This window comes from Cibotium barometz, chromosome 52, assembly GCF_041138505.1.
Source record: "Cibotium barometz isolate CiBa-2024 chromosome 52, ASM4113850v1, whole genome shotgun sequence".
Taxonomy (NCBI): Eukaryota; Viridiplantae; Streptophyta; class Polypodiopsida; order Cyatheales; family Cibotiaceae; genus Cibotium; species Cibotium barometz.
Genome location: NC_141097.1, coordinates 17,142,136 through 17,214,224, shown reverse-complemented (window position 1 = coordinate 17,214,224; position 72,089 = coordinate 17,142,136). Strand labels below are relative to the sequence as shown.

At 43.4% G+C, this 72,089-nt stretch overlaps 1 protein-coding gene across 1 annotated transcript; it reads right to left on the bottom strand.

Annotated features, from left to right (window-relative positions):
* Window positions 1-14,831: 14,831 nt before the first annotated feature.
* Window positions 14,832-64,607, bottom strand: LOC147608877 (ribosomal RNA small subunit methyltransferase J). Its single transcript, XM_086788419.1, has 6 exons — window positions 63,955-64,607; window positions 63,115-63,213; window positions 18,956-19,133; window positions 15,825-15,922; window positions 15,652-15,719; window positions 14,832-15,415 (listed from the first exon to the last, which is right to left on the bottom strand). The coding sequence occupies exons 1-6, from the start codon at window positions 64,453-64,455 to the stop codon at window positions 15,316-15,318; spliced, it is 1,044 nt and encodes a 347-aa protein (XP_086644545.1). The 5' UTR covers window positions 64,456-64,607; the 3' UTR covers window positions 14,832-15,315.
* Between the last annotated feature and the right edge of the window lie 7,482 nt (window positions 64,608-72,089).

Sequence of the window (72,089 nt, the reverse complement as noted above, 5' to 3'; positions counted from 1 at the left end):
ACATTTATATACGAATTTTTATATTTTTCTAGAATAAAAAATCATGTTTTCTACTTTGACTAGATCCATAGACATAGCCTAGTCCGTATCCAATCCCGTGGGTCTAGCCAACCACCATACCCCTGAACCTATAGAGCTAGCATGAACTCATACACCCATAAGTGATATTCTTGATTCATTACTCACACACCCCTAACAACCGAAACTAGTTCACTCCACAACACCATAAATCTTTGAAAATTACAATATACCTAAAAACTTTTAAGGGTACATAAAAACATTAAAATTGAGAATCATACTAAAAATATCATTTAACAAATAATAATAATGTTATATGTATCAAATTATCTCCTCGCACCACACCTCTGCTCCTCAAACCAGGAAGATATATGTTCCTATTTGACCCAAGAACTCCAACTTATGTTACCATCCAATGAGGAGCCCACAAGTCTTGTATCCTAGATCAACAAGAGCTGCTTCTGATGGCCATATCCTTCCCAAAGCATGAACCCACGGGTTAACTTATAAATAGGCTTTGAAAAATTACTCTAGATTTCTTTTTAGGCTTTAAACTGACATTTGTCATCCCTCTTCTTCCCTCAAGGTCTTAAAGCTTTTTTATTTCCTTTAGTTTTTAAACGTGTACTTGACCTTAATTATTTGCTAATTTTTAATTTCTACACTTCCTATTTCTAGAGTTTCACTATCTCTCTCTAGAATCTTATAGAATTTTGGGTCTCTTTTTTATTCTAGACTTTTTTAAATTTAATCTCTTTCCCATATAATTCTACCTTTATCATTAATCTCACCTTTAATTTTGGTTTCTATGGGGATAATTTCTATTAGAGAAGGTATTCTCTCTCTCTAAAGTTGATTAAGCCTTTATTGGGATTGTGGTCGCGTTCACAATGTTTCTCCTCCCATTATTTAAGTCATTAATAATATTGTACCACCTCCTCTAAGGTTCTTTCAGATGAAAGCTATGATATGAGGCCCTAAACATTTAAAATTGTATCTAGGTTATACCAGTTTGACGTGCACATCTTGAATAACTTGCATGTTTCTCATAAACGAATAAGAGGACATATCTCAATCCTCCCATCCTAAATTACTCTAAATAAGAGGACATATCCATGTATATCTCAATCCTCCCATTCTAAATTACTTTTATATTATTATTAGTTTGGTATTTTCTTCTATGTTATAGTGTGAATCATTGGTTAAGTGCTTTCACCCGTAAACTATGTCTAAAAATAAGGTTTATATACACAAATGGACTCAAATTATCTTGGGCACATCTTGAATTATTAATTATCCTAGGATAAAAAATAGGGTTTACATGCATAAATGGACTCAAATCATCTTGGGCACATCTTGAATTATTAATTGTCCTAGGATTAAAGGTTCAAAAATAGGGTTTATATGCACAAATTGTGTCAAATTTATTGAAAACAATATACCAAAATATACATGAGACATTGGGGATAAGGGCATATGGTCCAAAGGTCACTTTAGCCTTAGATAAACTTTACAGACTATGGTTAGTAGTATCCAGTAGGATCTTTTGAGCATATTCTAGGCACCTAGAGCAAGTGGGAGAGGATCTCTTTTTGCACTCCAATCTAGGATTTTAGGTGCTCCCTTCAAGATATTATTAGGGTTTTTCTTAGGGGTTAATAACACCCTAATCACTTGTACTCCAGCCTATATGTGATTATTAATCTCACTCTCTCCATTGAAGCATGCAACCGTCGAAAATCTGCTACAAAACCATTGCCCTTAATTTTGGGGGAAAGAAGAAATTTGTCATCAACAAGCTGCGATTGCGTAAATCCTCATACCCTCGAGGGTTTTTGGTTGCTACGAAGCACGTGGTGGTCTCAAACTTTTCAAAGATCCACTATAGATGGCGGGCCGGTTTTGTGCACCTCCCAAAGAGCCACTTCACTTAATCAGAGATTAATCTCTATTTTTATGACTAATTTAAAGTTTTTATAGCTAATCCGATTCGTAGTACATTGCTAATGATTGTGGTTTAACCTCTTGGCCTTATGGTTTGTGAAAGCTCATCAATTTTATCCTCCAATACTCTACATTTTGGCTGTCCCAAAATAGTGAGCTTTCTTACTAAACCTCTATCATTGAAGGATTAATCTCTGATTAACTTTGTTAATCATGCCCTCATTATATGAATCCTCTAATGTAAAACATCTGAAGCCAAAGAAGAAAGGGAAGAAATAAAAAACAACAAACCCCACAGATAAAAAGCCATGGTAGTATTATCTTGTAAAAAGTTAGGGTTTTTCAAAGTTTTTGTCTTCTAACATGCATCTCTACGGTGATGGGGACTTTTAGTTTCTAGCTTTGCATCTCAAATCAGTGTAAGGGTTTAGACACTGCCCTTGGGCTTCCAGTGCCAAGAGGTAAGACCTACCCAACATGATGGCTAGTATAACTAAAGTAGATAAGTTTGAAGGGTATATCTTTCATACATGGTAGATGAAGATTAAGTTTACTCTCATGAGAAAAGGTCTATGGGGTGTAGTAAATGGGAAAGAAAAAATGCCAAACACCAGGGCTTTATGGAATAGCAAGGATGATAAGGCTTTGGCCATCATAGCCTTGGGACTAAGTGATAAATATATCCATCACATAGATGGAAAGGACTCATCCAATGAGGCTTGTAACACCTTAGACACTATCTTTGGAGCTCAATCAAAGAACTCTAAAATCAGCCTTCTAATTAAATTCTTTGAGCTAAAATTGAATTTAGGAGAGTCACTCTTGACTCATCTGAACTACATGAAAAGTATTCTCACTCAACTGGCTGGGATTAAGAAAAGTATTCTCACTCAACTGGCTGGGATTAAGAAATTGAAGAAGATGTAATCATAGCCGTACTTTTAAAAAGTTTACCTCAAGAGGAGTATGGTAACATAGTTACTACTCTCACTAACTTGCCAGCACCAAAGCTGATGGATGTGGAAGCATCCCTCTTAGAAGAAGACGCAAAAGTTAAGTAGAGGTAGGGTATTATAGATGGTACCCTTTTTTAACAAAGGGAGCTATTAAGAAGTCTAGCAAAGGGTTCTCCAAAGGATCAAATTCAAAAAAAACTTTTCCAAGAAATCATGTAAGTTTTGTGGAAAACCAAGACGGCATGAAGAAAAATATTATTTCTTTAGAAACAAAGCTCAGAAAGCTCTACTTGCAGGAACAACAGACAGCTCAAGTGAAGACGAAAAGGATGACAAAGAAGAAGGAGCCTTAGTAGAGGCTAGCTACATCGAGCATGACTGGGTTTTTTTAGACCTTCTAGGGCATGCCTACCTGTAGTTACGCCTCTATCCTAAGCGAAATGTAAACATAACTAGAATCCTAACATCTGTCAATCAACTTCTGGCATTATAAACGACCATGAGTAAGACGTACGGGCACTTGGAATGGTCATCATAACCAAAGTTGTAAGTAGTAACTAGAGCTAGCATTGTCATCTTAGTAGCTATGGATATTTTGGCTAAAAAAACTAGAAATTTCTAAAGAAGAATTATGCACATGGGGAAAATATTCAAAAATAAGAAAGAATCTTTGAAAATTAATTTTTAGGTGATAACCTTTTCTAGGGTTCCTATGCTCAAAAAATCATAAAAGTGCAATTGTGCATACATGTGTGTACCCCTATGTGAAAGCACTTAGATCCCATATGAATTGAAAAATCTGTAAATCCGAAATGTGGGGTTTTGCCTAGGACCAAGAGCTTGGGCAAAAGTGTTGGTAGCATCTTGAGAAATAAATTAAATAGGCATAGCCTTAAGTATGTGCATTCCTTGGTAAAAACTAAATTAAATGGTTGAAGGTTCTAAAATTGGGTGAAAACCCTTGGTTTTCATCAAATTAAGGTAGGGAAGTGGAAAGTAATTTGAGTACTCATGGTTTTACCAAGGTGGTTTGTGGAAAGTGGAAAAGTTGATGGTTTTGAGTTTTGCTAGTGGTTTGGTGGTATCGAGCTCCCTTAATTTTAGTTAACTTGAGAAACTTGAGTTCCATTTTAGGGAGCCCACAAAAGTGTAAGGTATGCATGTATGTATGATGCTTGAGCCACGTAAATATGGGCATTAACTTTTAGAGCATTTATGGTGCATGCATAGGGTAATACTCCTATAAAAACCTCTTCCCCCCATCTAGATATTCATGAATTTTTTCAAGTACTTTTAGATTGTCATAGTCATCATATACTTTTTCTTACTGCGTGTACTACCTATTGTCCTTAGCCTGGGTACTTTTACCTTGAATTCTGGGCTTTTATTACACTTGTGAAAGCTTGTGTGGAGAGAAACTTGAGGGAGAAAAATTTGTCGCTTTTTGAGAGAGTTGGAGACTTCCTACAACACCTACAACACCTTAAAATCAAGCCGAAGCATCCTTGCTAGTAGGTGATTTATCCTTTAGTCAATTTTTTGAATTTCTTAAGTACATGCGTACCCATGATGTAACTAAACCTTTATATTTGTAAATTCTTTGTTATTTAAATTCTCTAGATTTTTTGTATTATAGCAAATAAGAAAATGAAAACTAGTCAAGCCTTTATGACCTTTTCCTAAAGGTAACCACTAAATAACTAAAAAACATTACGTTGACTATATTGTAGATTATTTACAATCTTATTTAGATGGGTAACTTATTGATCTAGTCTCCCTTTCAATTTATATTTTATCCTAGTCCAAAGACTTGTATCAACTCAAGGTAGATTATTAAAGTATCTTCATTTAGATAAACCCTTGTTGTATCTATGGGATAGGAAACTATGTCTTATATTTGAGACTTTTAATCCTAGGATAATTAATAATTCAGGTTGTGCCCAAGATAATTTTGTTGGTTTTAGGATGGATGGAGAGACAATATGATGATACTCATTGTAATAGCATAAAACAAATAAGATGAGAGTGAGATTGTCACGGGATCCTTTAATCTTCTTGAAGCGAATAATCAAAAACTCATAAATTATATCAAATATTAAAACAACTACTTGAATTAAATTAAAAATTAAAGCACACAACAAAACATAAGGCAAGAGAAAGAAAAACATCACCATCAACACAAGGCAACACAAGACTGGGTGCAATCTCCCCCCCCCCCCCAACGTGAGTGGCTTCTTCTCACGTGGGTATTTGTGATATATTCCAAAAGTAGGCCTTGAGCCAAAAATAGAGTACACATCCATATTTGGACTTTGCCATTAAATTAACCTTTGTCCTCAAGCCTTCTATGGTTTGCACAATTTTCTAATACAATAATCTAATTATAATCTTCGAATAGGTTTATAATTCTTGAATTTGTGAATCTTACTTGTAAACAATGGAATTTAAAGGGGATCTTGATCTTAAGCTTAATCTTAAACTTGAAATCAGAACTTGAAGAAAGATGGACATCTTGCGTCCTAGTTGATAGCAAGAACTTGATATACTAGTAATGAATCTTGGCTTGGATTAGAATACTTGAATGGATGAAAATTGAGAGATTAGTCTTTAATCTTGTTCTTAAGGGGTTTAAATCTTGTGGTTGAATATATCTTTGACTTAGAGCAATTCTTGGTCTAGAAAGAATCTTGTACTCGAATAGATCTTGAACTAGAACTTAAAAATTTAGATAAAACTTTACTTGAATTGGTATAAACTTCCTAATTGTGATTGGCATACAACTTAAACTTGGTTTCTAGTCACTTGAAAGCTATTTCTTTACTTTTCTCATCACTAGTAGATGGTTAAGCAATTGATAACTTGAATCAAAGACTGGAGAAACTTGCTTGGATCTTGAATCTTTAAATTGGTCTTAATCTTCTATGAAATGTCTAGCAGTCATTTTTTCTTGAATTTGGGCAACTAGATCTTGAAGATAACTTTTGCTAATCTTGTCTCAATCTTTCTAGTTAGGTCAGGGTGTCTAAAATTCTTTTCAGGAGCTAAAGTTTTCTAAAATTTTAAAACTAGGTCTAGAAAGAAAGAATATTCAGAAGACAGATACAAAAGCAAACAAGAAATTGTATACAATAAATAATTTTCAACACATACCTCCACCTTTGGTTAATGTGTCGAGTGCGTTAACCTCTTTGGTGTCGAGTGCATCAACCTCTTTGGTGTCAATCGTGTCCTTTGGTGCAATTTGGTTCTTCTTTTTAGTCGGGCAAGATTTAGCATAATGTCCCATCATCTTACACCTGAAACACTTGACAATAGACAGCTTGGATACGATGTCATTGGTCGGGCTATGCATGTCAGATACTTCCATAGTTTTAACTTTCTTCTTAATATATTTGTTCATTCTAGACAAACGTCATTTAATCTTTCTTTGAAAGTTGTCCCAATGCTCTCGTTCTTGATTCAAAATAATATGGAGAGAATCAAGCTGTTCCTGAATAGTAGGATGGTGCGGATATTCGCCAATTTCTTGACAATTAAAAAGAATAAGAAAAATTAAAACAAGAGAAAAGATAGGGTTTCTTATCTCATATGGAATGTCGAGCTAGATGTGAGTCCTACCAAATTAGCTTAATACACAAATGCATAATTTTTCAAGAAGTAATCCATGGACTCTTTTAAAATTAGAAAACTAGCCCTGTAGGTTAAAGCGACATTTTAATGATATCTTCACTAACAAGCTGTTTATATTATTCGGACTTCATGAGGATTTAGAAAACAACATTATTCACAAGAATTTGACTAAAGTCTCAAAATGTCTCTTGAGGTAAGTTCTAAAAATTTGTAGAAGAAATCCAAACTAACTATATGTACATGAGATCCTTTTCCATAAAATATGATGGAAATAGTCAAAAAAATATTTTCTTTTGTAAAACATTTTATTGATCTCATTTGTAAAGCTTTAAGCTTATTTGAAAGCTTTTAAAGCTTAGTCTATATATATATATATATATATATATATATATATATATATATGAAGCTTATTAAAGCTTTTATAAGATTTACAATTTCTTTTTCTCCCACGAGTATTCCGACAACGCAGCGCGTAAGAGTAAAAAGGGAGATTTTTTTTAAAATAAAAAAATTAGCGCCTCCTGGATTTCGCGTAGCTGGCCAAGATTTGAGGGAGAATCCCCTTTTTTTTAATGTGGGTTGAAAGCAAAAGCTCACAAAGCTTTTATATATAGCGCAAATTGCTGCCCTTCACGATGCGCAGGCCGTCGGCCGTCGTTGGGAGAGAAAAGAAAAAGGAAAAATAAAATAAAATCCCAAGCTTCTAAAATTTTCTTGGCCGTGATTTTGGTGAAAGAAGATATAAAAATTTTGTTCTCAAAAGATCAATTTCAGAATTTTTCTCTCATAGATTTCTCTATAAATTAGCTCTTGGTGAATTATACACCGTCCATTATAGATTGCTTCCTCCCTTAATGGTTTAGCAATTGGAAAGCTAAGCAGTATTGGCTATCAATTTTGAAACCCACCCATACAGACAGATCACAAAGAGGTCAAGAATTTAGCAAAACAGTCAATTTTGAGAGAGGTTTCATTGTTTTCTGAGAATGGTTTATCACCTTTATTTTACCCTTTGGGCAATAGCTTGATGGAGATTGGTTACCCAATGGTTAAAGACAAGCTTACTCTCATCCATACATAAACAAAAATACGTGTTCTTCTTTAATTTAAATTTTAAAAAAAAATCAAAATCACCTCTATTTTTGTCTATTTCACCTCTTTTGACCGCCTTCAAGAAAATTAAATTATACCAAAGCTCTGATACCACTGTCACGGGACCCTTTAATCTTCTTGAAGCGAATAATCAAAAACTCATAAATTATATCAAATATTAAAACAACTACTTGAATTAAAATAAAAATTAAAGCACACAACAAAACATAAGGCAAGAGAAAGAAAAACATCACCATCAGCACAAGGCAACACAAGACTGGGTGCAATCTCCCCCCCCCCCAATGCGAGTGGCTTCTTCTCACGTGGGTATTTGTGATATATTCCAAAAGTAGGCCTTGAGCCAAAAATAGAGTACACATCCATATTTGGACTTTGCCATTAAATTAGCCTTTGTCCTCAAGCCTTCTATGGTTTGCACAATTTTCTAATACAATAATCTAACTTGTGCATATATGCACATTACAAAATAAATCAACTAGTGCTCGCACGCACACTGTACAATAAATTGACGCGTGCGCACACACATCACAATGATGTCAAAATAATATCAAACGCCATCATACAGCCACAAAATATTGTGAATATAATAATGAGATTTGTCCACATGCCACGACTCAATCCACCATCTGTGCGACACCTAAATCGGTACCCTCGCATTGTGCAACACCTAAGTCGGTACCCTTACACACAAACCACGTTAGTAATAATCAATTGACATCGCATCAATCAATCCTAACGTGTTCATGAGAAATAGGCATCAAAAAAATATAAATCAAATACCAAAATGTCACCAAATACATGTGGGAGTCCACCCACGCATGGAAATCCATCCATTACTGACTAGTAAAAATACTCGGGTGTCCCCGTCAAATAATAAATGACCATGACTATCATCTGTCAAATAACATGGATCATAATAGAGATTAATGCTAATCACATTATTAAATAAATGGAAAGTATTATGACATAAGAGATGGATAATGGAGGTTATGTACCCTTGCATTAGATGAGAGCCTCTTATATAGGTTGGAGTACAAGTGATTAGGGTGTTATTAATCCCTAAGCAAAACCCTAATAATATCTTGAAGGGAGTACCCAAAATCCTAGATTGGAGTGTCCCACTTGCTCTAAGCACCTAGAATATGCTTAAAAGATCCTACTGGATACTACTAACCACAGTCTATAAATTTTATCTAAGGCTAAAGTGACCTTTGGACCATATGCCCTTATTCCCAATGTCACATGTATATTTTGGTGTATTTTTTTCAACACCCTCCCTCAATTTCTTTTATTTAAGATTTTCTTTAAACACAGGTAGGGGGGATCTTACATTCTCCCCCACTTAAGTATTGAGATGTCCTTATTTCGTGAAATGAGGATAATCTTTGGCTTGATCCCGCTCTTTTTCCTAAGGTGCATCTTTAATAGGGAAAAACTTCCATTTAACCAAGCATTCTCTCAAAATCCTATTTCGTAGAGATTTTTCATGAATATCTAGGATCTCTTCAGGTCCAACTCCCTATATCCTTACATTGGCATGATAATGTGATCAGCTTCTAAGATGTGCTTAGGTTTTGGATGATATAAAGACGTTGTGAACCTTAAGATATGGAGGAAGAAGCAACTCGTAAGCGTGATCTCTAATCTTCCTCGTAATAACATAAAGTCTACATTATCTTGCTGATAACTTCTTGTACTTCTCTAAGGATAAAGAACTCCTTTTGGGTCATACACGAAGAAAAACCACGTCGCCTTCTTCAAACTTGTGACTCGATCTTTTTGGATTTGCGTTATATTTTTGTTTATTGAGTAACTTTGATATCTTTTCTTATAGATTATCCATTTTATTAAGCATCTGCTTCAAAATATCTATCTTAATTACAGGATCAGACCAAGTCAAGGATGCAAGGTGATCTTGACAGTACAGTCCTTTGAAAAGACTTATACCAATACAGTCTTTTGAAAAGACTCATACCAATACTTCGATAATAAGAGGCATTATAGGCGAACTCTACCAAATGTACGCAGTTCAACCATCTTTTTGGCTCATGTCAACAAAAGGCTCTGAGGGTGTCTTCGATAACTTGATTAATCCTTTCAGTTTAACCATTGGACTTAGGATGATAAGCTATGCTAAGATCAAGAGAAGTCCCAATTGCTTCAAAAAATATTGTGTCTAAAATAAAGAAGGAAACTTTGAATATCTGTCGCTAATAATTCTATGGGATAATCCATGTAAATGAAAGATCTCTCACCAAGAATATTCTAGCAATGTCTGAGTAAGTGAAGGTCTTCTTTACTATTATAAGATGTGTAACCTTTGTAAGTCTATCAACCACCCTGAATATGGAATCACATCTCGAACTAGAAGGAAATCCCGTGATGAAATTGATACTAATACATTCCCATTTTCTGTTAGAATATCCAAAGGATACAATTTTCCAAGTAAATTGACTCTTTCAATTTTAATCTTTTGACAAATAAGGCATTGAGACGGACATGATTTAGTACATTCTTTTTTATTCCTCACCAAAAGAAGCTTTTTTTAATTGATGTAATGGTCTTCACGATGTAACCAGGATATCCTGCAATTGGGCTGCATGAGCCTCAACTACGATTCTATTCTTGAAATTCCCTTTTCTTGGGACACATAAATGATCGTTGAAATACAACAAAGGATAAATCTATCCCAATCTTCTCTTTGATTTTTGTCGGCATGGGATTTGATATAATTAGCAAAGCAAGGATACTTTTTCTAACACTTGTGGGTCCATTTTCTTGTCCAAATTTGTACTTGATTTCAAAATCAAACTGTTGTAATATCTACATTCATCTCTTTCAATGCATATTGAGATCGCTTTGAGTAAATATCCATTTTAAACTCTTGTGGTTTATTACCAAAGTAAATCTTTGTCCAAGGACGATATAGCCTCCACACTTTTAATGCATGAGTGATTGCTAAAAGTTCTAAATCATGGACCACATAATTTTGCTCATGGGGTTTGAGCTTTCTTGATTCATGGGCTAGAAGCCACTTACATTAGTAATCACTTCAAAAGGCTTATCAAATTTTGGCAATTTTAGCACCAAGGTAGTTTTGAGTTTATCGAACGCACTTTGGCATATCGGCATCCAATTGAAGGCTCAAGGTTATGTGATACCACCCTGCCAATCCAAGAAATCCTCGAACTTCCTTTATATAGTTTTTGGTTCCAGCCAATCTATAACTACTTGTACTTTGGTACGGTCGCCTGAGATACCATTCTTAGACATAATAAATCTCAAGTATTCTATGCGATCACAATGAAAAAAATGCATTTGTTGTTAGCAAAGAGTTTGTGCTCTCTTATATCCAAAGCTTTTCGGATATGCTTTTCATAATCAGCTTCTTAGAGTAAACTAAGATATCATAAGAATATTAGAACAAAATCATCCAGATGAAAGTTCTCGCATTGGTTGGTTGTGAGCACTGGTCAATTTCAAAGGCATAACTATAAGCTCATAGTGCCCAAATGTGGTGTTGAATGTTGTCTTTGGTCTATCTTATTCATTGATCCGAATCAAATAATACCCAAATTTCAAATTAATTTTGGTGAACATATGTGCAACATGTAATTCATCCAAAAGTTTATCAATCTTGGGTATTGGGTACTTACTTTTAACAATGAACTGATTCAATCCTAATACATAATCTTAGAGTTCCGTCCTTCTTCCATTGATAGAGAACTGGTGCAGCCCATGGGGATACACTAGCCTTGATGAAATTATGTTCTAGTAGTTGCTTTAATTGCTCTTTAAGTTTAATTACTTCAGGTATTCCCGCATCTTATATGTTGGAATAATCGGAGTAGTCTCAGTTGTAGTGTGAAAGGGTTATTGAGTCTTTTGGTGTAAACACATTAGGTGTGAATCATATCTATCTAAGGGTTATTGAGTCTTTTGGTGTGTAAACACATTAGGTGTGAACACACAAGGTGTGAATAATCTCTATCTAAGGGTCAAAGATAAGGCCAAGGTGCCTATAAAAGCATGTACTTGTGTCCTTCATTCACACAATGAGTGCCACATTAGGTGTGAATCATCTCTATCTAAGGGTCAAAGATAAGGCCTAGGTGCCTATAAAAGCATGTACTTGTGTCCTTCATTCACACAATGAGTGCCACTCAAGTTTTGCAATCTCTCTCTCTCTCATACTTAAACTGAGTTGCGCCTTATTCCCGAGCGCGCGGCGCTTATCTCGTTTAGGCCCCCTGATTGGAATGGGGAACGCAGGAACCAAAAGCTTTGGGAGCTCTATTGCTTCTCTCTCTCTCTCTCTCTCTCTCTCGTACACACTCCACTATGACGATGATATTTCATTCTCCATAGCTCCATGTGTGATCTTGTGGATGCAGGCATGGTATCAGAGCGTAGCTCTTCACTCTGCCACCATCATCAACATAACCATGATGCATGCTTGAATTCTTTTGCCATCAATTTTTTTTTGTTCTTTTATTTTGAACTTTAAATAACCTCTACGTTTTTCTCTCTCTGTGAGCTCCGCCACCGCAAAGCCGAAAGCTGCCGTGCTCCGTCGCCCCATCACGTCGGAACCCACCACCTCCGCCCGCTCAACTGGGTGACGCTACTGTGTAGTCCGTTGCCATGGGCCCTTCTCCACCTGCCCAATTGGGTGGCGCTATTTGTCGCCGCCACCAGCTGAGCCACAAGCCCTAGCCTTCGCCGACCAGTCTTGCGGGCGCCAATTGTGACCGCCCAGTCCAACGGTGACCGCCCAGTCTTGCCTTCAACAACACGAGGTACTCTTCATTAGCCAAAAAAAAAAAAAAAAACGCAACTTCAAATCATCATCACATGCTTTTTTAATTGGACATAAGGTAATCATCTCAAAGACTTTGAGCATTTAGAACTTGTAAGGAGATATGCAACCTTCAGTTTTGTGAAACTCTAACTGGTGTTCCCGTGGACTCCTTCCTAGCGTTTGAGCCCTTCTTCATCACATGTGAGATCTGTGACTCCACACCACCAATCTCTTCAACTTTGGGATCATGCGCTTCATCGATGATTGCTTCATCGGCTTCATCTACATCCACGCTTGAGCTCCAAACTCAAGTGTTCATTGCCTTGAGAACCACGCTTGGACCCCAAGTCTCTTTGGCTTGGAAACGATGACGTAAAAGGACTTCATCTCGCCATATGCTCAAGTGGAAGTTTCAAAGCTTCTTGATTTCTTATCTTTTATCCACGTTTTGATTTCCTATTTTGTATATTAGTTGGGAACCTGTGTGCTTTGCACGTCTTTTGAGGCTTCCAAATTCAAATTCTCCTCAAACCTCCTCCTCCCCTTCCCAAACCTCCAAGTTCTTGCCACATGGCAGCTTTGTGAAACTCTTCCTTAAGATAATATAGAGAAGTCTAGGGTTCTCCGCCCAAGTTGCCCCCCAAAATTTGAATATTTTGGATGTCTTTTGGAGTTGTTGATGCTATAAAAGGCAAATCCTAGTTAGGAGTCATCAAAGGGAGGGGGGGAGGGACTAAGTGATAATCTTAGCTTTGATCATAAGTTGATTGAGAGAATAGTTATGGCACGGGACACGTGCATGGCTAGGTCACCTCTCTGTAGTGATGTGATAGAGTTGGAGGTTGGTTGCTTTTTTTGCGTTTGGGTCTCACCGCCTTTGCTCTGAGGGGAGTGTTGGAATAATCGGAGTCTTAGTAGCGTGAAAGGGTTATTGAGTCTTTTGGTGTGACCACATTAGGTGTGAACCACGTCTATCTAAGGGTCAAAGATAAGGCTTAGGTGCCTATAAAAGCATGTACTTGGGTCCTTTATTCACACAATGAGTACCATTCAAGTTGTGAAATCTCTCTCATACTTGAACTCTATTGCTTCTCTCTCTCTCTCTCTTTTACACACTTCACTATGATAATGATATTTCATCCTCAATAGCTACATGTGTGATCCTCTGGATGCCAACAAGCGTAATTGGCTCAACTTTGTGTACAAGGCCTATCTCATAATCCACTTCTTAGGTTGGGGACATTTCACTCAATTCTTTAGGAAATACATCTGCATATGTTCACTCAACCATTCAAGTTCAAAAACGAACCTAAATCTTTCCTAGTAGAGTTAAGCTTAACAAGGTAAATTACTTCTTTCTTCCTAAGCCCCTTCATCATTCTGGATGTCTTTACCAATTGAAACTTTGGAGATCGTGACACCAGTACCTTGGACTAGGAAATGGTCCCCTTATGGTAGTGTATATCTGCTTGATTCTGATTAAGCCAATCCATTATGAGAATTCTATCAGAAAAAGTATATGATGATTATGGTAATCTAAAAATACTAAGAAAAATATGTGGAGTTCTAGCTTTGGGAAAGAGGTTTTTATAGGAGTTCTATCGTATGCATGCACCACAAATGCTCTATGAGTTAATGCCTAGTTCTAGGTGGCTCAAGCACCATGCATATAGTCATACCTTACATTTTTGTGGGCTACCTAAAATGGAACTCAAGTTTCTCAAGTTAATTAAAACTAAGAGAGCCCGACACCACCAAACCACTAGCTAAACTCAAAACCATTAACTTTTATCACTTTCCACAAACCACCTTGGCAAAACCATGAGTACCCTAAACTACTTTTTCCACTTTCCACAAACCACCTTGGCAAAACCATGAGTACTCAAACTAGTTTCCACTTTCCCACCTTGTTTTGATTAAAAACATGGTTTTTCACTATTTAATTTAAATTTTCCCAAGAAATGCACACTTAAGCTGAACCTATTTAATTCATTTTTCTCGAGATGCTACCAACACTTTTGCCCAAGCTCTTGATCTTCGGCAAAATCCCACATTCCAAATTTCGTTACGGGTTCAAATTTATCAAATTCAATAAGTTTTAGAACAAACAATTTTTAAATGGTTCTTTTTTTCTTGTTAGTCACGAATGTTTCCATTAGCACTCCTTTGGAGAGTTGAGTGAATTATTTAAAAAAAAAAAGCAAACCACGCAATTGGGCCTGAGATGAAAAAGGTGGGGTTAACTTCTTGTGCTTGACTATACTCGGAGTTGACATATGCTTCAGCTGTAGCTATAAATTGGAGCTCTAGGTGTCATTGTTGCCTCCTCCTCAGGATGTAAGGTTAGATTACCAGATTGATCATGACAATTCAATTGGAATGCAGAATGAAAATTCAAATAATACCGAATGATCACAAGTAATCACATCCCCACTCGTCTTATGAAGTAGTGCTGCACGGTTCACTCGCATTGATTGGTAGCCTTGCCACTTAGGATCTACAATACATTTTACACTCCAAGTGTTCATCAGCTTCACATGCCACAAAGGAGCACATGGTAAGGTGGGAACCTCCCGCAAAGTTGGGATGGCTGTAGCCCTGCTAGTTGGGTATTACAGGAAGAGTGGTTCTAGGAACAAGCTCTATAAATTTTTTTAATCGATTCATCGATGGTTGCTGCAGTCACAAAACTGATTCACCTTTCCTGAAGAAGACACACGACCCGATCACTCGTGAACACTAAACCCGAATTCTACAAAAATGGAAGGCTCAAATGTTCCTTTCCCAAACCTAGGCATTGCAACACAAATCTCCCCATTTTACACCAGCTAAAACAATCATTCAATCTGTTCCTTAATCAGTGTCCCCTTCATCAGGAGAAACCATCTTCTCAAGAGACTCCACGTCTGCAACCTCTGATAGCGTCTCAATGCGGATGATGTTTGCATCTTCACTGCAACAAAAATTTCTAGGCTTAGCAAAAGACCAATCAAGGAGCTTTACAGGCTATAAAAGCAAAAGACTTGACAGGCTTTTATTATAAGACATTCTCTCATCTGCTTTAATGGTGGCAGTAATCACATATTTGTGCATGCGGCATTAATGAGTGGCACAACCACATCAAAAACCAGAAAGATATGGCTGTCAGAAGCACAAAGAGAGGGGATGAGAAAGAATTGAGAGGCTTACTCTGTGACTCCAAAAATCTCCTTCAGTTTCAATGAGCTCCGAGATGCTGCTGAACAGAATTCATCCAGCTGGTGCAAAAAGAGAAAGAGGAAGGGAATCAGAGGGATCAAACAAACTAGAATTGAAACACAAATAACTTTCTGACAGGATGTTTAAGAGCGCAGATAGTATACCTCAGACAAATAAAGCAGCTTGCTGAAAAGAGCTTGAACTGCTGCTTTCCGTTTTACCCCTTTTTCTGTTAGTCCTCGAGTATCCATCAACACTGGACCTGAAAGCAGAAGCCACAAAATTCAAATTCAGATCTCTAGTACATAAACCTATATCAACTTCATCCTGCATTCTTTGAAAACATCACAACCAGACACATTCACGGGTGATATTGTTTGTTTAGCATTTCTCTCTTCCCTTCTCCCTAGATCATCCCCCTTGAAGCTGAAGCTGTTCCTCGACACTCTCCCAACATTCTCTTCTTAGGGGATGGAGCATAAATCCCCTATCTCAAGGTCTCCAAATTCCAATGGAAAGTACAGGTTATTTCCGAAACCTGAGTGCAATCTTGACTCAATGAGAATCTATTCACAAACCTTCAAATCATCAACTCCATTGCGCATAGCATAGAACCAATCACGTCATTAGCTCCCAAGAGTTGGTGCAGGTTCATACATAAAGACAGGCAGTTCATTTATTCACAAGCACTTGTTCTACATCATCTGCTTGCTGGTATTGCCATTGTAAAGCCTCATGCTACATAATAAGATGTTCATTGTCTAATGTCTCTCTCTCTCTGCCTCTCACTTAGGTACCGGCTTCCACACGGCGATCCCCACACCTACAAGAAGGTTTGCTTTTTTTCTGAAGTAGAGAGGTACCTGCGCTTTTCATCAACCTGCTGTGTTTCTTCAAGGTGGCTGTGTGTCCTCCTTGGATGCTGCATTTTCTCCATGGTCGCTGCGTTTCTTCCTTGGTGGCTGTGTTTTCCTGGTACCTGCGTTTTTTCTTCTCCGCCACTTCCTTCTCTATCAGTGATTGGTTGCTGGTGGTGTGTGGGCTGCATTTTCAGCCCTGGACAGCAGTTGGTGGTCTCTTCGTGTGTGGAGCACTGCAGGCCTGTGGCATCTTCAGCCTGCCTCTGCTTCGATTGTTCTACCTACTTCATGGGTGTTTTCCGGCAAGTTTTGGTGGACTGTCTGCTGCTGTCCAGCCCCTTACTCTCTCAGTTTTAAGAGGGGCCTGCTTGATCTTCGTACCTCGTTCCCTTGGAGAAGGGTTGGAGATTGGTGGAGTGTTGAGATCATTAGTGGCACAAAGGCTTGCTTGCAAAGGTATGCTATTGCCGTGGATATGGGTTCCCTCTTGAAGGAGGCATTTGTCCTTGTTTCTCAAGAGCAGCTAGGGTTCCCTCCTAGTGGACAGGATCAAGCACTTGCTACAGTGCAACAAACAGGATGGTGTCACTGCTACTCTTTTGACAAGTAGGGTCATTTGGCCAAGGATTGCAAGACCAAAGGAACAGCCCAAGCCAGGACAAAGTTTTCAAAGAAGGGCAATGATCATATACAAGATGATCACTCTGATACTTCTAGTGTCCCCAAGGCCACAAAAGCCACGGAGGACCTAGATGGTCAGCTTCTATAGTCATACAAATAGTATTCCACCATGTGCTCAGCCAGAGGAGGCTTGTGGGTGGGAGAGGGGATTGTTAGCAACTCCATTTCTGGTGCATGGGAACCGTGAGTTGGAGTTCCAAGCATTAAAATATCTAGTGAGACAAGTTCATTTTTTTGGAGCTATGGACTGGATGTGTTCCACGTCTAAACTCTATTGCTTGGTGTTGCAGAGATTATGAACTGGATGAGTTCCACCTTCATTGTTCGAGGTCTTTTGAGACGTGATGTGTTCACAATCTACTGTTGGGGGATGATGGGTGTGGTGTTTTCCGCAGACTCATAATTCTATACCAGTAGCCAAGCAGATTCTTTGCTATTCAAGGTGCCATTTTGTTTTGAGGAGTGAGGTTGGCAGGCGCTCTTTCCGAGGAGTATCCGGTACTGCGGAATACTAGAGTGTCCATGGTTGCATCTTCATCAACTTATCTTCTTCACACTTTTACACACTATGAGCTTTAGAGGGGGTGTTAGAATTTGTACATCTCTGTGTTTTGGGATCTGGACACATGTATTTTCTCATGTTTGTCTAAGCCATGGGTATTTTTTGCAGCTGTCGGCCAGCTACTTGAGGGCAGTTGGCCAGCTTTACTGCTCACTATATAAAGGGCTCTTCCCTTCATCATTGGTAACTCAGTTCATTTATTCACAGGCACTTGTTCTACATCATCTGCTGGCTGGTATTGCCATTGTAAAGCCTCATGCTACATAATCTGCTGGCTGGTATTGCCATTGTAAGATGTTCATTGTCTGATGTCTCTCTCTCTCTGCCTCTCTCCCAAAGTGCTTCTATGATTCAAAGCTGTGTACACATGAGCTACCATATTCAATAATCCAGGCAGAACCTCAGCAGTTGAGCAGAACTGAAGTCCAGATCAGCATCCAAAGTGCTTCTATGATTCAAAGCTGTGTACACATGAGGTACCGTATTCGATAATCCATCTAAGAGGGCACAGGCCAATGACACAATCACGATAACCTCATTCCCTCCAACATACACAAGTGAGTAAAGACTCTATGGCAAGGCACCCCTTCTCATGACTCATGATATCTAGGCAACTTCCCACCTCTAAATGCCCATGGATACTGGGCATTACATGCCAGATGCACACACTCCAGCAAAGGAGACTACCTCTTGCCTCACGTCAACCCTAGCATCAATCAGGCAAACACAGATCACAAATCTATTCCGTACACAGTGGCAGGTCCTGTCTCCATGCTCTCACAGGAAACTGCTGCTTAATAGTGCTTCCTACTCTACCCAAGCGCCCCTCTGCTCCTCTCATTGCTCTCAAACACTGGCTCCTTGTTTTCATCACAAGCATGCTAAGAGTGACAGCCAATCCTCCAGTTTGGCTTCTCTAAACTTAGAATAACAATCTTCCCCATCCATGCAACAGCCATTGGGAGTTGGACAGGCAAGGTTGGCCAGCCATCCTTGACCGGCCACAGCCTGCGCTGGCAGGCAGGGGTTGGTTTTGTACCCAACCTGCTTTTCTACTGCTCAACAAAAAGAAAAGAATTCTTCCTCATTTTTATATAAAAAAGAAAACCCTCTTTTCAGTTTCCATGTCTGGACATAGTATAGACTTAGCAGAAAATAATCAATAAACACAACCCTCTTGAAAGGCAAATACCTTTTTCTTTCACAATGCGTCGCGAGACATCGTTAAGAATTTCAACAATTTCTGAGTCTTCCAACTCTGAAACTTTCCGTAAATGTATAAGATCAGCTACCATATCTGGGTTGAAGGGCCTCTCATTCAGCGCATATCGTACATACTTGCGCAAGACCTCCTGTGTCGTGAAGTTTGTCTATGGAGAGAAGAAAACAAAGCAAAATTCAACAGCCGTTTACTACTTATTACAATAAATACAAACTTCAGAATTGTCAAAAAACCAAGTCATAGATACACCATAAAATTCAAACTACACACTACAAAAGCAGACATGCAAGGGAAGTGCAAGTACCCCTTGTTTCTTTCCAGTAGAGGCTTTTAGCTCTACACATGTCAAACCACTCTTGGCCTAGCGGCTGCCTTGTGGCCCCTTCCTCATATAACCTTACACCTTTGCTTTTAACTTCACACCGTCCTACACCAAAAGTTTAGGTCATGCGTACCAGGAAACTCTGTTTCCCACCTTTAAAACATCAAAACTCCTTTTTAAAACCATAAGGAGGAAAGCTTTGTAGGAAGAGCTGCAAGCAAACCACTGCGCAGGGATGAATACAGGCAGAATCGGGGACGGAAATTGGGCGGAAAAAGGTGTAAGAAAAGCAAAGTAACTTCAAAATTTTAACCTTGAGTTGCAGGAATCAATGTTTTTTTTTGTTACATTGATTTGTACCTATTTGTATCTCGCTCCAATACAATCAACACAAATCCTCAATGCTTCACCTTCAAGCGGCTTGTAGATGTCTTCTAAAGCCGAGAGCAAAGGGCATCATGCTCACACCTACCCTTCATAGAGTATCTAAACTCTTTACGGACTTTATATTTACCTTTGCCATTCAGCTAAGAGATCAACTACCACACAATACTTCCCTTTCCATGACCATACTCCAAAATCAAACTATTACAAAAACTTAGCCAATCTAGTCCATTTAATACTTTCATGATTATCTAGGACTGCACCATATAGACAACACCTCCATTTTGCAAAGCAAGAACAAAAGCAATAAACAGCCTTTGATAGGTTCGAATAATTTTATATATACCTAGATGAATCTAGGAACATGCCCAAATTCACCTTTTAGGAACGTGCATGTTATATACTCATGGTAGTCAACCCACAAGATTATATAATTATCAACTCCATTATGCATAGTATGGACTAGATACTACAACATCCCCACTAACGTCAAGCAGCTAAATTTCTTTTCTGAGTGAAACACTTCTACATCATAATTACTTGTGTCTGATCCATAACTATATTTGTGTGTTATTACTGGGTTTCCTGTCTTAATCTCAGGAGCTAAAGCTACAATAACCTTTTAAGGTTTCCAAACTTGTCTCTTCCCACCAGAAGGTTTTCCCTTCTATCTAGCAGCAACCTGTGCAAATCTTTTTGCAAAAGTATTATAACCCTCATAATTAAAGGATTGTCCAGAGTCCCTTTTGTCACAAGCCATGCCTCTTGAACGTAAGCGTTTCTATGCAATCTCATAATGGACAGATTCTACACAGTCTACATGTTATGTGATCTGCATCGAGGAAGCAAACAACACTCAATGGAGCCAAAAAAATCCACATGGTTAAAAAACTCCACAAGACAATCGTTTCAAATCTAACCTTACACGATTTAAAACAATAGTGCATGGTTAAGAACCCAAAAAGGTCAAAAACCAGAGATTCAAAAAAGCTGAAAGAGAAAGCTTGATTTATTGTGAAAAAAATATCGAGGCATAACCAGGGGCACTTTTTAGACAATCTGGAGCTTCCAAGCTAGCAGACATAGTTTGTACAAGGTGCACATTGGTTAGAGCCATCTGACCAGATTTGGCTTCGACATGGATCGATTGGAATTAACCAATGTTGCACCTTGGCCAGCCTTTGACTTAAGCTATGGAAGAGGGTTCCATCAGTGTTTGATCCATATTTCCTATTTTTATGGTAGCACAAATATAAAAAGCAAGAACAAAAAGTTATCCATATGCTACTTGGGTTCTTTAATAAAGATGAGAAAATTGAAGTGTTTGTGTTACATGCGGAAGCTCTGGGAGTCTTCTTTCAGCCCTAAACACCATCAGGGAATATGCTAATGCAAAACGCATGCAGAAAAGAGAGAGAGATAGCTGAGTATTCAGCATATTCATATGGTACAAAAAGGTACAACTGTTCTTGCAGCCATAGGCTGCCTCCTTGAAAAGGTATAAACCCTAGTCTAAAAGCCTTAGCTATGATCCAGCCCAAGCAAGGACTGAATACTTCAAATCGTTGAGCAACATTGCCTTTTATAGGCTTGGGAATTAACCACATGGACTGGCCAACTGCTGGTCCGCCAAGTCTTGGACAATAATTCAAGAGAATGCTGCAGCCGACATGTCTTCCTCCCTTCAAGCGCTGGCCAACAGCCCTCCATGTCCACCATCAGTTAAATCCTTTGCCAAAGGAGAAACCTCTGCTCCTAAGTCGGGTTCTGATTTGTCTTTATCTATATGAGATCAACCAGTGCATATCTTGCATATGACATCCCCCTCTGCTAAACTTGATGACAAGATTCCAATTTGTATTCTTGGATGACTGTCATCATCCCATTCTCTATTCCTAGAGTCCCTCTATCATCCTTCCTACTCTTGCAACCTTTTCACTGAACACCCGGCCCGGTCTCCAAATCCACTCTAACTCTATTGAAGATCTATGCATCTGTTCCATCTAGTCCCCATTCCGTTCCTACCTACCCCTGAACACTGTCTCTGGTCTTCTTTCCTGAGAAATGAGTCTGGCACTCTCACTCCACCCCTTGGAGGATCATCCTCCCCTGGAACTGTTGCCTAAAAGCCTTTCCTGGTGTGCCCCAAGTGGCACCCGACTCACAGGACTGCCCTTGGGCTTTGTGGAACACCGCCAACCAACCTCCTGGGAATTCTTCCGTCTTGTGTTCCTTGCCTTGGGCCCCGTACTTGTGCACTTTCATGTGCCTTGGACCTGTGCACCTTCATCTGGGATTGAATCAGTGTTTAGCCTTGCTGAGCCCAATGCTCTGATACCAATGTTACATGCGGAAGCTCTAGGAGTCTTCTTTCAGCCCTAACAACCATCTGGGAACATGCTGATGCAAAACGCATGCAAAAGAGAGAGAAGAGAGAGAGAGGGAGAGAGAGATAGCTGAGTATTTAGTATATTCATATGGTACAAAAGAGTACAATGTTCTTGCAGCCCTATGGCAGCCTCCCTGAAAAGGTCTAAACCATAGTCTAAAAGCCTAAGCTATGGTCCAGCCCAAGCAAGGACTGAGAAATATTGCCTTTTAGAGGCTTGGGAATTAACCACATGGACTGGCCAACTGCTGATCGGCCAAGTCCTGGACGATAATTCAAGAGAATGCTGCAGCCGACATGTCTTCCTCCCTTCAAGTGCTGGCCAACAGCCCTCCATGTCCACCATCAGTTAAATCCTTTGTCAAAGTAGCAACCTATGCTCCAAAGTTGGGTTTTGATCTGTCTTTATCTGGTTGCCCTCTTCAGGACTGGGTCTGAGATCAGCCACTGCATGTCTTGCATATGATAGTTTCCTACGAAGATAGTGTTAGGTCCTCTTCACTAAAAACTGAAATCCTGACACTACGGATCTGATTGATGGATTCGACTGGTGATCTTGTGACTTGGCACTAATGAAGAGTGTATGATTGATAGAATTTTGAGAAATAAAAGACACCATAAGAAAGGGACCAACCTGGTTACCATTGTGTACATTGCATTTGTATAGTAAGCTTTATTGCCGAAATGAAATTTTCTCTTTCAATTGTAGAAGTAAATAATTTGATCTCCGCATGGGCATGGTTTGCTATAATAATATCAACACTCACATGAGTAAAAAGGACGACTCTCTCAAAAAATCTTGAAAGAAGACACATAGCTGCTGTGAAATGTCCTTCTTGTCGTTGCATAAAGAAAACAATGATGTGTCATATATGGAAGCTTTGGGAGTCTTCGTTCAGCCCTAAATACCTTTCCTAGAACATCATGATGTAAAACGCATACAGAAGATGGAGAGAAGAGAAAGAGATAGCTGAGTTTCAGTATAATCATAGTATACACAATTCTTGGCAAGCCATAGGCTGCCCCATCAAAAGGTTCTTGACTCAAAAGTCCTATTCTACTGATCCTACTCCCTAAAGCAGCAAATGCCCAATCGATGAGCTATGCACGCCTTATATAGGCCTTAGAAGATCCTGTCAGCCAGGTCCCTAGACATATAAAAATCCCTTGATGTAGCCGATAGAAGAATGCTTCTTTTATGTGTTGACCAACAGCCACTTGGTCCATACACAACATCTTCCCTACCAATAAAGTTACAGCAAATCTTGTCTTTATTTGTTGCCCTTCAAGGAATGGCCCTGGGAATGAGCATGCACATGTCTTGCACATGACAAACTTGATGACTGGATTCCGAACTTCTGACCCTTGTTCCCTGCTCAGTGTGGTGTATTGTCCAAGATCCCTATCCCCTTCTCTCTCTCCCCTCTCTATATATCTTTATCTCTTGGACACGTGGTTGAGTTTGTTACTTCACACTCCACTAGGCTTACACATGGCATAATAATCACCATTTTATGCCACTTTGAGTCAGTGATATGCATTGTGCCCCATTGTGGAACCTATTCCAAGGCCAATTACCAATAGGGCCAACAAAGTATTTTCTGAGTGAGCCCCAGACAAATTTTGTAACCCACTTGTAGTTGAGGTGTGTACAATGGACAGTTGTCCTAGTAGCTTATAAGGCCCAAGTACCGAGCAGCACCGAACACCAAGGCAAACAAGTCACTTACCAATTCACTTGCTCAAGAAGGGGTGGCCAACTATCACCACATGTGACATAAGCTCTGTAAAATTTGCATACAAGCTACCGGATGATCTGGCTATATGAACATCTATGCGTCGATCCAAACTGTGGATGTGCCCCTGCCCTTCACTGGAGTCCAAATCTCCACAAGCTTCAAACTTGAGATTGAGCCTAAGCTTGAGGTTGAAACTTGAGATCAAGTTCAAACCTACGATTGAGCCCAATAAAACACACAAGAAGAAGATGTGTTACTGAGATTGGCATCCGTCATCCTCTGAAATCGGCTTTTGGATCAACATCCGTTCAGAGAATCCCCCGATCAAATTGTCCGTAGTGGTTCCTCTGAATCCAGCGCAATCCCTGATGGTCAGTGCGAACCTCGAAGTCACGGCTGTTGGGTTTTATGCTGTGTATGCACCCAGAGGAGTGCTAGTGATCATCAGTAGATTACTGGGGCACTTTTTACTTCAGTTAGTGGAGGTTTTTTCCCCCAGTTTAGCTCAGTTTCACTTATATGCAGTTTATAAGTGTTTTGGTCCACCCGGCACATTTATGGCCGGACATGTGAACACTTATCTTACTATCATGTGGCTATTGTACTTCACTTTTGTGCGCCTTCAGCTACACCTGTGCGCCTGCTGCCCGTACACTTGCTTCCGTACCTGGCGACTGTACACACCTGGCGACTATACAAACCTGCGCAGGCTACTGACGTGAACCTGCTCGCCCAACACAATACTGTACCTGCCCGTACAGTAAGCGCTACCTGCACAGTACTTCCACCTACATCAGTCCTGTGAAGTACAGTCATCTGTACTTGCACTTTGGTGATCAGTACCTGCAGAAATACCACAAGCTACACAGTCATTCAGTGGTAAGCATTAAAATTCAGTTTTTGGGCATTTTTATTTTCTCTGTGAAAAATATACAGGCACAACAGGCAGATTTTCTAGCAAAGAACAATACAGGTTTTTTGCACAGTTTGGGTGCAGCAAATTTGGGCATTGTGTACGCCATTTGCTGCTCTACTCAGTCATTGGTGCATTGAGCTGCACATTCAGAGGATTGAGAGTGCAGGCATATTTGGGTGAGCTGTATTCAGTGGAGTACAGTTATTATCAGGGTTTCTGCTATTGGGTTTTTTGGTAAACAGGTACAACATTGTGCGTAAAGCATAATGGCAAATCAACAACAAAGTGATGTATTCACATATTTGTCTAAGGAAGACAAATTGGATGGCACAAACTACTCCTTGTGGAGTTTTATGCTGAAAAATGTGCTTGTGGCAAAAGGTCTTTGGGATTTTGTTAGTGGTGATGAACCACGTCCAGGTCCATTGGCTCCAGAGACTCCTCCCCAAGGGGGTGCTCGTGGACGAGGACAACAGGTACAGGCTCCAGGACAGCCATTGCCTGTTCAGAGAACAAATGCTCAAAAAACATGGGATGCCAGGGATGCACAAGCTTTGTCACTCATTGCATTGTCAGTACAGAGGTCCATTATACCTCGTATTCGTTCAGCTGGCTCTTCACAGAATGCATGGGTGACTTTGGAGCAGATGTATGCTGCTCGTAATGAGGCTAGGATCTCATTTTTGAAAAGAGAGCTGGAAAATCAGAAGATGAATGAAGGAGATGATATGTCTAGCCACTTAAACAAGCTGCAGGATTTGAGAGAGCAACTCATCAATGTGGATGAGATTATTCCTGAGACACAGCTTGTGTCCACCATCTTGCACTCTTTGCCAAGATCTTACTTGGCTTTTCATACCTCTTTGAACCTCAGCATGAGGAATGCTGTTGAACCCCTCAAGTATCAAGAACTTGTTGCCCTCTTACTACAAGAGGAGCAAATGAGGAAGAATATGAATATGAACACAAATGCTGAACAAGCATTTAGTACAGGTCAAAAGGGGAAAGGAAAATCTCAGCCAAAGAGTGCAAATCAAAATTCAGGTGATGGTGGTTCTTCACAGGATACCAAGAAAAGTGATGGACAGCCCAAGAAGAAGGGCAAATGTCATTACTGTAAGAAGCCAGGTCACTACATCACGGAATGTAGGAAGAGGATTGCCAAAGAGAAGGCAAAGGAAGCTGGGATGTCTGTTAATGATGCTTCTAAAGCTCCTCCAGAGACTGCTTCTTTTGTTGAGGACAGGGATTACTGTTTTTATACATGCAGCTATGATGCCTCTTGGTCTTTACAGGCACTCAGTTTGACAGAGCATGCATGTACTTGGTATTTTGATAGTGGTGCCTCAAAGCATATCACATCTCGCAAAGATTTGTTTAGTCATGTTGGCCCTGCCTCTGTTGGCAAAACTGTTCAGTGTGCCAACAATGCTTCATATCCAGTTCGTGGCATTGGGGAGATTCAGCTTACAGCCATTGATGGCTCCATTCTCCGCCTTACAGATGCCTTATATGTACCAGGGATAAAGAAGAATTTGTTGTCCATTTCTTCTTTAGCACATTGTGGAATGCAAGTCCACTTTGATGATGATAAATGCATGGTCAGAGACAAAGCTAATGCCTTGACCTTGATGCTTACTGGTACATTATGTCATGGACTTTATCAGTTGGATGCATTTCAGCCAGTGGATCAGTCTGCTTATCATGCATTCACTCTTACTCCAGCTATGCTTGATGCGGAGTTATGGCATGCTCGCATGGGGCATGTAAATTTTGGTAGTCTTATGCTTATGCAGCGACATAACATGTTTACAGATCTACCTCTCATGGAGAAGCCTCTAGATCACATTTGTGAAGGATGTATTTTGGGAAAAATGCACAGGTTTTCCTTCCCACGTGATCAGGCTCTAAGAGCAACTGCAAAGTTGCAACTTATACACAGTGATCTTTGTGGTCCCATGCAGACGAAGTCATTAGGTGGTTGCTTCTATTTTGCAACATTTATTGATGACTTCTCTCGTATATGCTGGGTCTATCCTTTGACACAGAAATCACAGGTATATGATGCATTTTTGGCCTTTGTAGCACTTGCTGAGACAGAGTCAGGATGCAAGGTGAAGACTCTCCGTTCTGACCGAGGGGGGGAATATATGTCACATATGCTGAATTCCTTTCTTGGGAGTAGAGGTATAAAACATCAGTATACTACTCCTTACACTCCACAGCAGAATGGGGTTGCAGAAAGGAAGAATCGGTCACTCATGGAGATGGCCAGATGTATGCTAAAGGCAAAAAGGCTACCACATATCTTTTGGGTGGAAGCAATAATGTGTGCTTGTCATTTTGAATCGATGTCCCACAAAGGCATTGGTTTCTATTACTCCTTTTGAGGCTTGGCATGGCCGCAAGCCTTCTGTATCGCATTTTCGTATCTTTGGGTGTCTTGCATATGCACACATACCCAAAGAGTTGAGGAGGAAGCTGGATGATAAAGCCACAAAATGTATTTTTGTTGGGTATAGCCGTGAGAGCAAGGGCTACAGGTTATATGACCCACTATCCAGGAAGATATTCACTAGTCGGGATGTGATTTTTGATGAAAAATCAGAAATATCCATGGCTGGTTATGAGGCAAATCAGGCTGCAAATGATGTGTTTGAAGGTCTACTACCCATGGAGTTTCATTCCACAGTTGGTGATCCAACTCATGAGGGTATAGGACAGCCAGCAAATGATGTAGGTGGTGCAGAAATTCAGCAGCCAAATGAGCCAGAAGCTGAACCAAATATGGGGCAGCAGGCACCACAGGTCAGACACATACCTAGATGGTATTTGAGGACATTACAGGACAGCCATTTAGAGGGTCCTCTTGCTGGTCGTACTCGTAGGGAGACAAGGACCAATGAGCATGCACACATCATGGATTTGAATCTGGTTATGGCAGCCAGTTTACAGGATGATGATGAGCCTGATTCATTTGTGGATGCACGAGATAATGTGCATTGGAACAAAGCCATGCAGGATGAGCTTGATTCTATTAAAAAGAATCAAACATGGGATTTGGTTGATCTGCCCAAAGGCAAGAAAGCAATTGGTACTAAATGGGTCTATAAGTTGAAAAGACATGCAGATGGATCCATTGACAGGTACAAAGCCCGTCTAGTTGCAAAGGGCTATGCACAGAAGAAGGGCATTGATTATGAGGAGACATTTGCTCCTACATCCCGTATGTCGACACTTAGGTGTGTCATTGCATTGGCTGCACATCGTGGTTGGGTTGTTCACCAGTTGGACATAAAGACTGCATTTCTACATGGGGACCTCGAGGAGGAAGTTTATGTAATTCAGCCCATGGGTTTTGCAGAACATGGTCATGAGGGGAAAGTTTGCAGGCTGAAAAAGGCCTTGTATGGTTTGAAACAAGCTCCACGAGCTTGGTATGCAAAAATAGATGCTTTTCTACTCACTCAGGGATTTGTGAACAGTCCATCAGAGGCCACTCTGTATGTAAAGAAAGAAGAGACAGATCTGCTGGTCATCAGTCTTTATGTGGATGATCTCTTGCTTATGGGATCAAATGATGACAAAATTGCAGCTTTTAAGGAGATACTGCAACAGACATTTGACATGTCTGACTTGGGCCTTGTACATTACTATTTGGGCATACAGTTTGTGCAGGATAACAGAGGCATTGGGTTGTTGCAATCACGCTATGTTGCTAAACTTCTGGAGAAGTTTAAATTTCAGGATTGCAAGCCTATTAGTACTCCTATGGAGCCTGGGATGAAACTGTCACTACAAGATGACAGTGTTTCCTTTGATGCCACTACATATGCTCAGGCTGTTGGGTGCCTCATTTACTTGTGTAATACAAGGCCAGATATTCAGTATGCAGTCTCTCAGTTGAGCAGATTCATGCACAGCCCACGGTTGTCACATTGGCAAGCTGTGAAGCGTGTATTCCGTTATTTGCAGGGTACCTTGTCTCTTGGATTGCTTTATCCTGAGGGGGGTGACATGCAGTTACACGCTTACAGTGATTCAGATTGGGCTGGTGATTTTGATACCAGACATTCCACTAGTGGAAATTGTTTCTTTCTTGGCTCTTCATGCATTTCTTGGCTAAGCAAGAAACAGACCACAGTGGCCACTTCGTCTTGTGAGGCAGAGTACAAAGCAACCTACACTACTACTGTTGAGTGTGTTTGGCTGCGTCGTCTCATGACTGATATGGATATTTCAGTGGAGGAGCCTACACCTATCTATACTGATAGTCAGAGTGCCATTGCTGTGGCCAAGAATCCTGTGTTTCATGCTCGCACGAAACACATTGAGATTCACTATCATTTTGTTCGGGAGAGACTCCAGGCAGGAGATATCAGTCTGATCTACTGTCCTACAGAGCAGAATGTGGCAGACATCTTCACCAAGGCATTACCACGTCTGAAATTTGAAGCATTCCGCAATGCTTTGAATTTGTTTCCTTTTGGTGGATGATGTACAGTGATCACATATCACTCCAGGGGGGTTTGTTGGGTTTTATGCTGTGTATGCACCCAGAGGAGTGCTAGTGATCATCAGTAGATTACTAGGGCACTTTTTACTTCAGTTAGTGGAGGTTTTTTCCCCCAGTTTAGCTCAGTTTCACTTATATGCAGTTTATAAGTGTTTTGGTCCACCCGGCACATTTATGGCCGGACATGTGAACACTTATCTTTAGGGTCACTATCATGTGGCTATTGTACTTCACTTTTTTATCATTGAAGCATACTGAAGTCGTGTTCTCTCTTCTCTTGGTTTCCACGCCTGTTTTGTACCTTCTGTAAACCCTAACCCTAACACCCAATCCCTTCAACGGCCATACAGGAAATGTTTCCAATGTTTCAAGGCTTGTATAACTGCTAGGAGTTCACGATCATAGACTGAGTAGTTCTTTTCGGCGGGCAGTAACTTACAAGACATGTAAGCTACCGGATGACCATTTTGTTGCAATACACCTCCAATTGCGATGTTACTCGCATCGGTGATCACTTGAAATGGTTCGTCCCACGAGGCAAGGGCTAAACAAGGCGCTTCTGATAAAGCCACCTTGAGGTTCTGGAATGCCTCCAACGCTCGTGGAGTCATTCGAATCTTTTGCCTTCTTGTTTTCACTCCCTTTAGCAGATCGGTGAGGTCTGCCGAGAGATCAGAAAACTTGTCAATGTGGGTGGAATATGCCTGGCATATACCCACAAATGATCTAATGTCATAAGCGGTTTGAGGTACTTCCCAGTTAACAATCTCGGCCACTTTAGCCGGATCAAGTCGAATGCCTTCAGCACTAATTATATATCCCAAGTAATGTACCTGGAACAGATAAAATTCTGACTTCTTTTCATTGACATAGAACTCGTTGCTTTCCAGCAACTTAAGGACTTTCTCCACATCAATGTCGTCCAGAAATATGAACACACTCTCTCCAATCAACTCCCGAAAAATACGCATCATCATGCGGTTAAATGTAGCTGGGGCGTTCGTCAATCCAAATGGCATAACCACAAATTCATAGTGGGCCCATTCTGTACGGAAGGCTGTCTTGGGGATGTCCCCCTCTACAATCCGTACCTGGTGGTACCCACTCTTTAAATCTAATTTAGAGAACACCTTAGCTCCATTCAGCCTCTCGAGAATATAGTCAATTCGAGGCATCGGGAATCTGCTCTTGATAGTCAGCTTGTTGAGTGCACGATAATCGACACACAACCGAGAAGACCCATCTTTCTTCTTGACAAACAAGATCGGTGCTGCAAATGGCGACACGCTGGGGCGGATGAAGCCAGCTTGCAACAATTCTTGGAGTTGGGGGTCCAACTCCGATTCCATTGCCTTAGAAAGGCGATACGGAAACTTGCTCGGGGGTTCCGAGCCTGGGAGGAGGTCAATCTTGTGATCCTCCGGTCTGGACGGGGGGAGCTGGGGAGGAAGACTGTCCCGAAGAAAAATCTTCTGGAACTTTTCATGGAGAACCGAGTACTTCTCGGAAGCACTGGCCACCGTCTGGGTTGTCTGGATGTAAATCATCGCACACTGTGCGCCTTTCCTGACTGCTCGCTTAGCCTGCAAGTGGCTTATGAGCGGAAAGTTTGGAATACCTGGCTCACACTTAATGTTCACCGGGGTGTTTGACACATTCTGATTGATCTGGAACGTGTGCTTGTCCCACTTGACATCAGGAAGAAACTTGTGAAACCATTGGATACCCAAAATTATGTCTGCTCCTACAAGAGGGGCAACCATAAAGTCACGCACAAACTCTATGCCCTGAATCACTAACTTAGCACCTAGAGCTTCATACTTGACGCTCGTTGTCATACCTGTGCTAAAACCCTCAACCTGATTGTCCACCGGAGTCAGCTCAAAACGGGCACGCCTAGCGGCCTGTTCCGTGACCACATCCTCTGTGCTGCCGCTGTCAAACAAGACAACGACTCTCTGGCCACCTATGTAGCCAAAGGACTTGAGCAATTCGTTGCGCTCATACTCCTGGTCATGGGCGCCCTTCTGCTTATCTTCGAGCTTCCGGCTAATAATTGCTCCCACTGAAGCACCGGGGGTTGAAGAACTAGGGGTAGCCGCTGGGGTCTGTGTGGGAGCTGTGCTCACCACGGAAGCTGTGGAGGCGGCGGCGGCGGCCTTTGGAGGCTTCTTCAGACAATCCCGAGAAGTATGTCCTTTTGTGTGACAAAAGAAACATCTACCCTCCTTCTTGTACTGAGAAAGCTCCTCAGCACTAAACTTGCCACCTGTCTTGCCTGCCTCCGCTTTCTGGTCTAGAGTAAGCTTAGACGCATTGTTCGAGTTCTTGGAGCTAGAGGCTCCCGGGCTCTGTCCTGGGGAAGACCCCGTCTGGTTCTGGCTTTTGCTCCCCGAGGCGTTAGCCTTGGGAGAAGCCGGCTGGGAAGTCTTGGGCTTGCCACCATTGTGTTTCATTTCTGCACTCTGCGCAAGCGAGAGTGCGTCCTCAAAGGTGGCTGGCCTAAACATACGCACCTCCCATTGGATTTGCGTGTCCAGGCCATACAAAAACTACCCTTTCTTGTCCGTATAAGATAAGCCTAATTGCAGACACAAGGTCGAAATTTTATTGGCAAACTGAAGGACTGGTTGCGCGTTTTGACGCGCTCCCCTGGACTCGTCTTCGAGTCGCTCAAGGTAGTGGGGCGGTAGAAACCGCTGCTTAAGGTCGCGGACGAACTCGTCCCATACATAAGCTGCCATACCTGCTCTGGTGTGGGCATGAGCCCACTGAGTCCACCAAGGAATGGCCTCACCTTCCAAGTACCAACTAGCTAAGATCACTTTGTCAGTATCTGTTTTCCTAACTGCGGCAAAGTAAGCTTCAAATTGATGTAACCATGAATAAAGAGTAGTGGGATCGAGTTTACCATTATACTTACTGAAATTCATTTTCTCGGGAAAATGATTCGAGGGCGCCGCCGGTGTCAATCTGGCGTCCAAAACTCTGAGGTAACGCTCGTGTTCCACTCGTCGCATGGCGTCGTCTTCTCGTTGTCGAATCTCCAATGCACGCATCTGCATCTCAAGCAAGGAGCTTGGCTGCGGCTGTGACCCCGCGAGAGACGAGGATTTGGTATCTGGGATACGGAAGGAGAGGGAGGAGGAGATGGAAAACGCGACGCTGGAGAGCGAGAACGCTCCTCCAGAGCCAAAATCCGCGTCTTCTGCTCATCCAACTTGGTTGTCTGGTCTGCGATTGCTCGCATCATCTGCTGGAACATGTCTGTGAACACTCAATCAAGCCTGGTGCCCTAGCTGGGCTACCTGGTGCACTCTGGTCCCATGGTTCTGGTTCTCTCTCGTCGCCAAAGCTCGCCATAGCGGGAAAATGCAATTCCTTTCTGGAACGCAATCTGACCATCCACTATCTGTGTGGGAGACTTCCAGAGGCTTCCGGAGGCTAAAAACCAACCGTCCTTCGAGGGACAAGAGTCACTCCGAAAGGGATAGTCCACCGGCGTCTAAAAACCAACCACACGAGCGAAAAAATTTTCTGGTTTTCTTTGCTGAATCTTTGTCCTTGAAGTAGGCTCTGATACCACTGTAATATGCGGAAGCTTCGGAGAAGGATCGGTACTTCAACACTCAGAAATCAGCACTCTTTTCGCGACGGAATTAACGCACAAACTGAAAGGAGATGTGCAGAAAAATAGAGAGAGAAGGGGGAGATGGAGAGGACACAGTATTGGGTCCCAATTACCCTCTGTAGGGCCCCCACCACGGATGGTGTATTTGCTTTATTAGAATGATGTAAATCTGAAAACAAATACAGAAAACTTGACCTTTTCTTGGCTAGAAAATCCTGCCCTTGACCTTCAGAAGTCCACCCCTTTGCTTGGCAATCTCCTTGGCTTGACTGGCCCTTGATTGGCTTGAGCACTTGGTGAAAACTGAGATGCCTTCATTGTTTCTTGGCTGGAGTATTTATACTCCCCTTAGCATCCAGTCGGCCAGCTTTATAAAAGCCTCACGACTAGGTCTTTAGCAATAATATGCTTTCACACTATGCAACCTGCTGGCCACTTTGCGCATGCCTGCTGGGACAGTGCCAGGCTGCTGGGCAGCCCTGTGCATGGGTGTGGGACTGCCCCCCACAACTGGCCGACCTGCTGGGTAGGGCTTTTAGCCCTGTCGGCTGCCTGTCCAGAAGCCCTAGGGCTGGCCGACAGCCCTTCCAGCCCATGCCATGGTTGGTGGGCACAGCCTGGGCCCTCCTGGCCCCTTGGGGGTGGTTCTACATCTCCCCCATGCCCACACTAAGAGTGCAAATCTTCACACTAGGGTAGCCCTATGGGCTGGCCCCATCTCTACATGCAAACCTACATGCCCTCAGAGGTCTGGCATCCGGTTGCAAACTAGATACACAGAACATCTGATATCATTCCAGAGGGAGACTCACAGCGCGGACTGGCACTGTTTCATGTGCAGGACAATGCACACCTGACCTTGGACTCATGTGCAGGACAATGCACACCTGACCTCGGACGACTGAGATGGATCCCTGGCTGACTCGTCCCGGACTGGGCTCACATGGGACCAGTTCACCATCCCAAGTCCTGCACATTCTGTACAGAAATGTCTACGTGGCATCCAAGTGTGGGATGCATGTGACAAGCCTCTATTCACCAAATCCCCAAATCCAGTGGGCCTTGCTTCTTCGTGTGAGCAAACTCATGTTCCGGCCATCCTCTTGTCCAGGGTCCTAGTCTTGTACCAGCCCCAACTCGAGGTCCTATTCAGTCCCAAGTTCCCAATCCAGTGCAGTTCCATAGATAGCACTTCAGTCATTGTACCTCTTCATTCTGTTGAGAAGGTAGTTGGGACCCAACAGTGTACTTAAACCCTAATTTTTCAGCAAGTGTAATTGCAGCGTTCATGCTTCCCCCTAGGTGCATGTTACCCTATTTAAGCACGTGACAAGTAGTAGCAATGAAACGCATTTCATACCTGACGTTTCATATAGACATTTGAAACGCATACAAGAGACAAGCGCTGGAAACTCTGCTATATACACAAGATATCTTGTAACTATTTGGCCCTCCTAGCTCTATTTCACACGATAGAACCCTAAGCCCTTGCCTCGACACCAAACAAGCGGAAGAAGGCATAGGGATAGGGACCGTAAGGTTTGCTCAAGAAAAAGCACCAATCTTGTCAAAAAGCAAAAACTCAAACCAGGTTGACCGTGAGCCAGGGGCACCACTGGCAAGAGGAGATTGAGCTGGACCAAAAAGCTAAAAGCCGCTTTTTCAATAAGCAACTCCAAGGCCGAAAAGCAAGGCCCTGAGTTAGAAAAGCAAAGTTAAAGAACTTTGACAAAAGTGTGTAATATTTTATTATAAAGTGGAAAGCAAAGGGAAAAAGGCAAAAGCAAAAGCTTGGTTAAGCTTTTGGCAAAAAGCAGAGCCCTCTTCAAGTATAAAAAGGCTTGAACCTCATCATGAAGGAGATCATGGAGTGTGTGTGTGGGCATCGTTATGATCGTGGAGACTTTCTTCTTCGCCATCAACACCTTCTCCAGCTTGCTTTTCACATGTACGGTCAGCCCTAGACTTGTATGGGCATATGCATGGACGATACGGACACGTGTATGGAGCTGTACGGACTGAAAATCTCAAAATCCCTAAAACTGCTCCAAAAATTGCTTTTTGGAGGTTCTTATCGCCCGGAAACCATTAAAACAGGTTTTATATCAGTTTTCTTGCCAGAAAGAGCTTTTCCATGGTTCTCTTCATCGACGAGGCTATAGGAGTTGTGGAGATTACTCATGGGATGAGTGAGTGATTCTTGGACTTCAACTTGGACTAGTATCTGGACTTGGATTTGGATTTGGACCTGGAACTTGAACTTGGATCTGGATTTGGATATTGGATCTGGTACTAGCCCGGTGAGAGATTCTTGTGGGTCATCCCTGTGGTGTGCTCGGCATCAGAGATCTCGTGCCTCTTCGGGCTCAGTACATACTTCTTAAGCAGGCTAACATGAAATACATTATGTATTTTGAGATGAGGAGGCAGAAGAAGTTCATAGGCTAAGTCACCTACTTTCTTTGTAATCAGATATGGTCCACAGTATCCGGGGGATAACTTCTTGTACTTCCCAAGGGATAGAGAACTTCTTTTTGGGAGTACTCATATGAAGACCAAATCTGCTTCTTCGAATTTTCTGTCTGACCTCTTCTTATCTGCATACTGCTTCTGTCTATCCTGGGCAGCTTTTATATCCTTGCGGATTGACTGCATCTGTTGCTCTATGTCGTCAAGCATCTGTCTGGACATCTCGACCCTAATCAATGGATCGGACCAAGTTAATGGTGTTACATACTCTCCCATTGTGCATTTGAGTCTTGCTCTTGCTAATCCTCTTGCTAATATCTCACCCTAATGCATGCTAGTGAGTGCGTGTGAGTGAAGTGAGGTGAGAGGAGGGTCGAGTACCCGTAGTGCAACACGACGGTGTGACAACGCTCGCGGGAGAGGGGTGTGACAACGCTCGCGGGAGACGCGGTGGAATTGCTTCTCAAGGAGTTTTAGAGCTTTGAGACCTCAAGGGTTATGAGCTCCGCCATTGGAAATATCCTCACGATAGTTGCAGTTCACTAGATAATCTCTTATTGGATGTGCTTCAAGGAGGGTTAGGGTGAGCCATAACATTAATTTACTTACTTTGTGTGATGTGAGCACGGATGTGAGGTTGCGATGGATTTCACTTTTTGAAGCAAACAAGACTACAAAAGCTATGTTTGCTCGAAAACGTTGAAAGAAGCCCAAGACAAGGCTTTACAAGCCGAGGCCCTGTACATACCTTGGATGGACGGCAAGACAAAGAACGATAATTGGGATCCACCTCAAACGAAGAAGGTTAAAGACCGATCCCCATCAAGAGCCGAGTCTCAAGAGGAGGAGCGGAGTGAGGACAAACCTCCACTCTTTTGAAGAAGATTGTCCCTCAAGCAACATGAGGAATATGCCAACGAAGGTAATTGTTTCCAATGTGCAAACAAGTGACATATAGCTGCAAATTGTCTTGACAAGCTAAAGCAAGAAGCCACACGAATTGGAAGATCATGAGACTGACAACTTGCCAAGAAGTTTGTCAAGAGGAGACTGCATTGGAGCAGTCTTGTACCATCAGGGCCATGGTGTGGCCTATGAAAGTCTTAGATGAGGATTTCAAGGATTGTATTGAAACAGATTGTAGAATGGAAATTTTGAAACTTTTCTTGTCATCAAGAAAGACTCTTTTATGAAGTAAACCTGTTTACGTGTAACAAAGGACTTGAAGCCACAACTCAAGCTTGGGAGAAGCTATTACTATTGGCCTAGCAGAAAGAACATTAAGTTTTATGTTGGAGAATGTTTTGGCTGAAGGTCAAACTTTGATCGATAAAAGCTAGCAAGATTATTGCACCCATTGAATGTTCTATGGGAGAGTATTGTTATGGATTTTATCTTTGGATTGCCAAAGTCAAGGAATGATGGTATATGGACCTTTCTCAAGATACAAAGAAGATCAACCATGTTTGTTATTGGTTGGACCGTTCAGATCACTGGAGGATATATAATGCCTTCCATGACAATCTAAAACCATGTACACGTTACTCCAAGAGGAGCCTGTTTTGGAGGATCCACCAAGGGCGGAAGAGACAAAACAGATTGTGTTCCATTCTATGAGAAAAAGTGGAAAGATAGTGGTCAAAAAATTCCTCTTGGAAATGGATGCCAGAGAAGTACTTCAAGGGACTATCCAAATATACTATGAGCTTATGAGGAAGTGGTTGGTCCAGATGTATTTGAAGTACGGATATGGACGCCTTACGATCAAGACAGATTCAAGAGGGAGGGATGGTGCATCTAGCTCCCTTCATATATTGGACTGGAATTGACCATTATTCTGCTTATAATGGTTATTTGGACATGCTCTAGTTTGGGTGGCAACGATGCTTGATAGCCCAAGGAGCAAGATTTGTATTTGGGTAGCAACAATGCCAAATGACCCATTGGACGACAAGGATGCCAGAACGAGATTTGTATATGGGAGGCAACAATGCCAAATGACCCATTGGATGGAACCGATGCCAGATATCTTGGACTTCACAGTTGGGCGGTCAGTGCGACCAGATGGCCGAGATGACTATATTGGATTTTATAGTCGGGCGGTCAGTGCGACTAGATGGCCCAGATAATTGTTGATAAATTCTCGAACAGTCCTATTGACCAGATCGCCTTGAGTGAATTCTTGGGCAGTCCTAGTGACCAGATGGCCTTGAGCGAACTCTCGGGCGGTCTTAATGATTTGATGACCTTGAGCGATAGTCTGGGCAGTGTCTCCGAAAGCCAGATAGCTAAGCACGGTTTCCGATGAAACCAGACAGGACAATCCATGAACAAGAGGATCATTACTTATGCACTGCATATTGATGTATATTTGAATTTCTTAGACTTTCTCTGTTGTTTTTGATGTGTGAACAATGCTTGGATTTACGGCATGTGATAGACCACTAGGCTCCAGACTACTTGGCCAGTACCTGGAATACCCAGTAGACGCGAATGATGCATACTTGTTTGTTGACTAGCTTGTGTCTAGTTTTTGCAGAAGGTAAGTATGCATTTATTATATCTAACACACGTGACAGGCCATGAAGATGTACCATCAAGAACAAGGACATCGGTCAAAGAAAAGGCATAGAGATGTTGCCAGATGAGCAGAAGGCACCACATATATGAGGAAAGACTAGATGCACAAGATCACCAGATGGGACTAGTAACACGAACATATGGATATATACTTGGAACATATGCATGTACTTGGAAAAATATGGATATGCTTGGAGCACTTGCAACCCGTAGTTGAGAACAACTGTGATGTAAGAGGGAGGGAATGTAACTATTTGGCCCTCCTAGCTCTATTTCACATGATAGAACCCTTGCTTGAACACCAAACAGGTGGAAGAAGGCATGGGGACAGAGACCGTAAAGTTTGCTCAAGAAAAAGATCAAAAAGCAAGAAAACGTAAAAAGTCAAACTAGGTTGACCACGAGCCAGGGGCACCACTAGCAAGAGGAGACTACGCTAGACCAAAAAGCTAAAAGCCATTTTTTCAAAAAGTAGCTCCAGGGCCAAAAAGCATATGAACCCGAGAGTATCTACGAGAATTGCCACCTCCAACAGAGAGAAGGGTAAAGGGGTTTCACACAGTACACCACACTAAGCGAGGAATAGGCCCCGCCCCCTTTCCAAGAATTTATTTCAAGAACGAGCTCTTCCAAGCCAAGACCAATACAACAAATGAATACAATATCAAACAAGTATGTTGATGACGAGGTCGGTGCTGGAGTCGACGTCGAGGCACAAGATCTTGTTGGATTATATCATCTCCAGAGGGTCTACATCACTTTTTTCATGCTTGTATTAGCCATTTATGAGGCCCTGCATTAGCATATCTTAGTAGAGATTATTCAGCATTTTTCAAAAAAAATTGGTATTTTTAGGCATTTTATGTAGCATTTTATGCTACAGCCATGCTGTTGGCCTGCTACAGCTGGCCGACCAACATCTTGAGGTAGTATATAAGGGCTGGCTCCCTTTCCCTCTGTTCATCTCATTTTTTCAGCATTCAGTTGAGGTCATTAGCAGCAGCTGCTGCTACTTTTCATCATTGTACATCACCTACGGGCTTATCTTCCTATGTTAGAATTTGCATATAACAGTACTAAGCATACGAGTACAGGTTTTAGTCCTTTCATGCTTATGTATGGTTTTCAACCTAGATCACCTGTTATAGTGGGATTCTCAGGACTTCAGCATGATGCGGCACGTAATTTTTTGCAAGATATGCAAGAAATGTTACAAGTTGCGAAAGAATCTATTAGAAGTGCTCAAGACCGAGACAGATTTTATTCTTCTCCCATGAACTCTGCGTTTTGATACATATGCTCGAAGCATATCCTCCAAAATTTGATTCACTCTTTCAGTCTGGCCATCAGATTGAGGATGATCTGAGGAACTCAAATTCAAAGTTGTTTCCAACTTCTCAAAAACAAGTTTCCAAAAATCACTCGTAAACTTAGAGTCCCTATCACTGACTATGTCCTGCGGTAACCCGTACAGTCTAAACAATTGCTCGATAAACTGTCTTGCTAATTACATAGCTGTAACGGTCTTCCGGGTCGGTAAAAATCTAGCCATTTTTGTCAAGCGATCTACCACAACCCAAATAGAATCGTGGCCTTGATGTGTTCTTGGCAATCCGGTAATAAAATCCATGGAAATACTTTCCCATTTATTACCTGGGATTTGCAAAGGATGCAACAACCCAGCCTGTCTCAAGCGTTCAGCTTTATTTGCTTGACAAACTTGACACTTGAGAACATAATCTTCTACATACCCTTTCATCTTTGGCCACTAAAAAGTGTGTTTCACTAACGATAATGTCCTGTGTACCCCAGGGTGTCCAGCCGAAGGGGCGTCGTGACACTCCTTAAGTATCTTCGACGTAATGTCCGAGATTTGTGGTACACAAATTTTGTCATTACGGAATAGTAAACCATTCCAAATCATACACTGACCTCCTGCAACTTGAATGGCAGGCTGCTCAGTCATTGAGTCTTGGTCAATCAATGAGCTCCCGTCAAGGATCTTTTGCCAAAATGGACCAAAATAACTATCAGTCTTGCAAAGCCCTCTCAATGACTGAAATAAATCAATAGAAATCTGTCAGAATACGCAGCGGAGATGATGACCAGATCTGGGAACACGAGAGCAAAAAACGCAGGCAAAAAAAACAGCACAAGAGAGAGAGAGATGTAGGCGTGTAACTCTGCTCTATATACACAAGAAGATCCCCAGAAATGATACAAGTGTAGTATGGGGGCTGGGGGCCTATTTATATACCCCCACATGTGCAGTCGGCTGCCTACAGCAGGCCGACTAGCCCTGAGAACTCCACGACCACACACATCTCCAGTCGGCCAGATCAACAGTAGTCGGCCACCTCCCAGATGCAGTCGTGGACCAGTTCAGCAGTCGGCCAGCACATGGGCTGCCTCCCAAGCCACAGAAAAATGAAAAAAAAAAGGGAAAAAATGCGGGGAGTGAGGAAAAATGATAAAACACCTGATAAGAGCGGGCACACCCACAACAAAAGCCCTGGTGTATAAATCTAGACAGGAGATGACTTCTAACACCCCCTCTCAGCTCTTGGCTGCGAAACCAACCACTGGGAGCTCGGGTGCCACCTGAGCAAATCCTGAGAGAGCGACTTCGTGAAGAGGTCCACCGTACTGTCCTCCGTCAAACAAAACTCTAGCAGGATGTCATCAGCAACGATCTGTTCACGAACAAAGTGCCTCTGGATGACCATGCGTTCCTCCAGTGGAAGCCCAAACCTACCATGCAACCTCTGCATCTTCACCACCTCACAAACAGCATCACAAACAGCCCGATACTCTGCCTCTGTTCTCGACAAGGCAAAAGATGACTGTCTCCAGCTGCTCCGTAAAACTGCTCCTGGGCCATAAGTAGATCTCCTCATGTCCGGATCTCCTCCCCAAACTGAGTCACTCCAACCGTGGAGTCGGACTCCACCAGATCAATGAACCATACAGCTTCTGAGTCACAGAGACATCACACTGCTCACAAGGATCAACACCTGTTACGGTGCACAAACAAGTCCTGGAAACCTGATGAAACTTGTCAACCACCCCCTCTGAGTCCGGAACCACAAAGCCTGGAGAAACCCCCTCCTTCTGCAAGTAATCACCTGCTACCTGCCTGGCTTTCCGAAAGGTCCCTGTGGAAAGAACATCCTCATCTACTGGAGGTTCTTTGTCCCGAACACGATGAGACATCAGAGCATAAGTGACCTGTTCAGCTTCCTCTGACTGACGAACACAAGAACTACCAACATCAGTACTGGAAAGTTCCTGCCGACTGCTGCCATCTACTGGCAAGCTATCCACCACTTGGTCTCGGAAAGCTCGCACCTGCAGTGTATCCACACTTGAGTGGCCATTACCAGACTGCCACTCATCACAAACCTAAGGACCTGGGAGAGAGAGTGCTGAAAGCCTGTTAACTCCATTCTCCACTCCGCCTTCCCAAACCACTTGGCCTGTTGCTTTGTCCCGGAGAGCAACAAAATGCTCATCAAACTCCACCCGTACGCCAGTCTTGAAAACCTGATGCACTGACAACAGATGAAAACCAAGTGCCGGAACATACAACACCTGTGAGGAATGCTTCCCCCCTCTGCCATCGGGAACTATCTCCATCCTGCCCTCACTGTGAACTGGGATAGTGACTGTATCACCAGTAAGAATATGACCAGAAAGCCTGCAGAGATCCTGTAAACCGGAACGGGAAGGAGTCATGTGCCTGGAAGCACCACTATCGAGAATCCACTCCCGAGTATCCGTTGCGGAGAGTCCTCCAATCTCCTCCCTACCTGAAGAAAATGAAGCATCGGTGTCCATTACCTCCACGTGCACAAAAGCCAGAGTCTTCATGATTGCTGCTGAGGAATCTTCACCTTTCTCGGTCTTCCGCTTGGGACACTGTCTCCAATAGTGGCCTTTCTCGCCACAATCATTACAGGTCCTCTCTGCCTTCAGTTTCTCGCGGTCAGCGTCGGACTTCTTCTCAGAAGACTTCTCCAATGAAGCCTTCCCTTTGCCCGAGTTATGGCCTTTCGACCGTTGGCCAGTTAAGGCCTCCGAACCTCCACCCTGAGGAGGGTTCATGAATCGTTCCTCCTGGTCCAGGACCATGGGCACAAGCTCCTCCCACGTGATGGTGCTGAGCCTGCCACTGGTAATCAAAGACGAGTAAAATGCTGAGTACGAAGAGGGCAAGTGTGACAGCAACGTGATGGCCATGTCCTCTAACGATATCTCCTTCCCAGCCTGAAGAACTTCCTACTGAAGAGCCTGCAGCTTCTTAATATGCTCCCGCATCGTCGACGACTTTGCAGGGCTCATAACCCGCATCTGTACTTCCAAGGAAATCCTCTTCATGGGTGATACCCTGTTGTAAAGTGAGGCCAAATGCTGCCATATACCTCTGGCCAGCGTCATATGCTTTACATGATTGATTACCTGCGGTGTGCAGTTGAGGAAAATAAACGAACGAACCCTGGCGTTGAAACGATCCCACATCTGTGTCTGGGCCTCCCGGTCCTTTCGGATCGACGATAACTCCCCTTCCTCTACTTCCGGCCGTGGAACACCAACAACGACGAAATCGGCGAGGTCGTAAGACTCCAGAACAGATTCCATCATCACCTTCCATATGCCGTAGTTACTCCCGTCCAACTGACGGTCCACCGGGAACGTGGGGAGTGTCGGGATATTCACATGTCTCTCGGCCATCTCAAACAGATCTGCCATAGCAGGGATGTACTCTGAAAAGGGTGGGTGGGTGGGAACAAAGAAGAACTAAAACCTGCAAGTGGCTGTCCAGCAAATCAGCCCGCCTTCCTCTTGCTTCTCCTCTTCCCGAACAGTCCAAAACAGTCCACCAATCAGCCACAAAACAGCCCCCCTCTTGCTCACACAAATCCCAAGACCTATCTAGAGCCAAGGGCTCTGATACCATGTCAGAATACGCAGCGGAGATGATGACCAGATCTGGGAACACAAGAGCAAAAAACGCAGGCAAAAAAAACAGCACAAGAGAGAGAGAGAGATGTAGGCGTGTAACTCTGCTCTATATACACAAGAAGATCCCGAGAAATGATACAAGTGTAGTATGGGGGCTGGGGGCCTATTTATATGCCCCCACATGTGCAGTCGGCTGCCTACAAGCAGGCCGACTGGCCCTGAGAACTCCACGACCAGACACATCTCCAGTCGGCCAGATCAACAACACTCGGCCACCTCCCAGATGCAGTCGTGGACCAGTTCAGCAGTCGGCCAGCACATGGGCTCATAGTCACAAGGGAACGTCGTTCCAAGCTCTTGGAACGGGGGAACGCGTTCCATAGAGATAGCCGTTCCCGTTCCCGTTCCAAAATGGCACCGCAGACCATGTAAGAAATATAAGTGAACTATGTATCATGTAGAACACATCTATGCATTATCATGGCCACTACTGAGATGGTTTGAGGTTCTTTCTTTACTATGCCTCTTTCCAAAGCATTTACAGATATATAAAGTAAATTTATAAACACATTTATGCAATGATGTGGCGTTCCCGATTCCGTTCCCTTTTATTCAAGCTTTTCGTTCCCGTTCCAAACAGTCATCCGTTCCCCAAAACGTTCCCGTTCCCTTGTGACTATGCATGGGCTGCCTCCCAAGCCACAAAAAAATGGAAAAAAATAGGGAAAAAATGCGGGGAGTGAGGAAAAATGATAAAACACCTGATAAGGGCGAGCACACCCACAACAAAGGCCTTGGTGTATAAATCTAGACAGGAGATGACTTCTAACAAAATCTTGGTGAACGACAAACTATTCACCTCTCTAATTCGACTAAGCACATCTGCGACACTATTCATGGACCTTTTCTATAACGAATCTCAAAATCAAAACTTGCATTAATTCAGCCCATCGAGCTTTCCTTCCTTCAAATCATCGGCTCCGACTCGGATTCTTGGGTCAACATCTTGAAGAGGGCAAGGTGAGAGAAAAGGTTGATCTTGCACAAATAAGAGTGCTAGACAACTTGAGAGCTTGAGAGGTGTGGCAAAAAGCCCGCTTAAGGGGAATATATAGGCTTCCCGAAAAGCTAACTTAGCTTTTGCTTTTGTGTTTTTTTTAAATTATATATATATATATATATATATATATATATATATATATATATATATATATATATATATATATATATATATATATATATATTCTGTTTTCTTTAAAAAAACACATAAAACAAGGTGTGCGTTTAATAAAACCCTTAGGCGCAGGTGAAAACGCTGAAAGTAGTGGTGATTTTTGTATTTTAAAAAAACAAAAGCTAAAAAAACCACACGGCGACCATGCTTTTTGCGTTTTCTTGCAGCACGTAGTGCCGCCGACTTGCCACCGTCCGCATGCTTGCCAACGCCCGTATGCTTGCTTGCGTGCGTGTACCACCTGGCTACGAGTACCAGCCCACCTGCCTGTGTGTACCACCCGCCAGCGCGACTGCTACAAATACAGTTAGCCAGCTGTTTTCTTACGTGTGAGCCTACCCGTGCGCTTGTCCACCTAACTGCACAAGGCCAGTCACCTGCCTGCGTGTACAACCATCGCTACTTCTCTCTCTCTCTCTCTCTCTCTCTCTCTCTCTCTCTCTCTTGAAGAGACGTCCTACACTCAAGAAGACGGGAATATTTCTTGGAGATGACCTCACACTCTCGCAACTTGCCCACATGAAAGAAGTTATGCCAGAGATAAGGGCAGCCCAAGAGAAAGGGAAAGTGGCCTTCTATAGAGATGGTAGAGTGGTGATTATGGAGAGGCACTCTTCATGACGGCGCGAGACCTATGGGACTACACTCAAAGTTGTTGTTGGGTGTTGGACTCACACACTCACACACACAAACCTACACATTAGGGTTAGGTGCAAGGTAGAGAAGCTCACACACAGAAATGAGAGAGAGAGAGCCAAAAGTGTGGTATCCACAAAATGCAAGTCAACCCTTGCATGTGTGCCACATCCATATAATATAGAAGTACAAAATATTATATGTTAAGAGTGTCCTTTCACACTTGATGTCCAAGGGGAAAAACCACATGGGAAAAAGTGCCCTTGGTTAAGCCCTGTTCACACATAGTACTACCATAAGTGAGCATATGCCTACAAATCCCCCCTGTAGTGGAAGTGTGAACCTGTACAAGGTAGCAGATCACTCTCTGTATGAGAGTAAGCCCAAAGCTTTGCGGAAAGCTTCAAACTTTTCTCGAGGTAAAGCCTTTGTGAATAGATCTGCAACATTATCTTGTGTAGGGCAATAAGATAAACTTATCTCCCCTGCATGTAGCCTCTCTCTGACATAGTGATAATGAATCTCTATGTGCTTGGTACGTGCATGAAATACTGGATTTCGTGCCACGACCATAGCACTCTGGCTATCAGTGAGAATGGTGGTGGGTGTCTGCTGACACTCACGAAGATCAGCCAATAGTCTCCTCAACCATACACAATCTACTGTAGCTGTAAAGACTGCCCTGTACTCAGCCTCACAAGTAGATGTAGCAACAGTGGGTTGCTTTTTACTCAACCAAGATATGCATGAGCTGCCAAGAAAAAAACAATTCCCATTGGTGGATTGCCTGGTATCATAATCACCAGCCCAATCTGAATCACTGTATGCATAAAGCTGCAAGCTGCCCCCCCTGGGATAGAACAAACCAAGATCCAGGGTACCCTTAAGATATCGAAAAATGCGTTTGACTGCTTGCCAATGCTTTGTGCCTGGACTGTGCATGAATTTGCTCAACAAAGACACCCCAAAAGATATGTCTGGCCTCGTGTTACACAAGTAAATTAGGCATCCCACTGCCTGGCTGTAAATGCCGGCCTCAAAAGGCTCTCCAATATCATGCATAGTAAGCCGTACACCTGGTTCTACCGGAGTAGAAATGGGCTTACATTCATCCATGTGAAACCTTTTTAGCAAACTTTTTATGTACTTAGTTTGCTGCATAACAATGCCATCATCTGTATGCATAAACTGTATGCCAAGATAGTAGTGTAAAGGCCCCAAATCTGACATATCAAATTCAGCTTTCAAATCAGCTTTGAAATCTGAAATTTGTGCTTTGCTTGTACCTGTAATGAGCATGTCATCTACATACAAGATGACTATGAGAATATCGGCATCGGTTTTCTTCACATACAATGTGCTTTCAGCTGGACTATTCTCATAACCTTGGCTGGTTAGATGAGCATGTATCTTATCATACCAAGCTCTTGGAGCTTGCTTTAACCCATACAATGCTTTGTGCAACCTGCATACTTTATGTTCCTCACCAAGAACTACAAAACCAATGGGCTGATTTACATATACTTCCTCCTGTAAATCCCCATTTAAGAATGCAGTTTTGATGTCCAATTGATGCACTTTCCATCCTTTATGGGCAGCCATTGCAATCACAGATCTTATTGTGGTCATTCTCGAAGTAGGAGCAAAAGTCTCTTCATAATCTATTCCCTTTTTCTCGGAGTAGCCTTTAGCCACAAGTCTTGCTTTGTACCTGTCAATAGTACCATCAGACTTTCTTTTGACTTTGTACACCCACTTTGTTCCAATTACATGCTTGCCTTTAGGCAATTCCACAAGATCCCATGTATTATTCTTCATGATAGAAGAAATTTCAGCTTGCATAGCTTGCAACCAATGCTCATTCTCATGTGCTTCTTCATAAGAAGAAGGCTCTTCTGAATCAAAGAGACCACCCATTGCGAATGTAGACTCCCCTGGCTGGAACTAGCCCTTGTTCTACCTGTGAGTGGAGCTGCAAGTTTGCTTTCTTGCAAAGTTTTCAGCAACCATCTTGGCACTGACTTGGCTGTGTCTATGGCTGTTTGCTCTTCCCTGACAAGATCTTCCACTTCTTCCATAGAAGGGGGCTGAATGGCTGGCTGGTCCACATGTTCTACATGTGGATTTTCTTGTGTAGGGGCTGGCTGATCTGAATCCCCCCTAATTGCAATGGGTAAAAGTCCATCAAACATGTCCTGTAAGCCTGTATCATTGCTTTTATACAAGCTGACCATGGGCTGTTCTGAATTTTCAGCAAATACCACATCTCTACTTACAAAAATCCTTCGTGTAGTTGGATTATAAAGACGGTATCCTTTGCTTTCATTGCTGTAGCCCACAAAAATGCATTTAATTGCTTTGTCATCAAGCTTTGTTCGGAGTTGTTCTGGCACATGTGCATATGCCAAACACCCAAATGTACGCATATAATCCACTGTTGGCTTTCGGCTATACCAAGCCTCAAATGGTGTTATGGTTTTCAAAGCTTTTGTTGGACACCTGTTCAACACATGAGTTGCACACATTATAGCTTCCATCCAAAATTTGTGAGGCAACTTTTGTGCTTTCACCATGCATCTTGCCATCTCCATGAGAGATCTATTTTTCCTTTCAGCTACACCATTCTGCTGCGGTGTATAAGGCACAGCACATTGGTGTTTGATGCCCTTTTGAAGCATATAATCCTTGAATGCATTTGACATGTATTCTCCACCTCTATCTGAGCGGAGTGTTTGGACTTTACATGCACACATATTTTCAGCCATTGCTACAAAGTGTCGAAAGCATGTAAACACATCTGCTTTCGCTTTCAAAGGGTAAGCCCAAGCAAACCTTGAGTAGTCATCAATGAATGTGACAAAGTAAAGATGCACCCTATGGATGGTGTCCGCATTGGACCACATACATCACTATGTATGAGCTGTAATTTACTTTCAGCTCTAACAGCTCCATCTTTGGGGAATGGTTTCCGTTGCATCTTTCCCAAAATACACCCCTCACATACATGTCTTGGCGGAGACTCAAGAGGCGGCATATTATCAACCATATGATGCTTCTGCAAAAGCATCAAACTCTGAAAATTTACATGCCCAAAACGAGCATGCCATAGCTCTGCATCATGCATAGCAGGAGTGTGGGCAGCCACTGTATTTGCATCATAAGTGCGCTTGTCATAGCTGTCCAGCTTATACAAGCCTTTGTATCGTGTTCCAGAAGTGACTATTTCATAACCCTTTGATGGGTCTTTTACCAAACACTTCCCATCTTCAAATTCAACCTTTAAACCTTGGTCGTTTATGGCTGAGACGGAGAGCAGATTTTTCTTTATTCCTGGAACATACAATACATTTTTCATACATATATTGGCACCATTGGCTGCAATAGTATGACATTACCAATTCCCTTTACTGGATATGTGGTATGATCTGCACATGATACAGTGCGGCCATTTGAAGCATAAACCAAGTGCTGAAATACATCTTTGCATGAAGTGATGTGGCTCGAAGCACCACTATCAAAATACCATGATGCATTCTGTCTGTCAGATGCAATGCAAGACATATCAATGTCTAAAGCACTTGGTGTGTCACTAGTGCATGTGACCAAAAAAGTGTACTCTTCCTGGATTACATTAGCTGATTGATGTGCTTTGTCATCCGAAGAGTCTGCTACTGCATTGCCTGCTTCTTTCTTTTTCTCTTTTGCAATCCTTTTCCTACATTCACTGATGTAGTGTCCAAGCTTATGGCAGTAGTGACATTTGCCCTTCTTTTTGGACTTGTTTGCATCCCCTTTGTCAAACTTTTCACCACTAGAAGAGGGCTGTCCATGACCAGCCTTGCTAGAGTGTTGTCCCCCATGCTTAAAGCTCTTTGCTTTACCCTTATCCTTGGCTGTAAATGCCTTTTCTCCACCACGGTTGCTCGATATGTTTGCTCTTGTTTGCTCTTCCTGCAAGAGTAAACCCACGAGCTCTTCAAAAGTGACGGGATCACCACCTCCTCTCATCGAGAGGTTGAGAGAGGTGTGAAAGCCCAAGTAGGAAGGCGGTAAAGAATGAAGAGTGTTGGTGACCATCTGTCTGTCTGGGATAACCTCATCAATGTTGAGCAATTGTTCCTGCAAATCTTTCACTTTGGTGAGATGATCTGCCATGGAGTCACCCTCATCCATAGAAAGAAGATCCAATTGCCTCTTCAAGTAGGCAACTCTTGCCTCGTTGCGTACCTGATACATTGCTTCCAATGTGTCCCATGCAAGCTTCGATGTCTTGCATGAACGAATGTGCGGAATAATAGTCCTTTTCACTGAAAGGGCTATCAATGACATGGCCTGTGCATCTCTAGAGTCCCATCTCTTCTGCTCTTGTGTGGGAGCAGGATCTGCATCAAGAGCTCTTTGAGCACCTCCCCTTTGAGGCGTGGCTGGCTGAATGATATGTGGGCGTGTGTCATCACCACACACGATGCCCCAAAGCCCTTTGGCTACTAGCAAATTACGGATCATGAAACTCCAGAGGGAGTAGTTAGATCCATCCAGCTTGTCCTCCTGGGTGAGCACACCAAATACATTTGTAGCATTCTGTGCCATGTCAACAAAATATATCTGCAAGCAAACCAAGCACCAATGTGCACTGCCAGGCAACCAAATGTCCTGTGCAAATGTATGCCTGCAAACCAAAGCAAGTGTAAACCTGCACCAAATTGTCCAATTACACACAATGTGTATACATACGCAGCTGTAATGCCTAATTACATGCTCCAATCTGAAAATCCCCAATTTTTATGCAATCCAATCGCTTCAATGTGCATCTAATTGGCCAATTTTCACAAAAGCCCCAAATTTCTGCAAGTGAAAGAGGTTCAATTTGCTGATTTTGACCTCAATTTTGAAAACCCCCAAATTTCTGCAAATGAAAGAGGTTCAATTGGCTGATTTTGACCTCAATATCGAAAACCCCCAAATTGCAGGCAAAGCAAAATGCCCAATTTTTTTAATTTGTCCTGTAATTGAGAAATCCCCCAATTTGCCTGAATCCACCACCTGCAATCTTTCAAATCTTCCTTGGTTTTTCTTTTTTCTTTTTTTGTTTGCTGAAACAAAGGTACCTGGGCAGCCGGGAAGAGACCTTGTTGAAGGGAGTCGTGTTGCAGGTGAAGGCGTTGGAGGAAGTCGATGCAGCTGGAGAGCACACTGAGCTGCAGGTGATTCTCCACCTATGCACGTGGCAGCCGGCGGAGGCGTGCAGAGCTGCAGATGTCGAGGAGGCCTGCAAAGCGTGGGTTTGAGCAAACGTCGGACCAACCAGAGGCGGGCGTGTGCTAATGTTGGGTAGGCGATCAGGCGTGCTGGTGGCAGGCAGGCGAGCAGGCGGAAGCGGCAACCGTGGGCCAGCACGGGGAGCGCTGAGTGCGAACAGATGGTGGGTAGAGTCGTCGGTGAAGGACGACGTGGGCGGTGGTTCGAGACGGAGCACAGTCGGTCTGAACGAAGACGCCGGACGGCAGGAGCGACGGAGTCGTCGGCCGGCCGGCTGCTGTGACGGAGACGGCGGACGGGGACTGGAACGGAGACGGCGGATGGGTCGGGACGGCGCGTCTGTGAGCGGCCGGACACGAGCGACATGTGGATCGTTGACGGCCCAGGCCAGGCCAGGACGTAGGTGACGGAACTCCCAAGCGCCGACGGACGGGCGGGAGGTGCAGCTGGGACGCCGGCTGGAGGAGTGGTGCCGCCCGCGAGGCTGGGCGGAGGTGGTGGGCTCCCCACTAGTGCCGCCCGTCTCTGGCGGCCAGACGACTGAGCTCTGACGGACGGAAACACAGCGGCAACGGAAAAACACAGTGGCGACGGAATTTCGCAGGAATTTTTCCAGCAGCAGAATATCAGGGCCAGCTCCCAGCTCCCAGCTCTGATACCGAATGTTGGGTGTTGGACTCACACACTCACACACACAAACCTGCACATTAGGGTTAGGTGCAAGGTAGAGAAGCTCACACACAGAAATGAGAGAGAGAGAGCCAAAAGTGTGGTATCCACAAAATGCAAGTCAACCCTTGCATGTGTGCCACATCCATATAATATAGAAGTACAAAATATTATATGTTAGAGTGTCCTTTCACACTTGATGTCCAAGGGGAAAAACCACATGGGAAAAAGTGCCCTTGGTTAAGCCCTGTTCACACATAGCACTACCATAAGTGAGCATATGCCTACAGTTGCTACTTGGAATTGTAATGGATCTCTACGTCTTGATGTAGGGGCTTTTGAGGATAGTTTCACTGGGAGGGACATCATCTTCTACTGTGAGACGCATCAGGCTCCTGGACAGTCCATGCCACATGTTAGTGGATACCAATGGGAGACAGCTTGTAGACAGGAGACTCGTTCAGAGCATAGAGGACGAGGCTCAGGAGGAGTGGCAGTATTGTTTAGAGAGGAGCTACAGCCACTGATACATATAGTCTGCAGAGATGAGCAGGCTAGGTACATTGGGTTAGACTGAGGGCAGAGATGGGCAGATATCTCTACATTGCTATATGCTATTTTGCTCCCAGTACATCAGTGTATGCATCACCTAGCGGGCAGTCTCCCTTTTCTATTTTGGATGATGACATTTGGGAGTTCTCCAGGGATGGTGACATCATTCTCCTGGGGGACTTCAATGCCAGGACCGCCCATAACCAGACAGTATTTTATGATACCTCAGAGGAGATGTTGAGGGAGCTTGATGTTAGGGATATGGGCCTATCTAGACTCTCACAGGATGAGGAACATACAGTGTATGGGCGGTATTTGATAGACATGGGGACTGCACATGGATTGGCCATCCTGAATGGCCTACAGAGATTCCCGACATCGGGCGGTTTCACTTGCTTTCCACATAGGCATGGTGCTAGTACAGTGGACTATGTTATGGCTCAGCCCAGTCTCATTCCCTCTTTTCAGGATTTTATGGTAGGCACTAGGCCGGTTGGAATAGCAATGGATCATGCTATGTTGTCCTTCACTCTCACATTTCAGTTCAGCAGCGCTCCATTGGGACAGGTCTCCACACACACTCGTTATACCTTTACGAGGGAGACTGACAACGTGTACACGGATGAGATATACAGACGCTTATGTGCCGAGGAGCCGGGACGGCCATTAGATGAGCTCACTCAGATATTGATAGATACGCTTCATGCTGCAGCATCAGAGGCATATCCCCATAGTCAGCCTACACGGAGACGATCTAGGAACATGCCCCAAGACAGTTGGTATGATGAGGAGTGCAGAGAGATGAGGATCAGATTACAGAGAGAGGTGCTCATGGGTGTTACCACTCACAGACAGTCACGGATTACCTTCCGGCACCTAGTGCGACGGAAGAAGAGGGCTTATCTTGCTCAGTTAGAGAGGGATTTGTATCAGTTATTTATGAGTCGGGACTCAGGCGAGGCATGGAGACTATTCCATGAGCATTCACCATCACCAGCCATTACCTCCACAGAGATTTGGGGTGAGTATGCAGCATCCCTGTACACAGCAGCAGGACAGCCGCCCCTGCCAGACCCATCGGAGCCATGCCCAGAGACATGTGCTTTCTTTACTGCTGAGATGGTGAGGAAAGCTATTGACAGGATGAGGACTGGGAGAGCATATGATCATGATGGTTTGGTAGCAGAGCACTTTATTCATGCCAGAGATATGCTTGCAAAGCTTATTGCTATGATGTTTAACCGAGCCATGTGTGAGGGTTTTCCTGAGACTTGGAATATGTCCACGATTGTGCCTATCTTCAAGTCAGGGGATCCCATGCTTCCTGGGAATTATCGTACCATCATGATTGGTCACACATTGGCTAGATTATATGCATCTATTCTTGAGCAGGAGTTGAGTAGATGGGCAGAGAGAGAGGGCATACGTGCATCAGGGCAGGCAGGGTTCAGGAGAGGTTTCTCCACTCTTGACCATATCTTGACACTCAGAGCTATTATTGAGGAGGGCAGATTATATGGCAGGAGGATTTATTGTTGCTTTGTGGATTTCCGCAAAGCTTTTGACACAGTACCCAGAGCCATACTGATGCGCAGACTACAGGAGATGGGAGTGCCCACAGAGCTGATTTGGGGAATCATGGCTTTATACAGGACAGTTGTGGGACAGGTACGTACTACTCAGGGTATATCTGAGATGGTTCACTCCACTATTGGGGTGAAACAGGGCTGCCCCCTTTCTCCCACCTTATTTGGGATGTACGTGGATGAGGTTTCAGACTATGTAGAGCGGGAGGGTGACAGAGGAGCACAGCTAGCAGGGACATGGATTCCACTGTTATTGTATGCTGATGATATTGTGCTAATCTCAGATTCTCCAGAGGGGATGCAGCATCATTTGGATGCATTGCACACATTTGCACAGGACAGTGGATTGTCTGTTAACCTTGGTAAAACCAAGGTGATGGTGTTTAACACCACAGCACAGTTGGTTAGGAGGTCAGTACCCACCTTTACATATGGTCAGGAGACAGTGGAGTATACAGATGCATATACTTACCTTGGTGTGGTTTTCAGTGGCCCACTATTTTCCTTGAGGAGAGCAGCGGATACCAGATTGACCAGAGCTTATGCAGCATTGGGGAGACTAGAGAGGATGTGTTCGCAGGTTCAGTTTCAGGAACCTCGAACAAAGCTCTGGCTCTTTGACACTTTGGTCACTTCAGCCATGCTGTATGGAGTGGAGATATGGGGACCCTCAGTGGATCACCACAGCCGAGCTGGTAGCACTGATGGATGGAGACATATGGAGAGGCCCTTGGTTTCTATGATTTCCCGGATGATTAGGGCCAAGGCCTCCGTACCACATGATATTATCCGTGCAGAGATGGCTGCCCCCCCATTGGTGGTAGAGGCACTCACTCGATCAGTCTCCTTTATACATAGCACTTGGGCTCTCCCTAGAGACAGATATGCTCGCTTAGCCCTGGAGTCTTCACGACAATTGGCATCACAGGGAGACGGATCATGTTGGTATGCACAGATGACAGCTTGGTTCCAGTTGCATGGCTTTAGTATGGAAAGGCTACCTCCATTTCAGTACTCCCTGGATGCACCCTCCCTCTCTCTCACACGGGCAGAGATTACCAGACTTATCAGGCAGGACTTGATTTAGCTGGACACTAGGAGGACATGGATACAGCCGACACAGGAGCTTGGTACGAAGATGGCTTTCTATAGAGATCATCTTCTCCAGCTCACGCAGGATGGGTTTGTGATTAGACCCAGCTACATGGATACTCATCTTTCTCATGGGGTACGGTGTGCTATTGGTCAGATGCGCACATCCTCACACCAGCTAGAGATTGACACTGGCAGATTCAGAGGAGTACCAGTTGAGGCCACGATTTGTCAGCTGTGCCAGATGGAGCCAGAGACAGAGTTACATTACATATGTCACTGTCCAGTATATTATGAGATACGAGGCCGTTTTCACTGCCTGTTTAGAGAGGGTTTCGGACCACTTTCTAGAGTCATGAGATACCAAGATCAGAGATGCCTCGGATTATACTTGCTGGAGCTTCGTAGACATAGAGAGGGTCTCTTGAGAGGGACGGGATTAGAGAGGGAGAGACACCTACAGAGGCAGATTACAGACTTCTTTCGACCAGAGATTGAGCAGTCAGGCCAGCAGGCATTGCAGCTAGCCCCAGAGTATAGCCGCACTAGAGGTACACTGATTGATCGGGTATAGAGCTGGGGCGGTCCAGGCGCCCCAAGATGAGAGGCCCATCTCGACACCGGCGGAGACTACAACAGAGGATCAGGACCATACTAGCACGGCATGGGAGACGTCCAGTCAGAGTACTCACCATGGAGGACATTGAGGATATCCGCCATCGACCGATGAGAGACATCTTTGGATAGTGATGTGTATGATGCTTACCTTTGTTACTAGAGTTTTCCTCCCAGATGTTATCCATTAGGAGCTCCTAGTACTGTACTTTTCCTTACTTTTCCTCACAGTTATTTCAGTTTCAGTTAGTTGTTTTTAGCTTTTCTTACACAGACATTGTATCAGATCCACCAATTGTTGTAACCTTTTTGGTCTCATAGGTCATTTTGGCCTTTTGAAGACGTTAATATATCATTTCATTTCATTTCTCTCTCTCTCTCTCTCTCTCTCTCTCTCTCTCTCTCTCTCTCTCTCACAAACAACCGACTGGCTTTCTCTTCTTTTCTCTCTCTTCAAACTGTTCATACAGTTAAAAACACATCTAGCCTTCTTCTTTGCAAAGCAAACAACCCATACAAGACCACACCTTCATCACGAGTTCCCACGATGCAAAAGCAACATGCTCAAATTGAAAAAACAGTAGTATACTTTGAAAAACAGTAAGCTTCTCGAACTCATACCTTTTCTTTGACCTCATCTTCTCTACCTACCGACTTGCTCGTTCACGGGGCTTGCTCTGATACCACTGTCAAATCCCCATAGGATCTCCTCGTAGAACGCTCCTGGTACAAGACTCGAAACCTGCAAACAAACCAAACAAACATGACGGGGGTGCAGGCCTGACTCACCTCCCAACCTTGACAGCCGTGGGCAAGCCCACAAGTCTTGGTTGTCCCCACCGAGCCACGAGCTGAGCTAACTAGTTGGACGTACCAACCAGTCTCTACCTCGAGACGTCCCATACCGCCACGAAGCTACCCTTGCGGGCCTCGAGACTGCTACGGCCTTGGTTGCATGAAGCAGGTTCATGTCTGCACTAGATCCAAGCTCCTGACCATAGAGCTCTCACAAAGACACGCGAGACTCTATATGACTAATGACTAACCTTGGCCACCCTTTTATAGGCTCTTGGCCAGTCATCGGGCGTCCACACCTGGGCGCCCGCCCGTCCATACTTGGGTGCCTGCCCGTTAGTCTATCCCTAACTCAGCTCACCAATCAGCCTGCCTAGCTCCAAGCTTCCCCAACCTTGAAGCTAGTCTTGTGTAAGTGTAGCACACGGTAGATACACACCGTGCACATGACAGTCTTACTCCCACCCCTGCCCACATACCATCCTAAAATCCTCCCCAAGTCAGTGACTCCATGAAGCTTTCTCCAACCAACTATCATACTTGGTCTTTCTACACTCAGTTGTTGCTGGAAGGAGCCAGTGTGTGGATGGCTATCTCCACACCTCACTTGGTGGACCCTGCTTTGAGAAGCATATTGGATGCTCGAGCTCGTCTTATCATCATCCATTGCATGACTCCATCCATACAGGCACAGTTTGTCTCCTCCCGGAGTAATGCTCATCAGATATAGACAGAGATCTAGAGGAGGTATGGGAGAGTTTCGACAGTGAAGATTGCCAAATTGGAGTCAGATCTGGAGAAGCTTACCATCACTAAGTCAAATAACCTGATTGAGAAGATTGGAGAGTTTTCCCGTATCAAGCTGCAACTTGAGGAGTACGGGAGCACCATCAACAATCCCATCCATAAACTTCTTGGTAAGTTATCCGCTTCCTTTGATTCTTTCAGGGATAGTATTTATTTCCATGATCCTCTCCCCCCTTTTGAGGAAGTCGTGAGTTATCTCCACGACAAGTGCATGCTTCGCGGAAAAGGCAAGTCGGAGTCTGCTTTTGTTGCCTCAGGCAAAGGCAAAAGCGAAAAAGCGAACTCCAACAACAACAACAACAAAGGCAAAGGCAAGGGTAAACTGAATTCTAAGGAATCCAAGGACAAAAGCAATGAATGTGATTATTGTGGCAGGACAGGTCATACTGAGGCTCGCTGCTTTGCTCGTCATGATGATTCTCGAGCAGCAAAAGCCAAGTATAAAGCCCAAGATGCTTCTAAAGCATCTGACAAAGACAACACCAAAGATAAAGGCAAAGTTTTAGAGGAGGGATCTACCAAAGTTGCATACATGGCAGTCACAGATTCATCCACTTCTTTAAAGGGAGAGGATAGTGTCACACCTAAAGTGATGGAATGGGTTGGTGATAATGGTGCTTCTGCCCACATGACCAATCAGGCCCATATCTTGGAGGACTACCAAACTATCTCTTCTTCAGTTCGTATCGGCAACAACTCTTCACTTTCTGTCACCAGTGTTGGTAATGTTTCTTTGGGCTCCTCTCTCACCAGCCTTGACATTTCCCAGTATGAAAGGGGTTGGACTCCAGGATGTCTAAATATTTGGAAAGTATAAGCTTTGGGAATGGGGGATTATCCTAGAATACAAAGGACCACACTCCTAAAATTTAGGAGACTTGATATTTTTGGCACAACTCCGATGGAGATTTTGTTCGCGTCATTACATCTGGAATTGAGCAGATACCAAGAGTTGGCAAAGTGCCTATGACAGAATGTCTACTAGTTGGGGTATTTTTAGAGGTAAAGATTATGGGAGAACCCATCTCTTAGATTGGGACATGTGGCAAGAAAGTGGATCAAAGTGAGACAAGTGGCCTCACACTTGTCACTCCAGCTATTGTGTGGCTCTCCACTTGTCATCATAGCCTTCTCTTTCCATTTTCACTCATGGGAGCCCCAAATCTATAAATTGGAGCCCTCTCTCTTCATTAATGGAGGCTCTCTTGCTGCACACTAGCCTCTACCACCGTTACAGGCTACCCTAATGATGGCTACTCTCTTTCTCTTTCTCTTGAAGGCTGCCCATGAAGAATACCGGCTGTTGGGGACTGTTTTGGAGGCTTCCATCGCGAAGAAAAACTTAAGGCAAGGGTATTTAATCATTTTATTATGATTTCTAGCCATTGTACTTGTTGTACCAACCCTTGTACTTTCTGTACCTGCCACTGTACTGGCTGTACCAACCCTTGTACCTGCTATACCAGCCACTGTACTTGTACCGACTGAATGGAGAGTTGTACTTGTTATACCAGCTCTATTGCATGAAGACCCGTGGTTTTTGGGGAAGAATCAGTACCCGCACGGAGGTATATGGATTATATTGTTGGTTCAACATTTCTACAACCTGTGTTCCGGCTTGGTAGCCTCGTGTTGGGTTGTGTTATGGCATTTGTATATGGATAATCCGACATCTCCCTTGGGGAGAGTAAGGCCCTCAAAGCTTGTACATGATATTATTCTCCTTGGATAATAACATACTCCAAGGGGGGGGGGGGGGGGTCGGCCCATTCCAGCCTCTGTGGTGTCACATGTGCAAGCTCCATTTTCAGCATTTTGGATGTTTTGTCCAGCTTTATGTTTTATGCAAAGTGATGATGGATACGTGTTAAGGCTGTGGCCATGTTTAAATGTTTTAATATGCATTGATGGTATCAACAAGTGTATCAAAGGCCCTAGTCCCCCGGGCGCCGCCGCGAGTTACATCCTCTGCCACCTTACATGATGTTCTGCATGTACCACGAATTTCCAACAATCTGTTTTCAATATACAAAGCTTCTCAGAAGGGACTTGGTGTGTACTTTGATGATGAGGTCATCGAAGTAATCGACAGGAAGACTCTCTCGGTTGTTGCCAATGGAGTCCATGATGGGGGTCTCTACAAGATCACCAATTTTTCTTCCTAGATCCCTCACACTGATTCCCATATTCATCAGCTTTTCTCACCCGTGTTGGCTTTGGTTTCTGAGGCAGATACTTCTTTGTGGCATTCTCGCTTCGGTCATGTACCCATTGCTGCCTTACAAAAGTTCCATTCCAAGCAGGTTGTCAGCGGACTACCTCAGCTCAGGTCTCTCACACATATGCTCATCCTACATGATGGGCAAGCATCATCGAGATGCATTTCTAGAGGAGGCCACTCATCGAGCAACCCGAAGACTGGAGCTTATATATGCAGATCCTGCAAGACCTATGGAGGTTGAGTCTCTTGGCGGGGCTCGATATTTTCTTCTTCTTGTGGATGATTTCACTTGCAAAGTTTGGGCATGTTTTCTGGCTCGCAAGTTAGATGCTTTTGCCAGTTTCAGGACTTGGATTGCGATGGTGGAAAATCAGTCGGGGGGTAGAGTTTCATTCCTCCGGACTGATAATGGTGGCGAGTTTGTAATTGATGACTTCCTTGCTTCGAATGGGCATTCACCGACAACCTTCAGTTCCTTACACTCCTCAGCAAAATGGAGTTGTGGAACGAAAGAACCGAACCGTCAAAGAGATGGCTCATGCTTTGTTGCATCATGCAAGTCTCCCTCCTACTTTCTGGGGTGAAAAAGTGGCTACCTCAGTTTATCTCATTAATCACTCTCTCACATAAGCGGTTGAGGGGGGGTGACTGTTAGAAGTCATCTCCTGTCTATTTTTATACACCAGGGCCTTTGTTGTGGGTGTGCCCGCCCTTATGAGGTGTTTTCTCATTTTTCCCCACTCTCTGTATTTTTCCCCCATTTTTCCCTATTTTTCTATGGCTTGGGTGGCTTCCCTAAGATGGCAGGAGGACCCAGTAGCTGACCGATTGATGGTACTGGTCCACGACTCCATATTTGTGATGGCCGATTGCTGACAGCTGGCCGACTGGCTGTACTTGCTGGTCATGGAGGTTCAGGGCCAGTCGGCTGCCTTTAGCACAAGCCGACTGGGTATTTGGGGCCATATAAAATGGCCCCATGGCCCCCATTCCATTTTGTATCATCCCCGGGATCTTCTTGTGTATATAGAGCAGAGTTACACGCCTCTATCTCTCTCTCTCTTGTGCTGTGATTTTCTGCACTGCGTTTTGCTCTTGTGTTCCCAGATCTGGTCATCATCTCCGCTCCGTATTCTGACATGGTATCAGAGCCTAGGCTCTAGATAGTTCTTGGGATTTGTGTGAGCAAGAGGGGGACTGTTGTGTTGCTGATTGGTGGACCGTACGGGACTGTTTGGGAAGAGGAGAAGTAAGAGGACGGCGGGCTGATTTGCTGGACAGCCACTTGCAAGTGTTAGTTCTTCTTTGTTCCCACCCACCCACCCTTTTCAGAGTACATCCCCGCAATGGCAGATCTGTTTGAGATGGCCAAGAGGCATGTGAAGATCCCGACACTCCCCACGTTCCCAGTGGACGGGAGCAACTACGGCATATGGAAGGTTATGATGGAATCTGTTCCAATGGTGTTTAGGGCTGAAAGAAGACCCCCAGAGTCTTACACATATACACCAAAGCCTGGAGGTTGCTCAACATACACCTCCTCTTACAAGTCACCATTCACGAACGCAAATTTCACATCCATCTGGTACATCGGCCACTGCTGAGAAGAGACATGGGCAATAACTATCCGAATCGTGGTCATCCTACCTATCAGTGCAAAAGTGTCCTCATAGTCAATGCCTAGCTGCTGAGCATAGCCCTTAGCCACAAGTATGGCCTTGTGCTTGTCCACAGACCCATCGGACGTATACCTGGTCTTGTAGACCCACTTGACACCAATGACGGACCGTTTTGACGGCCTTGGTACCAACTCCCAAGTTCCATTCTTCTCAATGGCAAGTCTCCTGGGAAAGAGCTTCCTTAACTGAAGTAGGCTCTTTGTCCTCAATGAGATGAGACATCAATGCATAGCTTACCTGTAAAGGCTCCTCTGACTGATTTTTATCACCAACTCTGTGCAATCTTGGAGGTCCATCCTCCGTGGTCCACTCGGAAGGATGCTCCATCACCTGACTCCCAAATGGTATCTAGCAACCACTTTGGTACTCGAACAAAACGCAGAGTCTTCTGCTGCTGCTGTGGCAAATCTCTAACCTCGGAGTCAACCTCTACTACTAACTGAGGTTGGCTAGCTGGAACAATAGCCCGAGACTCATCCTCATACTCATATGGCTCACCAAGAAGCGGTGGCTCCTCAACAGTGGAAGCTGGAACATGCTCATCGAGACAACATCTGTACTGACAACAACCTCATTCCGCTTTGGGTCATAGAACCTGTAGCTTTTGGAAAGAGTTATATTCCACAAACACAAGCTTCTGGGACTTGGAGCGAAGCTTCCCCCTCTGCTTCTTCGGAATGTGAACATAGACATCACTCCCAAAAACATGGAAATGGAACACATCTGGTTTCTTGCCAAAATAAGCCTCAAATGGTGTCACCTTAGGCACTACAATCGTCGAAGATCGGTTGAGGATATGGACAACCGTAGCCACAACCTCTCGCCAAAGTGGACGAGGACGGTCGTGATGCTCCAACATCATCCTCGCCATCTCCACCAGAGTCCTATTCTTTCACTCAACCACTCTATTCTCTAAAGGAGACCCTGTACTGGCCAGTTCCCGCTTGATGCCATTCTCCGCACAAAATCGCACAAATGCAGTGGAAGAGAACTTCCCTCCTTTGTCAGTCTGAGAACTTCACCTGCAATCCAGACTCCCTTTCCAACAAAGCATACCAATCCTTGAACTGAGCAAAGGCTTGGTCCTTATGTGATAAAAGGTACACCCATGTGAACCTGCTACAATCATCCACAATCAGCATGAAATACAAGGCTCCTCCCAAAGATGGGGTCTGCATGGGTCCACATAAGTCAGTGTGAACCAACTCCAAAGGTTTCGAAGCCCGCCTGGTAGCCTGCTTCGGAAAATACTCCCTATGCTGCTTCCCACAAATGCAAGAACTGCAATGTCCATGCTTGTTGCCAACATCTGGCAAGCCATCCACCATCTGGTCCCGGTAAGCCCGCCGCAACGCGTCCACATTCAAGTAGCCAAAACAAAAATGCCACAAATCAGTACTTGTAAGAGAAGAGAGTGTTGAAACTTGAGAGTCTCCAAATCCCATTCTCCACTCCGCCTTCCCAAACAACCTAGCATTTTGCTTTGTCCCGGATAGCAACTGAATGCGCCCCAAACTCCACCCTCATGCCAGTCTTGCAAACCTTATACACTGACAACATATGAAAGCCAAGAGATGGGACATAACAAACCCGGGAGGAATGCTTCCCCCCTCTACCATCGGGAACGATCTCCAACCTGCCCTCACTTCGAATCAGGATAGTGGATTTGTCACCAATAAAGATGTGACTTGTTTGCCTCCGAAGATCATGTGACAATTTTCGAGGAGTCATGTGACTAGAAGCACCACTGTCTAGAATCCACTCCCGAGTATCCCCAATGGTGAGACCAACTGCCTCCCTGCTCGAAAAAGATAAGCTCCAGTCTCCATAATCTCCAAGTGCACAAAAGCTCGAGTCTTCGCAGCTCCAACGGAGGAATCAACACCTTTCACGGTGCTCCGCTAAGGACATTTCCTCCAGTAGTGACCCTTCTGGCCACAATGGTTACAAGTCCGCTCGGCCTTCAAGGCATCACAATCCGAGTCGGGCTTCTTCTCAAAAGACTTCGATTGTAAAGACTTCCCTTTGTCCTTCTTGTTGTTGTTGCGGCTTTCGATTGCTGGCCAGTCAAAGCCTCTGAATCTCCGCCCTGTGGAGGGTTCAAAAACCACTCCTCTTGGTCCAAAACCATCGACACAAGCATCTCAGGGGGGTTCACGTGGTCTTGTGAAGGACGGGTGGGTGGGGAAAAAAGTTGAAGAAGAGGCTACACTTGCTTGCAAGTTGGCTATTCAGCAGTGACACTCGCCTTCTACCCGCTTCTCCACGTCTCTAATACTCTCCAATCAGCACCAAGAACAGCAGTCCCGCAAGCTCACCGTCTCCAAAGCTTCAAGCCACCTGGGGCTTTGATACCATGTCGGAACGAGCAACAGAAATGAGACCGAACACAAAGCAAAAAACGCAAAAGTCATGTACAAGAGATAAGTGCTGGAAACTCTGCTATATACACAAGATATCCGGTACAACTCGGTTGGGAGGGGGGGGGTATATGTATGGCATGGGGCTGCCAGTCAGCCAGTGCAAAACAGGCCGATAGCCGCATCACAAGCCCATGACTAAGCTAGGCCTAGTCGGCGCAGATGGCCTAGTTGGCTAGCCCACGACCAGCAACACCTAGTCGGCCAGCCCTCATCGGGCCCCTCCTGACCAGCCACCTCCTATAGCCGACCAGAGAAAGAAAAGAACAGCCCCCCTAGCGACCTACAAAACTAGGAATGGACAATAGAGAGAAATGGAGAAAACTGTAGAAACCTCACACGGGCGAGCACACCCACATCACTGGCCCTTACTCCGTACAATGTAATATGGTCCAGACAGGAGACAGGAGATGACTGCTAGCAGATTCAACGCCAAGCCTAATACATAAAGTTCTTAAACATTATATACATAAAGTTCTTAAACATTATAACTTAACAATGAGATTCTCAATTTCCAAAAAAGGTTCCGCATGTTGTCGTAATAATTTGGAAGCTTCATGAAAGGAGCTTGTGCAGGACAAATGAAGCCTTCGTAAAATAACAGCTTCCAACTTAGATTGAATCTTGAGTCATTTTAAAATAAATGGTAGTCTTACCTTGCTTCCCAATTTATTTAGCTCCTCATTATCCAATTCCACTCGTCTTAAAGGAAAGTAATCGTTGATGGATTTGACCAAAAATGCATTCTTATCAACCTACAAAAAAAACAAAAACCCAAATATACACACAAGTTAGGGGAGGTATAGGGTTACAAAGATGTTAGGAGTGAGGTAAACAAGATAATAGTATAAGCAAAGAAATCAATGAAGTGGTAGAGCTGGTTTAGATTTGACACCATCCTATTAAACCCAAGAAGCTTTAAATATCCTTGGTTGACTTCTGATATATATGTATGCATTATGTATATGAATATGGGAATATGTGTATATGTTTACATGATGTCTGTGTATGCATGTGTGTGTATGTAGCACGTACATCATACAAACATATACCTAGATGAATCCAAGAACATGCCCAAATTCACCTTATAAGAAAGTGCAATTTATAACCTCATGGCAGTCATCCACAAGACAATAAACCATCAACTCCATCATGCATAGTATGGACTAGATACTACGACATTCCCACTAACGTCATCAATGCCCAATAGTGGGTACAAACATTTCGTTGACATGTGCATGTGCATGTGCATACAAATGCACACATGAGACATGCTGCGCAGAAAATTATGCCATGGATGCGTGAATATATCATGTATTTGCACATGTTTGTGTGCTCATTGTAACAATTTTTTGATCAGGGTTACAGAAGATGTGTATGTTTACGCACACATGAGTGTGCACATGCATGCATACACACGTACATTTGTACATAATTTTCTGTTAGAAAGAAATTAAATGGAAATGTATGACGATAAGCCAGAGGGGGGTGTTTACCATGCGTCTCCGCTTAGCCTTGGGAGAGTTATACTTGAGTACAGTTTTGACAACGGCAATGACGAATGTGATACTGAGGTAGCCAATGGGGACTGCGAGGAGCCAAGGGAGGGGTGTGCTCCCAACTCTGGGACCTGGGATGGAGTTCACAGCAACTCCAGTCATCTGGTAAAGGTCCTCTGCTTTCTCCTGGATCCATGAAATTTCGACCTCCTCGTACTCTCCATCTTCTTCCTCAGCAGCAGCAGGCTTCCCCTTCACATCCTTTTCTGTAGCAGCAGATACAACAGCCTCCTGCTTAGGGTTCCCTTTCCTTGCCCTCGCCATGACTAGGTAGGGTTTCCTGCTGCTAGTGAAGAAATTAACGGAAGAGAATGGTGCAGAGATGGGATGAAACGCGAGAGATGGAGACGACGACGATGATGAGAGAGAAGGGGCTGAATGCAAAGGAATGTGCGAGAGGGGTAGATCGAGATGAAGATACTGTGATCCCATGGTCATCTTCAATGTTTGTCAGGCTTTCTGATTTGCTCTAAATTTCCCCTGCTGCTTGCTGTGTGTGCAGCCTCGTTTCCCTCGCTCGGATGCTTTGTTTAAGCGCTAATACACTGTGTTAGTACCATGCTTTGGGTCTTATGGTCATGTCCATGTGAAACAGGTCTAGGGTAGCATAATCTTTGGGCAAGATGCTTCTCTGCCTTTAAAAGGGTACTTAATAGATTTTTTGCATGAGGTTTTTACATAAGGTGGGTTTGCTTCATCCTAGTTCTATTCAGGATGGATTTTGGAAAAGCCTTCTTTAAATTGATGAGACAAGGAAATATGCCCCCTCATGTTTTTTCAAAAATAGCTTTGATTGATCAATATATGAAGTAAATGCTTTTTTAAAATTGTCATTTCCTCTTTAACCCATAGTGACAAGTATTCATGTAAGGTTCACTCAAAAATGTTTCCCAAACCCTAGGATAAAGCTTCCTTTAGCATGTTACTCTAGTCACATAAAACTAATAGCACATCAATAGGCAAGATCCCAACAAACTAGTACCCAAGATCCTATGTAGTTACACGATCCAATAAACTAGTACCCAATATCACATAAAATCAAAAAACTTCTAACCTATTCATGGATGTCAACAAGTATTGCATCTATTACCTTTAACTTGCAAAAAAGGAAGATCAACACACCAACTACCTTTAAAGTTTTCACCATTGGGAGTGAGCTAGTTCTAGGCTTAAGCTTCAAATATCCACACTAGGATGGATGTAACATAACAAATGCATCCATAGTAGGTACCTTTGATAAGGTGGATTCACAATATATGTACATCCACCTTTGATAAGGTGGATTCACAATATATGTACATACATTAGGGATCTACTTCTATTTAAAATGTGTAAACATGGTCTCTATTGTAGGCAAGGTAAAACCTTGTGTGTATAACCATGGGTGTATCTCCTCATCTCTTTTGTATGCACTGTATAACCTCTTTTTATGTCAGTTTTACAAACATACATGAACACATGTGATAGGGTGGGTTTAAAAAGTGAGGTCTCAATGCTCAAGTACTACATCAACTAAATTGCATGTCAAGAGTGGTGGTTTTTTGCAGGCACATTTTTCCTAGGCAAAGTTTTTTTCACCCAAATATCTATGGTTCTAAAACACTTGCAATGTAACATTGGGCGTGAGTGTGAAGGCCCTTGCTACAGGTATGTGGAGGGAGGCGTAACACACAGTTCATGCTCCGTGCATTACTTAAGGGCTAGAGGATGCATCCTTGGTTGTACAATGTAGTGAAATTAACATTGTGTTGTCGATCCGAAAGAGCCTTGAGCTTGTGGCTATAGAACATTGTAGCCGAGATAGTTTATACCAACAATAATGGATTTATTGGTCTTAAAAAGAATATGTTAGTGAATATCTTGCATAAAGTTTTCGTAGTAGTATGTCCATGGTAATGCACGACAAGTGGATCCACATGAAACATCCATGGTCACATTGAGGATGGGTATGTAATTGTTGGGGTCGGCGGACTGAGCTAAATCACAACTTGAACCCCCGATGTATTGTTCGAGTCCCATGTAATCTTTATAAAAAATATTGGGTCTATTGCAAAGTATGTAACATAAAAGTTCACGATAATCAGAGAAAGTGTCTTTTCCATGAAGCAATATATCGATGTTATTTGATCTTTGTTCTTTATCTTTTGTGTTTTCTGTATTCGTTTATGTTTGATCTTTAAGTGTACACTAATGTATGTTGTAGACACTAATGTATGTCATGCACATAATTAGAATCCTCAATATGTTGCAGGGAGTCGAACACCCAGCTGTTAACACTTTGGCAACCACGATGCGTTTTTCATTTTCTGAGTTTTCGCTTTCATTTAATCTTTACTATATGATGTCGAGTTTTACTTTTTCTCCAATGGCCATGAGGGCTCATATCCAATCATGAATGGTGTATTTAGGGCATCAACATGCCTGTGAGTTTTAGCTTGAAGAGTCAAGTTTAGACTCTTCTAGGAACAAGCATGACAAGGTTGATGTAATCCTAGCGACGACAGGGCAAGGACCGGAAGATTATGCTCCAAAAGGGGTGGAGGCTAGTTTTCTCCTAGACAAGGCCAAAGTTTTCTCGGAGGTTGATCAGGGAAACCATGAGGATGTAGAGCATCTTGGTCATCAACCTTCCCCACCATTTTTGAATCTTGGGTATCCATCATCTTTCATCTGTATTTCTGATCATCCTTAAAACTGTTGTTTCAAGCTCTTGGACATGAAGCCATGGCAGTGAAGTACCCTAAGTTCTCTGCCAAGTCATCGAAGGATGTGAATTCCCACATTCTTCTTTCGACAATGCCTTGAGGTTCAATGTTCAAGGGCCGATAGATCAGGGACTAAAGAAGGTGGCATTTGTGCCGACGTTAAAAACAAAAGTGCTGCACTCTGGATTGCCTAGTACGAGTATGTTCATTTCTTGACTTATGATGCAATTCAAGATGCATTTCTTCAAAGTTTCCAAGAAGATAAGACATCCATTCATGTATTGGATAAGCTAAATTGGATGGATCAGAAGAGTCTAACTGTGGAGGACTATGCTGCAAAGTTTCGAAAGCTTCTCATGCGATTGAATGTGGTAAACTGGTCGGGTGATGAAGTGCTGAACTCGTATTTCATTAAAGGACTAAGTAAACAACTGAAGTGGCTAGTGCAGACCTAGCCGCTACTATGACTTTGGAGAAGTTGGTGGATGTAGTGGTCCAGGGCTAAGAGAGTATTGGTAAAGTCAACAAAGCACAAAAGCAAGGGCAAAAGTAAATCCAAGAAGCATGTCTTTGATTCCTCGGATGAGGAGGAGGATTAGGAGTGCGATGACTTGGATGCCAAAAAAGAGTGGGAAGATGAGGAGGAAAAACGCAAGGCACGAGCAAAGAGTAGGAAGGCTAGGAAAGAGCTTGTCCAGTGAAGGAGTAGGTCCTCTCATAAAGTCAGATCAGGCGTTTTGTAGAAGAATGTGGCTTGAATGAGCTTTGATGTGCTATCGTCGGACTGCCACTCAGAGCATGGAGGCTTGCCGATACAATTAGAGATGAGCCCAACAGCCTGCCATGGTACCACCAGTTCGGACTGTTTCACAGCAGTTCAATCGAGTGTCCCAACAACTTCGCTTGAACTAGTCAGGCATCTTTTTTAGCCAAAGGCCAATTTTGCTCCAAGGGATGCCTTGGGTGCAGAGGGTGTAGTGCCAAACTTTACATGTTTCTATTGTCATGCACCTGGGCACTAGAAATCAGATTGTGAGCTCTGGTAGAAACATATAATGTAAGTGGAAGGGAACTAGGGGAGAGGTGTAGCTTCAACCCCCCTAGATAACCGACAATAAATGCCATGGAAATTATTGCTTTGGATGAGCAAGGAGAAGGTTGATCTAACAGTTCATAAGTCAAAGACCTTAGCACTATTCATGACTAGATCCATGAAGCCCAAGTCTTCGAAGTTGGTGGAGAAACTGAGCTCATACCGGAAAGGTAAGTGGAAGGAGTGTTGAGAGATGTAATCGTGGTGTTGTGTGTATGTGGGAAAGCACCCTAGAGGTGCAAGATATTGTGGGAAGATAAGAATGCCACATGTAATATTGTATGGTGTGTGTGAGTGTTGACCAAAAGAAGTGGAAAAGAGAGTGCCACATGGATGATGATGTGTAAAGTGGGATAAGGCTAGAGAGCCTATATCATTGTATGGTTCATTTGAGATATGCAATAGAATAGAGCTATTGTTGAGTGTGCAATCTCTCTCTCTCTCTCTCATGGAGTTCTTAGTGCGGTATAACCCACCTTAATTATGTTGCTTAATCTATGTTCTTCACCATGATCAATCCCATTTTAGATTGTTAACATGGTATCAGAGCTTGGGTGGGATCTTGGTCATGGTGATTATTTATGTATAGATTTCTTGGTTATGTGTTCATTTGATTAAGCATTATTTTCAGTTTATTATGAAAAAAAATATGCACACTCATATTATCATTTATATTTACATTTACGAGGATTTGAGAGAGATTTGGAGATGCCATTCTCAAGGTTGAGAGGAGATTTGCAACAAGGAGGTTGCATAGAAGCTGCCCAAGAGAGTTGCAAATGGGAGTTTTGCAACATGAAGAGCTTGATTACCATCATGGAAGTTAAAAATGGAGATTTCAACAAGTATGAAGACTATGTAGTCTTCGGTGTCAACAAGGAAGCTACCAAGGAGATTTCAACAAGTATGAAGACTATGTAGTCTTCGGTGTCAACAAGGAAGCTACCAAGGAGATTTGTGAAGGTATTTTGTGATTATTTGCCTCATCAATTTTTGGTTTGATCATGAAAAGGGTTGCTATTTGATGGGATATTTGGATCCCATGGTTCTTTGCATTTGAGCAAAGAGTGTAAGAGATGAAAACTTGTCCAAGGAAGGGGCAAGAGCTTATGGGCTAAGATTGCAGCTCATCTTGAGCTCACGAAAGTGGTTGAGCTTGGTACTCTACTCATGAAAGATAAGTGAACTTGTGAGGAACCCTCAGTAACTTTCACAATGTTTGCACCTATGACTTCTATGGAGAAGCTACAAGAAAGCACCCTTGATTACATGCAAGATGGTAGCATGCGTGTGGATCTCATTGTAGACATTCTAATGGTGGTGGCTATACAATAGCTAAGATAACCTCATGAAGGAGGCAAAGAGTTGTAACTAAAAGAAGTTACATAAATAGAGAGGTTGGACATCAAGCTGGCAAGTGCCAACGCAACCAAGTTTGTGTTAGAGAATTCTCACAGAGTTAGCAAGGTAAGAGGGGAGCAGCGGCTATGTTGACAATCGATAGGGAAACTTGTCAAATCAAAGCATAGCGTAGAATTGAGAGCTGTTGCAGTGATTAAGATGGAGGCAGCACATAAAGAGCTTCAGAGAGAAGCAACGAGAAAGTCATCTCGCTTCAGAGAGAAGCAACAAGATGGCAAGACATCATCATCAAAGTAGCCAGGAGAGATCGTTTATAGTAGCCACCATGGTGAAGCAAGAGAGGGTAAGCTTCAGCGTGATGAGAGTAGCAAGCAAATGTTGAGCCTTGACCGAGGGAGCTCGACATGAAAGATTCAAAGAGATGGTAGCAAAACAAAGTTAGTTATGGGAAGAAAGCAGCAAGGGTTGCCGTGGTGGTGGACTAAACTGCCCACGTCACAAAAGAGAAAATGTTTCAACGGTAGTGAGCAACTGTTTCAACGGTAGTGAGCAACTGTGCAGATGGATGGAGAAGACGTTGGATCCAGTCGCATGGAGGAGAGACACATCATAGCACACACAGAGAAAGAGCCAGTAGAGCAAGGATAAGAAGGCAAGAGATTGCTTATATGGATGCATTTGCCATAAGAAGGTGCTGCATGGAATCTCTCAGAGTATGAGAGAGAATCGCAGCTGTTTTATCAAAGTGCAAGCTTTTACTATGGCGCTACTCACAGGAGATTGCAGGAAAGATGCAGTCGACGTAGAAAGAGATGATGTTACAGGCTGATGACGCAACAGCCTATCGTTGCTGTAAAAGTCGATATGCAGGAGCTCTACATATGAGAAAGGCATCTGTAGAAAAAACCTTAAAGCGGTGACCCCTCCACTGCATCCACACGAGGTGAGGAGCGAGCCATAGTGGGCTCTGACACAGAGATGCTCTTCAACGACCCATGCATAAAGACTCCTAGTAATCCAGATCATAAGCAATTGTTATAAGATTTGGCACGTAGCAAAATATTCGGTGCATATTAATGGATGTAATGTTTTTTTTAAAACCCTTAGTGTTGTCAAGGGTTCATTCACATACAACCAAATTTTTTAAATTTTTTAAGAAGATGTTCACACACACATGAGGGTCTGTTGCCCGGCTTTGGCTAAAAGGCTTTGTAATTTTTATTTTCACCCCTAATTGTCCTAGAGCCTGCGTGCTCAAAACAAAAATTTTGTAATCACCCATTGGTATGAGGGTTGCCCTGCCCGAGGTCACCGAGAAGCTCAAAATGGTTGTCGTGATGTGTGCATGAGCGATGCACGTGTGAGGTGCATGCGCATGGGTTGGCTCCCACCCGAACTTCCATGTTCAAATCGGACTCAGTGGTTCCGCTGTGAGCAAGTCGGCTCATAATGGACTAGGTGTCTAAGGTGGTAGACACGCGCACACATGTTTGGTTGATGGACACTCTAATGTATCATTGAGGGGGAGTGTTGAGAGGTAGCGATTGCGGTTGTGCAATGCTACATTGATATGGGTGATGGGTGAGTTGTGGAACGCCTCGATTAAGAGGGGATGTTGAGAGATGTAAGAGTGTTGACCAAAAGAAGTGGAAAAGGGAGTGCCACATGGATGATGATGTGTAAAGTGGGATAAGGCTAGAGAGCCTGTATCATTGTATGGTTCATTTGAGATATGTAATAGAATAGAGCTATTGTTGAGTGTGCAATCTCTCTCTCTCTCTCTCTCTCATGGAGTTCTTAGTGTGGTATAACCCACCTTAATTATGTTGCGTACTCTATGTCCTTCGCCATGATCAATCCCATTTTAGATTGTTAACAAGGAGGTTACTTGGCAAGAACAACATCAAGTGCAGACTCAGGTGTAAGAGTGGGTGGAAAAGCAATTCATTCCTCCTTGTTTCTCCCCCTTGTCTTGCGCCCCTCGTTATCTCCACACTACACGAGAGAGAAGGGAGAGAGGCATGGAGAGAGAGAGGGGGAGAGAGGAAGGGGGAGATAGTGTGTAAGGTTTTTTAGAAGAAGAAAAAAGGACTGGGAGAGGCAATAATGCCATCTCTATTTCCCTCCCTCCCCCTTTTTTTTAACATTGGTGGTCTCCCTCACCCTCTCTCTCTCTCTCTCTCTCTCTCTCTCTCTCTCTCTCTCTCTTCTTCTCTTCTCTCTCTCTCTCTCTCTCTCTCTCTCTTCTCCCTTTATCTCTCTCCTATCTCACTCTCACTTCCCTTCATCTCCTTCTTCTCTCTCTCTCTCTCTCTCTCTCTCTCTCTTTCTCTCTCTCTTTTCTCTTCTCTCTCTCTTCTCCCTTTATCTCTCTCTTGTCTCACTCTCACTCTCACTCTCACTCGCACTCTCTCTCTTCTCCCTTTATCTCTCTTGTCTCACTCTCACTCTCACTCTCTCCTCCCTTCATCTCTCTCTCTTTACTTTGTCATATAGACATCAACTCTTTCTCTCTCTCTCTCCCTCACACACACAATTGTAGACATCAATTCTTCCCGCACACATACGCTTGTTATATATAGACATCAATTCTTCTCTCTCTCTCTCTCTCTCTCTCTCTCTCTCTCTCACACACACACACACACACACACACACACACAGAGTCTAAGCTCTAAGTGCAGGTTGAGGAGCTACACAAGAGTTTAAAATAAAACATTGTGATCCTCATAGGTTTGATGAAAAAATAATAATGGAGAGCTTTATCAAGGGTTTGTCATGCTCATTGCAAATTTATGTGAGGTTCTCACAACTGCTTGCACTTGAAGACGCATTTGCTTATGAAGTAGAAAAAACCATTTTGAGTATAAATTTCGCACTCCAAATTAGGGCTATGCAAGAGCCAAAGAAAACTG

Excerpts from the sequence above, each read along its gene's own strand:
- LOC147608877 (XM_086788419.1), bottom strand. The coding sequence starts at position 64,455 with ATGACCATGGGATCACAGTATCTTCATCTCGATCTACCCCTCTCGCAC. Across the intron at positions 15,720-15,824 it reads AGCTGCTTTATTTGTCTGAG|CTGGATGAATTCTGTTCAGC; the intron begins GTATACTATCTG and ends TTTTTGCACCAG. Across the intron at positions 15,416-15,651 it reads GAGATTTTTGGAGTCACAGA|TGAAGATGCAAACATCATCC; the intron begins GTAAGCCTCTCA and ends TTTTTGTTGCAG.